General features: G+C 35.2%; 6 protein-coding genes, 1 long non-coding RNA gene and 1 other non-coding gene across 9 annotated transcripts; 4 read left to right on the forward strand and 4 right to left on the reverse strand.

Moving 5' to 3' along the window:
* Window positions 1–4,508: 4,508 nt before the first annotated feature.
* On the reverse strand, window positions 4,509–6,884 carry LOC113338845. The gene is made up of 3 exons (XR_003354869.1): window positions 6,544–6,884; window positions 5,436–5,612; window positions 4,509–5,340 (listed from the first exon to the last, which is right to left on the reverse strand). It is a non-coding gene; the product is annotated as an uncharacterized LOC113338845 (long non-coding RNA).
* Window positions 6,885–10,098: 3,214 nt separating this feature from the next.
* Window positions 10,099–13,322, forward strand: LOC113338973 (N-carbamoylputrescine amidase). Its single transcript, XM_026584372.1, has 9 exons — window positions 10,099–10,259; window positions 10,444–10,492; window positions 10,797–10,888; window positions 11,269–11,420; window positions 11,507–11,553; window positions 11,656–11,689; window positions 12,030–12,196; window positions 12,639–12,735; window positions 12,836–13,322. The coding sequence occupies exons 1-9, from the start codon at window positions 10,174–10,176 to the stop codon at window positions 13,009–13,011; spliced, it is 900 nt and encodes a 299-aa protein (XP_026440157.1). The 5' UTR covers window positions 10,099–10,173; the 3' UTR covers window positions 13,012–13,322.
* Window positions 13,323–14,035: 713 nt separating this feature from the next.
* LOC113338767 lies at window positions 14,036–15,224 on the reverse strand. Its single transcript, XM_026584153.1, has one exon. The coding sequence runs from the start codon at window positions 15,055–15,057 to the stop codon at window positions 14,209–14,211; it is 849 nt and encodes a 282-aa protein (XP_026439938.1). The 5' UTR covers window positions 15,058–15,224; the 3' UTR covers window positions 14,036–14,208.
* A 1,105-nt stretch (window positions 15,225–16,329) lies between these two features.
* Window positions 16,330–19,422, reverse strand: LOC113338766 (rho GTPase-activating protein 1-like). Its single transcript, XM_026584151.1, has 5 exons — window positions 18,637–19,422; window positions 17,876–17,996; window positions 17,645–17,764; window positions 17,303–17,533; window positions 16,330–17,213 (listed from the first exon to the last, which is right to left on the reverse strand). The coding sequence occupies exons 1-5, from the start codon at window positions 19,089–19,091 to the stop codon at window positions 16,650–16,652; spliced, it is 1,491 nt and encodes a 496-aa protein (XP_026439936.1). The 5' UTR covers window positions 19,092–19,422; the 3' UTR covers window positions 16,330–16,649.
* A 17,772-nt stretch (window positions 19,423–37,194) lies between these two features.
* On the forward strand, window positions 37,195–39,896 carry LOC113338394. Its single transcript, XM_026583828.1, has 4 exons — window positions 37,195–37,276; window positions 37,379–37,963; window positions 38,265–38,419; window positions 39,170–39,896. The coding sequence occupies exons 2-4, from the start codon at window positions 37,384–37,386 to the stop codon at window positions 39,593–39,595; spliced, it is 1,161 nt and encodes a 386-aa protein (XP_026439613.1). The 5' UTR covers window positions 37,195–37,276; window positions 37,379–37,383; the 3' UTR covers window positions 39,596–39,896.
* On the reverse strand, window positions 38,125–38,196 carry TRNAP-CGG. The gene has a single exon. It is a non-coding gene; the product is annotated as a tRNA-Pro (tRNA).
* A 393-nt stretch (window positions 39,897–40,289) lies between the features above and the next one.
* LOC113338961 (ribonuclease H2 subunit A-like) lies at window positions 40,290–43,405 on the forward strand. Of its 2 annotated transcripts, none has more exons than XM_026584354.1 (8): window positions 40,290–40,442; window positions 40,550–40,621; window positions 41,574–41,697; window positions 41,779–41,866; window positions 42,063–42,200; window positions 42,314–42,401; window positions 42,489–42,609; window positions 42,970–43,405. In XM_026584354.1, exons 1-8 carry the CDS (start codon window positions 40,346–40,348, stop codon window positions 43,139–43,141), a joined length of 900 nt encoding a protein of 299 aa, XP_026440139.1. In that variant the 5' UTR covers window positions 40,290–40,345; the 3' UTR covers window positions 43,142–43,405. The 2 variants fall into 2 exon arrangements, with proteins under 2 accessions (XP_026440139.1, XP_026440140.1); XM_026584355.1 differs by having other exon boundaries at window positions 42,978–43,405.
* A 16,029-nt stretch (window positions 43,406–59,434) lies between these two features.
* LOC113338999 (dermokine-like) lies at window positions 59,435–60,341 on the forward strand. The gene is made up of 2 exons (XM_026584396.1): window positions 59,435–59,687; window positions 59,807–60,341. The coding sequence occupies exons 1-2, from the start codon at window positions 59,621–59,623 to the stop codon at window positions 60,187–60,189; spliced, it is 450 nt and encodes a 149-aa protein (XP_026440181.1). The 5' UTR covers window positions 59,435–59,620; the 3' UTR covers window positions 60,190–60,341.
* The last annotated feature ends 11,342 nt before the right edge of the window (window positions 60,342–71,683 follow it).

Raw genomic sequence — 71,683 nt, forward strand, 5'->3', positions numbered from 1 at the left:
ATTAAGTTTTCCCAGATGCTTGAGCTTCTCTTTATATATACTTTCAAGATGCTTACATTTAAGCTAAGACAGCTTTGTAATCAAATAAACACTTTTCACCGTTAGATGAAATTTGACTTGAGATTCAAGCTAAAATGAAGTGATCATTTTCCACGATGGTTTAGCTTGAGATAAACACAGATATAATATACTCTTGGATAAGGATGAACTGTAAACAAACGTGTACAATGATTTTTTCAATAACGGTTAACCAAAGTTACCCATACGAACATAATAATCTTAGCCATTTTCATCAAACACTTTAGACTTAACTTGATAAACAACCATAACTTAATAGGTGATCAATTATGTCTTATATATGTTTTAGAGAGTTTTTCAAATTCTACATATTTCACAAAAATACTTTGAAGTGCATCTGAAACTATTCGACTGGATAAGTACGTGTACTGCTTCCAGTTCGTGAGACACTCTGCCAAGGTATGTGTACCGTTAAGGCATTTAAAATTCGGGGTGTTTCAGTACGCGTACTGGGTACGTGTACCACCCTTGTATTCACGAGCAACAGAAGCTTTTGGAATGCATACCGGGTATTGTACCAACAAGTCATTACCGAACTTAGACCTACGCCGGTACGTGTACCGCTGATACGGAACCAAACAGTACCGTCATTGTCTCCTGATTTTAGTAGTTCTATAAAATCTCAATAATCAATTAGAAGCATTCCCGAATAACATCAATGATAATCTTACACCTATCACTGTTCCAGGTTATTTTCAAGTGATTAACTTGAATATCATAATCTAGTTCATAAACAATAAATTGTTCTTTACTAAATTCATCAAGTAGATGATTGACTTATAACTTAATTCATATTTCGAGAAAAATATTCAACAAGATAAACTTGGATCGAAATTTCTATTGTTCCATAATTAAAGCCCATTTAGTCATACGACTAAGTCTCATAGATAGAATTGTGAATACTTGATTAAATAAGAATGGTTCAGTCTTCACATACCTTTTGTCGATGAAATCCTCCAACGTCTTCAATTGATCCCATTCTTCAAATGGTGAACACAATGATGTCTGGTACTTAACTACATACTTTTAACCTAGTCCAAGACATGACTAAAATGTAGACTAGAAATTAAGATATAGTTTTGATCAACTAAATTTCATAACAAGCTTGAGATAGCAACACTTGTGATTTCGACCGAGTTGTAATCTACCATTAAGTAGTATCTTACTACATTACATAAAGCTTTACGGAGCATCATGTAAGAGGGAGTGAATTTTTTTTTATAGGTTTTTACCTATTTTGCAAAAGTAGTATGTATTAATCAAGGGGGAGAACATATCTCCATAGTATTGCTTCAAAATTGTGGTGCAATTGAATTTTGAGGAAGGTAACTGTTAGAGCACTGCTCGGTCGAATTCGCAAGCGTTGTTATCTCAAGCTTGTTTGTCAATTTTAGTTTCCAAACTATAAGTTTTGATTTCTAATATACTTATAGCTAAGTCTCGGACTAGGATATAAAGTGTAGTTAAGCTCTAGACTCCACGACGTTCATCATGCAAAGATGAAGAATTACTCATGGAAATGGTGGAAATTCATCGAAAAAAAAGGTATGTGGAGACTTGAACTTATCTATCACTCAAAAGTCTATCTATTCTATCTCCTATCTTGAGACAAAAGTCGTATTGTTATATAGACTTCGATTATACACATTTGTTATTTCGAGCCGAGTTTATCTCGCTTATCCATTTCTCGAAATATGTGTTGGTAAGCTTTCGCTTTGGCCAAGTTCATCTTTACTAGTGACGAAAGTCATGTTGATTATTTCAATTACTTGAAAATCGCTTTGATGAAAAATAGTTTGCGAATAACAATTATATAACATCCTCTAAGAATGTTTCAATGATTGGAATGAGAGTTTAGAATATATAACCATGAATGGAAAAAACATTGTATGTGAATTCATACTTGTGTAAGTCCAAAATCCTTGAACCAAAGTATGCGTACTTTGCTATTCAGGATGACTGGAGCTAATTTGCATACCTGTACGCGTACTGTCGGAAGTTCACATCCCGTGAATTTCTGCGGGAGTTTGTGAACTGAAAACAAGCTCAGTCCGGGTACTTAAGTATGCGTACTTAAGTGTGTTATTTTCTAAAAACGATTTATTCGTGAACTAAGACATTTATAAATTAAGGAATGCAATCTTTGCAAACCGTGGCTATAATGTTCATGAATCGATTCGAGTGAATCAAAATTGTTTTTGGTACGATTGTGTCTTGTATACTTCTATGAGATCTAAGCAATTGAAAAAATCTTTAACTAGTTATTTTGAGTCATTTGAACTAGTTATTGTGAAGATGAATAAGGTTGATATGAAAGTGCTCATATAGATAACCACTGGTTAACTACTGTTGAACCAAAGACTTGTACACGTTTAGGTACGGTTACTCAAACCTAAATGAAGTTACATTTCATGTGTGTATAAGAAGCTAAGTTCGATCTAACGGTTGAAAGATATTAGCTTGAATCTAATCAGGTTTTCATCTAACGGTGAATATTGAATGCTTTGTTACCAAGGTATCATTGACTGCAAACCCTGATTTGGAAACTATATAAAGGAGAACTCTAACCTAATCTACACACCTCATGTGTGATACTAGTTGTATAAGCTAGAGTCTATTATCCTTTAACCTTAGGTTTCTATTGAGACCCTGTAGGTTAAAGACTTGAAGACTTCATTGGGATTGTGAAGCCAGACCCAACTATTTTCTCTGTAGTTGCGTGATCTGATCTGATCTTGCTCTTTATATCGTATTTGAGTACAATTGTAAGATTGGTTTGAGATTAATTTATTCGATAGGAAAGATAGAAAATAATCACAAACATCTTCGTCTCATCGTTTGTGATTCCACAATATCTTGTTTCTTTAGTCGATTAAGATTATTGTGAGTTGATTGATATTTCTAAGATGTTCTTCGGGAATATAAGTCCAGTATATCAATTGGTTCTTGTTCACCTTGATTTATCAAAAGATAGAACAAAACTCGTAGGTATTTCTGTGGGAGACAGATTTGTTTATTCCTATAGACTTTTCTGTGTGAGACAAATTTGTTTATTAAAGTCTTCGATTTTGGGTCGTAGAAACTCTTAGTTGTGGGTGAGATCAACTAAGGGAATCAAGTGTGTAGTATCCTGCTGGGATCAGAGACGTAAGGAGCGCAACTGTACCTTGGATCAGTGTGAGATTGATTGGGGTTCAACTACAGTCCAGACCGAAGTTAGTTTGTTGTAGGCTAGTGTCTGTAGCGGCTTAATACAGTGTGTGTTCAATCTGGACAAGGTCCTGGGGTTTTTATGCATTTGCGGTTTCCTCGTTAACAAAACTTCTGATGTCTGTGTTATTTCTTTTCCGCGTTATATTTTGTTATATAATTGAAATATCACAGGTTGTGCGTTGAATCGATCAATTGGTAAATCCAACCTTTGGTTGTTGATTGAAATTGATTGATCCTTGAACATTGGTCTTTGGTACCGTTCAAGTTATTTGTCTTGTATTCAATCAGGCTCGCAAATTTTTATTTGTTTGAATGAGGATTGAATCTAGAAATTGAGATATAACTCTTTGATATACTTTTTATTAAGATTGAGTCTGACTGTCTAGTTGATTCTTTTAAAAGTATATTGGAGTTAGTCCATAAAGATTGCTAAGAGAAATATTGGGTGAGGTTGTTAGACCCCCGCTTTTTCAGTAATAATATTATATTTCTGTATAAAGACCAATGAGTAGAATGTATTTACGGCATTCTATAAACAGTTCTTATCGAGCATTCTCATAAGTTGTTATTGATATGGATATTCAAAAACAAAGTGTTGAACGAATACATGTAGAACATTGGAAGAACTTGAAGTACGAAGAATTCAAGTATGTGTTGAAGAACCAAGGAAATCAAGCATAGTGGATTGAGTTGAAAAGTTTATGTTATCCATATGTATTGAATAGTTTTTTCACTAAAATCGACAAAGTGGGAGATTGTTAGAGCATTGCTCGGTTGAACCCACAAGTTTTGTTATCTCAAGCTTGTTATCAAATTTAGATGTTCAAAACTATATCTTGATTTCTAGTCTACTAAGTCAAGTCTTGGACGAGGTTAGAATTGTAGTTGCATATCAGAGGTATGTGAATACTGAAGATCGACGAAGACTGAAGCCTTGAAGACTGAAGATCGATGAAGAGATTTGAAGAACTTCAATATCCAGGTATGTGAAGACTTAGCCATTCTATTTTTCTCACCATACCACCATTCTATCTATTGAGACTATGCTGTATGACTTATGTACAATTTACAAAGAAGTAAGTTTCGAGTCAATCTTGTCTTGTGAAAAATATCGAAATATGAATTAGATGTTCAACGGTCCTTAAACAATATTAGTTCTATGAATTAATTTGTGGATCATTGAAAATTGTCCATGCAAATTAATGTTTCGTCACGTGGGAATGTTTTAATACATCATAAGAGAGAAATATGAACTTACTGATATTTCTGCTCAGGGTAGGTTAGCGAACCATAAATACATGGAAGGTTGGCTAACTCAGTTTGAAAACCTTAAGTTTAGTCGTGGACGGTTCACGAACCCGGTTGACAAACCGCGGTGAACTGAATTGTATGTTGGATAAATTGGTTAGCAGTTGGCAAACTCAGTTCATGAACTGTCTCCATCTGAGTTTCAGAGTCTAGTAGGGTTGGCGAACTCGGTTCACGAATCGTAGCACCCTGACTCGTGAACAATCCTCGCGGTTCACGAACCGTTGTACCAACTGTTCCGACGATGTTTAGCAAATGCACAAAGACTTACCTTTATCATTGCTTAAACTCTCTTGAACACTTCTAAGACTTTATTGATTATCTAAACACATCACTCATAATCGACCAATCTCCATTGATCCCCACACATTCTCAGCTTATCTTCCAACAGACTGACCCTTCTCCTTTTTTGTGACCGAATTGAATCTAGAAAGGCAAATATCTTGGTTTAGGCCATAATTTTACAGATTAGTCTCTCGAACTCAAAGTACTCCCGTGCAGTGCATTTTTTCCAAAATCTTAAACGATTTTCTTCATCGAGCACTTGCCTCCTCCGTCATTCGCAGATAATTCCCTAACTTTCTCTCGTTTTTGTCCATCTGTTTCTCTTGGTCTTTTTTTGCCTTTTTTATAAAATATTTGACTACCTTCATCATAAGGAACTTGAAAAGCCGATGTTTGAGCTCTTTGAATCACAGGGGGGTCGTGGATATCTTCCGGATTATATCATGGTATGTTTCCCTTGAAAATTTGGTATACTTGTTAATTACAAAATTAATGTATTGTTTTCATAAGAACAAACAATGAAATATGTTGTTTTTGAAAAAAGCACTTACGACTTGTGGTGTCAGGACTTGTACCGCGTGATGTAACTGATCCTTTTCTTGTTCGATAAGATGACACAATATAAATGCACTCCGCTGGCGATGGATTACACCATTGTCAAACGACACAAACGCAAGATTTATTTTGTACTTCCTACGACGAAGAAGCCTCCGGATAAGATCCCCCATCTCCATGTCACAAACGCAAGATTTAAAACCAATGCATAAAAAGATCAATTTTCCATCTCCAAAAAAAGGTACAGAACTTATAGAATAAACATGTTAAGTAAACAATAGAATATCACGAAATATGGTGGTTGGCCATGAAGAGGAACCATGTCTAGACATTTATGAGGCCGTTTAAACTGCGAGTCAAATCCTCCAAACCGCATATGATGGATCATCCAAACTATTTTGGTCTTGTATCGGCTGAGAGGATTCCAAAAATTTACCATATTATATATATCCCAAATCCCTTTCTAGTGACAAATTAGTTCTAAACGAAGGTTAATCACTTATATCCCAAAGGGAATTCCGTTTAAGCAAGTAAAATCCAATGGTGTTAAACCAATCTCAAAGTTCAAAATTGAAGAGGGTGAATAGAATGCCACTAGTTCTCCAAAATTACTTATGATAGTTGTGCAACCGCTTTCATAATAAGAATTTCCTACCAAAACTTCAAATTTCTAGAGCTGCCTTACCATTTGCATTATTAGCCACTATTGCATAATATTTTACAGAGAAAAACTTAACATGTTCTAAACTAGAATTTACAAGGTGGATTGATTCATGGATTACAATGTAACAAAGTTGTCCGTAATCTAGTCAAAGCAACATTACAATTATCAAATACAACTCACAATCAATTAAACTTATCAATTTTACACTAAGATACCCCCTAAAAAATTATCAAATTCTCCAAGTTCATGGATATTTGATTACATTCTACCCTTTTTAAGCCAAAAAAAAAAAATCATAGATATTTTGATACCACATGTTTACTAATCACTTTATTAAAATCTAAATCATTCTATATTATGCAAAAATCAGATACACAATTCCGATCAGAATATGTAAACAGTAAAAGTATAAAAATACAGAGAGAAAAAAATAACAATACCTTAGGATTTTGTTAATAGTCCAAACTTAAATCAAGAAGTATGCAGATCGATAAGATGAAGTAAAATCCTTTTGAACAACCCTAAACTTCTGAGGTTTTGTGAGCAACAGCGAAGAAAGAAATGAGAAATGATAAAAATAGTTGTATATATGAAAACAGTTGACAACCCCACTACCCCCGGCTTCAAATCCAATAACTATCACAGGGAACTTTTTTTCTCTTTCTTCCGAGTTTTGCTCTGCAACTCGGCTGTTTAGAGTTTGTAACCGATTTACCACTAACAACCTCCCTTCCTCTTCACAGTCAGATCCTTCATATTAACAAATCAGTTATTTCGAACCTAAATCGAGATGGGTTTTGAATTCGGATTAGCGCGACAGTTGATGTATCCGGACGGCTGTATTCTTCATACCCTAAAGTTTCTAGATTGTATTTGGTCGATTAATTGAACATATGCTCTTCCAGTAGTCGGAAACTAGATTGAGCTCCTGGAATCTCCCTCCGATTGCCTTCTCGTAAGTATCCGCAAGTTTTTGAAACATCATACCTGTTTCTTTTTAGTGTAGTTCGTTTTTCTGGCGAAGTTTACTCAATTCTGGTCAAAGATATTATTTTTTATTTTTATAACAACTAGATTTACATCTGAGTTTCCGGTACCTCACAGTCCTTTTTTTTTTTTTTTTTTATTAATCTCTGTTTCTTACCTCTACCATGCCGAAATCAATCAAAGTTGTTCCTTTGAAATCCCAATCAACATCTCCTACATCTGGACACTATTTATTCTCAGAATTTCTCCTCACAATCGTTTTTCTTATTTCCATCATATTAATCTTTTTATCAATCGGTTTATCTATACTGGGTTTCACATAAATCCATTGGCCTTCAAGAGGATTCACAATGAGATCTACAAGCCGATTCAAGTAAAGAAGATTAAGGGTACGAATATACAATTTTTGGTAAATCATCAAACAAAGAAAAATGCTAATCCACACAGGGAGGATAGCTTGGTAGAAGAACCGGATGAGAAAATATATCTGCTGATAAGTTTTCATCCGCAAACTGGTGATTGTATGGAAAATGTGGGAATACATCTGAAACTCCATTGAATCGGAGGATATCATCCTAAAAGCTCTATTCATGGTGGAGACGTCAAAGAAAATTCACTCCGAATCAAGTTTTTTACAGGGAAGATGACATTAGATTCTGCATCTCTTGCTTCACCGACGAGTGAATCAAAGACAACATGGGTTAAGGAATCGATAGAAAACTCAACCATCAAGACCCGTGCGCTTCAACTTGGTATAAAATGGACTCGGGGCGCAATACCCCTGGTGCCGACATATCTTGTTTTGGGGAAAGAGCTTGTCTCTGTCCCTGGTTGTGTTTCTGACAAAGGAAGCGATAAGGGTCCTTTTGTACTACACGTGGAAACATTTGGACCGAAGGATGAAGGAAAAATACTAGGTGACCACGTGGTTTTTTGCTTTCCTATAAAGACAATGATTGCAACTAAAGGGATTAAGATCGAACCACTTTGTCCAGACCCAGATACATATGTACCGAAATCCGAAATCAAGGAGAATGTAAAGAGAGCAAGTTCAACTATGAGAGACCCAGCAACACATGCCGTCAATGAAGAAATGCGAGAGTTTGGAAAAAACCAACTCTCGCAAGCTGAATGATTGCCATGCGGTTGGACTATCAAAAGATGGAACCATTGACAGTCCAAAACATACGTAGTACGCACAGTTCTTGGACAACCACGGAAATTAGGCTAGTATTTCCCTTTCTGTTTATGAATAATACAAAGGTGTGGCTTACTGTTTGGTTAGGTCTAGTATTTCCCTTTTTGTTTTTCCCTTTCATGTTGTTGAACAAGTATGTTAGAAATACCAAGGTTTGTTTAGGTACTGCGAGTCATCAGCAACAGGAGTCCTTTATGCAAGTTTCCCATCATCAACAACGACAAAGGGCACCCACAGAAGGCGAGGGCGACAGACCAACCACCCAGCTACACAACCACCATCACCACTAAGGGATCACTTCAATGTCCATACAGTGAAGTATTCGTCAAAATTTAGGATATTCTTGTGGATAGTCATTGAAGAAGGTGTAACAACCTTCACACCCTGGATCTATCACCATCACATCAACAACAAACATTGGGTTAGCTCTATCTATTGTGTTCTACACCAACTGTGGACTAAAGCACCGAAGTCAAGAAGTAACCAACATTATAATGAAATTATGTAGGTAACAAGAACCAAAACAGAACTCATGATTCATAGGAATGTCAACGCTACCAAGGGGATAAAGGATCAACAAACACGTTGGTTGGAAACCAGTGCTTATAATTGGAAATTTGTTACACAAATTGTTTTTTTTACCCAAATGTAAAGATCAGGAATGCTACATTTCTGAAATATGTAAACCTTGACTAGGTGTTATATAAATAAAGAACCCACAATTGGGATACTTTCACAAATTGGGGGATACTCACGGTTATACGGGGCTGGATTTCGACTAAGGGGTATGCTTTTTTAAGAGGAAATGTCAACATTGTCCTTCACCTTAATAAAAACTAAAAAGAAAAATTAAATCATTTTTATTTGGTATCCCCACAAAATCGACTGCACCTCTTCTTCTCCTCATTTTCTTCTTCTTCTTTTCTTCCATAACTCCTTTATTTCATCGTTAAGTAATCTACAATTCCAAAAAAAATTCTTCGATTAATGCCTCCTATAAAAATGATACCTAATACGAAACAATGTTTTAGGCAATACCCTGATACCCATTAATTCTATTAGTGTTATGGTTGAATTTCTTAGGTTTTAAATCTAAATTTAGGTCAAAAATAAGCTTACAATTGAGCAGTCGGTATTGGTCTTACTACGAATGCAATACCGACTATAGTTTTCGGTATTACTTTGTCTACAAATGCAATACCGATAGTCTGTTGTTTTGAACCTGCTCCACGATCCACTTTCATTGTTATGAACCACGATCCACTTTCATAAATTGTTCTCCACGTACGCACCTCACCACTGACATATTAGTTGAGCATTCTGGACACATGTTGTATACAATACATACATGTCATATAGTATCACACTTCACAAATTTTGGGATTCCTTGATTACAAAAATGTAAGCTAGGTAAGGCCATTTCTAAGGACCCACCCATAACCCTCCTCGCAATTAACGTTTGAGAAAAAAAAAAAAAGTGTAACCAGATTAAAATATCATCGTAATTTGAAGATTTCTTTTTCTTCTTTTTTAAGGAAAAAAGTTAAGTTGGGAATCAAGGTTGATTTAGTCATTACCAAATTTTTTTGGTCAAGGGGTTTATCATATTAATTCATAATATATTTATTTATTTTTATGAGTATATCCCAATTTGGGGTGGTATCACCAGATAGTGGGTTCTAAATAAATTCCTCCTCTTTCCAAAAAGGAAAAAGAAAAAAAGAAAACAGTTGAGCTGAGGAGCGCCAAATGAATTGGCGCCTTGACCATGGTTGACTGGTCAAGGGTCATACCTACCCGCTGAGTCATAAGAATCTTTGCTAGTGTGTGTGTGCAATAGTGGAGTGGATACTGCGATTGCGAGAGAGAAAAAAGAGAGACGAAAATGGACGGAAGCAGAATGGTGACGGTCTCAGCTCTGCAATTCGCTTGCTCAGATGATATCAACACTAACGTCGATAAAGCTGAAAGGTCTGAGCTCATTCTAGTCTTTTCAGTCTCATTTTAGGGTTTTTAGATTGATTTTCAGCTTCTTATCTGAAAAAAAAATGTTGATAAAATCGAGAGAAAAAAGGCTTAATGTTCAATCATCCAAAATGTTCTTCTACTTGATTCAATCAGTAATACTAATGAATTTAATTTTTGTGAGGTGCAGATTGGTTAGGGATGCTCACAAAAAGGGTGCAAACATCATTCTTATCCAGGTAATTTTGCTATTGTCTCAATTCTCAATAAATCTGGCCGTGAAAGAGTATTTGTTAGTTATATATTTCAACCGATGTGAATTATGATTCATGATTTCATGGGAAAGAAATTGTTAGTGTTTATATTGGAGGATGGAGGTGGATATTGATAGTCTAATTCAGAGTATCTTTAGATTTTAAGAATATTCTGTAAAAAGTTGCAAAGAGGAGAATTGGGGAAGGGTTTCAGTTGTTATGTGTTTTGCTTACTGAATTTGATTTAAGTTGTGTGATTTGGATCTTATCTTATGCTGGTTGTTTGCAGGAATTATTCGAAGGATATTATTTCTGTCAAGCGCAGAGGGAAGATTTCTTTCTACGAGCAAAGCCTTATAAAGGGCACCCTACAATCATAAGGTAAAAAAGTTGAAATGTGAATTTAGGCCTTCTTTAGGGAAATTTAAGGTGATTATTGAGTGGTATACATTGCTTAATCGTAATTAATGGTTTCAGGTTTTTAGTAGTGTACATGCTGAAATAGACATTGCTTAAGAGCTCCCGTCTAGGAGTTGGAATCTGTAGACATTTTTTATGAATGCTTAAATATGATACTGTGATACAAATTGGTTGGCCAGAATCATTTTAGGATGAGTGCATCTTTTTGCCACATGCATGTTCATTGACACCCGTGCTTTGTTTTTTACTCTTGTGTAATTAAAACTGCTGGATCATCACCCTTTCATCAAAACAAAGAGATATCTTTATTTACTCATAAGATTCATTTGCGCAATGTGCAGGATGCAAAAGCTTGCGAAGGAGTTGGGAGTGGTGATTCCTGTAAGCTTTTTTGAGGAGGCTAACAATGCCCATTACAATTCAATTGCTATTATTGATGCTGATGGCACAGATCTTGGATTGTATAGGAAGTCCCATATCCCTGATGGACCAGGCAAGTGCATCACATTGGAGACTAATCTCTTCCCAAGATTTTCTGTTCATTTGTGGTGGATTTTAACAATTAGTTCTCATATTCAGGTTACCAAGAAAAGTTCTACTTCAATCCTGGTGACACTGGCTTTAAGGTGATTATTTTGTTGTCTTGATATGAGTGTGATATTTCATTAAATAGTGAGTTCAAGGTGTCATGAACATTGTGCTGATCTTAGACCTTGTGACGATTTCAGGTCTTTCAAACTAAGTTTGCGAAAATTGGAGTTGGTAAGTTAAATTTGTTCAGTGGGAATTATGTTAATATATGTAGAGGAAGCTAAAGGTTCCTTTTAAATGGAGACACCATTTATGCGAAATCAGTGATTGCGTGTTTTCGTCATCAGACTCATCACTGTATCATTAAGTCCCTATGTTTAGATAATGACTAAAAGCCTATTTGGTTTAGTCCCAGGAACTCATTTTTTCAGTATTCCCAGGAACTCTTTTGCAACATCAATAATGAGATTACTATTCCCTGAGTTTTTCTCTTCAGAATATGTTTTTTCCTTCATTACGTTGCAAAAGAGGTAAGAGAGAGACCTGAAAAATTGTTCTGCTTATGGTGTAGCTATTTGCTGGGATCAGTGGTTTCCTGAGGCTGCACGAGCTATGGTTCTTCAAGGCGCGGAGATATTGTTCTACCCTACCGCTATTGGTTCTGAACCACAAGATCAAGGACTTGATTCCTCTGATCATTGGAAACGAGTAATGCAAGGGCACGCTGGGGCTAATGTGGTAAGATACTCTTTTTATCCTAATCCTGGAATGTGCTTCAGAATTACTGTACTGATTCTTGGATGTATTTGGCCTCATGATCTTCAATACCTTCTTCTCTTATCTAAATATTAATCAGCACTCCTCCCTTTTCCCAAGTTCCCACATCCCGTTAGTGGCAGATTAATCAATTTAGACCATCTGATAAACCTGACACGATATAAATTGATCAAGGGCCTGAAGGAAGAAAATGTTGAGCTGGTTGCACTATATTTAGTTACCACTAATAGGTAGCGGAACTGCAAGTAAGAATTTGACCCTTTGAATGGTTAACGTTTCAAGCGTTGTTGGCCCAGCATAGTGAAATCTCTGATACCTTTCTAGTTTTGATGCTGTTGATGAGCACTATGCGAATATAATGCTGATATATACAGCATATGACGATCTTTATATGGCAATACAGGTGCCTTTGGTAGCCTGTAACCGCATTGGAAAGGAGATAATAAAGACAGAACATGGAGACAGTGCAATCACGTTTTATGGAAACTCATTCATAGCAGGTAATTTGTTCAGTGTCTTGTCCACAGGTTCTGATTTACACTTTATGGACAAAAGAGCGACCATGATGCTAATCTGAGTTACAAAATGACTGATGAACAGGACCCACTGGAGAAATTGTTGCTAGTGCCAATGCCGTTGATGAAGACATTCTTGTGGCAGAATTTGATCTCGATAAGATCAAATTGAAGAGACAAAGTTGGGGAGTCTTTCGGGATCGCCGTCCAGAGCTTTACAAAGTGCTTCTAACATTAGATGGTCAGATCCCCCCATCCTGATTTCATCATTCTATTGTACACCTAGACCTACTCCCAGCGGCAGAAGGTAAACAACCAAGATTTATATTTATGGAGAACTCGAAGAGAGCTGCATTAACATAACGTATGGTGACATTTACTCATCATGCCTTCTTGTCATGTAATCTAGTATCTTTCATCTATCTCAGAATAAGTTCAGAAACAGGAGAGAGCAATACCGGGATATTGTTTTGTTCACCCATGCATGCCTCTTCATTATGTAATATGACACTTTCCTTCAAATATAGAAATAAGTTCTGATATGCATCAGTACAGATGCAGTCTATCCAACATTTTTAATGGTCTCTCCAGTCTAAATTGCTTCAGAAGGTATTGTCATGAAAGAAAAGAAAAAACCCGAGATAGTTGTTGGCCTTAGTAGGAGATTACTTTCTCTAACTGTTATATAGGCTGCTAATATTGATATCCGTCTCGGATTTCATTGTCACTGTTTATACTACTCTTTGTTTAGCAAAGAAAAAATGCTTATCTGAAAGTCTGTCTGTGGTGGTATACCCGAAGTTTTCTGAAGGATTTTGATCCTTACGGAAATGTGAAGACAAAAAGTTTCCCAGTACGTATCTCTTTAGGCAGATGTGCAATTTTGGTTTCAAGTGTGTGTACATGTCCTCAGGCGAATACCCAATTTTGGTGCAAGTGTTTATCAGGTCTCTTAAGTTTTTTCGTGTTAGGTTAACCATCTTGGTTGTCATTTTCCAGCATTGAGATCTATGTTCTAGAGCAACATTGTTTCTTAGTTATTCAACCACAAATAGAGATTAGAACTCTGAACACTCCCCTTGAACTGCTTAAGAAGTGAACTTGATTTATTTTGAGGGCTCTAATTTTTTAACTTTTTACCTGGCTCTTGGCAGTTCATAGGAGTGCAGAGCAATAACAAAATCGGGTTTCACTGCCAGAGTTAGGACGAACTTCCATTATCTTTTCCTGTTTGATTTTTTGTTTTTTTAAAGATTTTCAGGTCTATGTGAATGAATGTCTTTGAACTGCATTTATGCTTGATTGAGTTTGATTGTCTATACTACAGGGAAAGCCAAAGGAAAAGAATCAGATACACCTATCAAAATTTTACCCTGCAGAAGGATCGTCCACAACATAGGCATCACTTCTGCAAGGAAAGCTTGAAAAGTTAAACAAAATCAAACTATTTTAACTGCTCTATTCATCTGTTACATCTTTCGTTTCTTCGTGCTCATCGTCTATGCAACTACTTTCTGTATCTTCTTCTTTTTGCTCTTCAAGAATTCGTCGCTGTGGATGAACGAAGTTGAGCTTTAAGCGACCATCTTCTCTACTTGCATGAAGAAATTCTTGAGTCGGGATTCTGATCTCTTTGAGAACAAAACGCCCGTCTTTCCTGAAAGATCTAAAGCTAACCCCAGGTTTTCCACTTATCCCTATAGAAGAAATAGGAGGAGGGAATTTCCTGGCACCTGTTCTTGATAATCTCCTAAACTCATGTCCCATAATGTGAGATGATGATGATGATATATGATGACCTAATTTACTCCTATTCTTTTCCTGGTTTTCTGAATCATCTTTCTTCTCTTCTTCGATACAATCAAAGCTTTCTACTCCAAGTCCTTCTGTGCACATCTGGAGATTCTTCTTAGATTGATAACCACCAGCGCTGCTAATCTTTGAACCACCATTATCCATATATTCACGATTCTTATTCGCACCACCACCCAGGAAAGAACACGATGGTAACAAGTTATTCTTTTCTTCAAGCTGTTCATTATTAAGTTGATCAAAAATCGGATTTAGATTCTTGTTACAAGAAGCAGAAGAAGATGGTGGTGGTGATGGAAATAATGTAGATGGAGGAGGAGGAGGAGGAGATGAGTTATCTTCAAAGTTAAGTTCGCCAATCATCTCAGAAAAAGATGAAATTTCAGTAGGTTTTCTCATGGGTTTGATCTGATTCCATGATAAAGATTCAATGAGTGTTGGGTTTTTCGGTAATGGGCCTTCAAAGATTTGTTGAAGACTACCACACGAAGCCATTACTGTATTACTGATTCTTTCAGAGGAGGAAAAACAAGAAACTGTTGATATGGTGTTTGTTGCTGTGAATAGTGAAGAAGACGACGTATTTAGGGCGGTTTTGGTTAGAGGTTGAATTGCCCGGGTGGGGGGTATATATACAAGTGGTTGGAAAATAGAGGAGAAAAATGCTAAATTTGGTGATGCAGGTTTTTGTTTTAGGTCTGACTCATCCCCTTTGAGCAATCTAAGGGTTGATGATTTTATGTGGTTATGTGACATCAGATAATGAGACCTGACCACATCTTATTATTATTATCTATCTTTAGACGTCTTTCATTTACTCCCTTATGACTCTGTCTAGACCGTGTGGGTGAACAACAGACTGACAAAGCCAGAAATATGATTTTCTCTGCTGCAAAGGTCACTAACTGAATCTCTGAAGACATGCACAGCACAGGAGGTTACAAAACCAATGTTTATTCGGCATCTGTTAATATCTCCGGACTTCAAAGTGGGAATCACGTTCAAATTCACATGGCGTGTTGCAGGCATGTATCTAGTCTTTGATTTTTTCCTTGCGACTCGCAAGTTGAAAAAAGTGAGTCACAATATGATGAGTTACAATTTGCTTGTTCGCCTCAGTAGAGTGGTAAAGTTATTGGATGATGATATCCCTTGCAGCCTGAGTTTACAGACCGTACTCTTGCCGACCTAACAAAAATTGCCTTTGTCCAGCTCAAGATATTATCACGAGCTGCTATATAAGGGAGGTTTCTTTCAGGAACTTTTACTTTTTCTGGATAACCTGTGATCCTAATAAAACCTACTAACATGTACATATGGACGGCTCAATGAAATGAAATCAATCTGGATTTGCTAAAGACCTTTTCAATCAATTTGACCCCACAAATTTGGAACTACCACCACCTAGAGAAGGCAATAATTTAGCTGTGAAAATTTTCAACGTGCAATAACAATACTGTGTAACCTGAAAACTACCATGTCACTGTAATTTCCAATTGAAAGTGATATGTAAATAGTTTGGAAGCTTATGAAGTAAAATGACTGGTTTATATCTAACAGGATCTAGACTAATCTTCATGTGTGGATCAAACCCATTTTGAGATCAATATCATGATAGTATAATCTTATCTCAAGGCATAGCTTCATCTGGATATTCCTTCCAATGCCTGGTAGTGTATGCGGAGATGATTTCCGATTTTTTACCGGAAAATCTACAGATTCTTAAAATTGCATAAGAATAACACAGTTGAAATTGTGGAATGATAATTTCAACAAGTAAAAAACAGTATAGTTTTTTCTTTTCTTTTTCGTATGTTCTGTTTTATCTCACAAGTGATACAAGAAGGTCTTTTGTGAATGAGGAAATGTTAGTGTGAAATGATATAACATGTAAAAGAAAGAGAAGAAGAAAAAAAGATGACATACACAGATGAATACAGGGTTAAGAAACATTAGAGAAAGCGTAAACTATGATACCTTCAAGGTACAAATGCAAACAGTACTCACATTGCCAGCTCTAGTGAGCACATTAGTTAGGTTACTTCATATGGGACAAGGAGAGAACCCCTTCTTTCCATTTACTGCATTTATCGCCAAGCTTCAACACGTTCTACCCTTGGGTTTATGCGACTAACGATGCTGATTTCCCTGGGTTTCTCATCAGGTCCTGAACCTTGAACCACAGGCTTCTCAATAACCTTTCTTAATTCTTGCCCGAAATTTGATTTACTTGATTGTGCGGACTTGTCAAAGAAGTTTACCAGAATTGAGGACTTCGGAACACTAATATTACCTGTTTCATAACCCCGGGCTGACGAGTGTGTTGGAGTTGGAACCCCACAATTGCTGTAGAAATCATCCTCGATGGAGTCAATTCTGTCAGGGATAGCCTTCCCACGATGTTGAGGACTTTCTACAACAGGGTCCTCATCAAAGAAGATATGTTCTCTGTCTTCTTTCTGTCGAGAGGAGCTGGCATTCCAGTAAGGCGGCGAAGGGCTGTGCTGTCCATTCTCATCTGAAGGTTCTGCATGGGAAACAAAAGGCACTGCTGCAGAATCCTCCCTTTCTTTTAGCGTTTTTACAACCAATGTCTTGAGAAAGTTCATGATTTGCACGGCATACATTAATGCAGTTAGTGGATCCACCATCTGCAATTGGGTGAAGTTAAGGATTATTCTTCTAATTAAACACAAGGATGTTGCTTATCTAAGAAATTTGATGAAACATTGTTTCAAACCTGAGTCATATTTGGTGCAAAAACCATCGCAACATTGTGAGCGTTCATCTTGTTTTGATGTTCTTCCTGGACAACATCCGCCATCAGGTTTACGGTCCAATCGAGCAAAGCGCCTTCTGTTGGGGGTAGTAGCCTCACAAGATGCATGAAGTCTTCTTCTGATTGGCACTGCATTACATGCTCGGGTTCAAGAGGGTCTAATATTCCACTTGGGAGTTCTCTGAACCAAGCCTGGGATCATGAATACATAAGTTAATATTTGAACTTAGCTGGTCAATTTCCAAACTTCAGAACAAGAGTTTGTGAAAAGTAATTAATGATTTCAGAAGAAGATAAATTTACCTTTATAAGACCTGCTAAACAATGTATATCAACATCTTCTGGCACAACTCCATTGTTTAGTTGCTCTCTGACATATTCTTCTTGGCTGTTTTCGCCGTTAATTCTGAAAATTCCTTCTATCTGAAAATTATTTGACTTCGATCAAACAAAGAAATGGATAGGACGTTCTTTTATTGCTCACCACAACAGTGTATCCAGCTATATCACTAGAAGGAAAAAATTGAATTATACCCGTAAGGCTCCTAAAGCATACAAGCGTTTCTGCATCAGCAGGAGTATTGTTGGGACGCTGTTTCCTCTAGAGTCATAGGAACACTGCATAGATTCTGTAGAAACTCCAAAAACACTTGCACTGCAAAAGAAGAACATATCCGGATTTAGACAGATTCAGCTAAAAAATGATTACGTGTTTACTGCGATACAGTAGAATCTAAGACGGAAATTCTCATCTCGGTGCACAACACCTTTCAAAAACTGTTTCAGTTCAGTTGAATCCCAAACTATTGAAGAGGGATCTCACATAAAAACATTTTTATGAAACAAGATTAACAACTAAGAGAAAATTCAGAAACTTCCAAATAGAATGTGGATTCATTTTCAATCTAAAATCAAGCCAGTTGTTCATGTACACACTAAGGTGTGGCACTAAGCCACTAACAAAGATCCAAAGGCACCAATTGAAACTACTCCTCTACCACAAATTTGTCAAGCAAAGGGATCACCTCGTCCTTGTATCGAAATCCTACAACAACGACTCGAAACAGGCCCTAATCCAAACAAACAGTACTAAATCTTGAGAATAAATTCACATGTCTCCTCCATTACTCATAAAGTTCCATAACCAAGATTTCAACAACTTACCCCAAATATAAGCCAATTACAACCAAAATGCCTTGCCCATTCAAGAACAAGAAACCCATATTGAATCATCACTAAAAATAATTCAAACAACAATAAAACACCTGAAAAAAATAAAAGAAACAAGTTTTTACCTAGCACTAGGAGCTCTCCGGTGAACTTCATGTTCAAACTCAGCAGGTAAACCACGAAACCCATTAAACCTATCAAAAGTAACATGAGCAACATGTCGAACATTACTTGGCCATCCAATCTCCATGGATGAAGACATTTCCTCCCCTCCTTCCTCCCCTCCTTCACTAATATCACTCCTACAAGAAGCAACCATGGACTTCCTAAATGTTGCAATCAACAATGCTAATAATGATACTTGATCTGCTTCTGATGATGATGATGAAGATGGTCTCCGTGCTTCTTCTTCTTCAACTAAAGAAGTAGAAGAAGAAGAGGAAGAAAATGAATTTGGGGCATTGTTAATAATAAGGGAATTGGGGATTTGGATATGATGATGAGACCGAGTCTTATTGATTGAGACATTAGTAGTTGTGGGTGGTAAAGAAGAAGGAGAACGGAGTAGGACTTCTGTCATGGTTCTGTCAATTCCTTTTCCAAAAAGTAAGAATTATAAAAATCAAAAACTCATCAAATTGTAGGGTTTGTTTAGGGAAATTATTTGGAATTGAAGAAATGAGAATGAGAGGAAGAATGGGAGTTGAGTTTGATTCAAGGGTTTAGATTGGTAAGACGTGAGAATCATTAACTTTATCTTATTTCAAGAAAGACCACATAAGAGAGATGAAGACGAGTAGATTAGTAGTAGTTAGTATTAAAAATGGTTACTATTAAAATAGTAAAACAGAGTAATTATATTTATCAGAGCTAAATAGAGAGAGAAAAGGGTAGTGGGAGATGGGGATCTTTAGTTTATTTTTCCTTTTCTTTCTCAAAAACTAGGGGATTAACTGCTTTTAAGAAAATCAACCACCTACCGGTACAAGTTGAACTTTTTCATGACCACATTGTGACCTTGTCTGAGAGCAAGTGGCCACATTGTGACCTTGTCAATATGGGGACAATCAAGCAACTGAAGTATATACCGGGCAAAAAAATCATCAATTCAATAGCAGTGTGTAGCAATTTTAGAGGAAGTTAAAGAATATAGCAAAACAGCTAGTATCTTTTTTTGGTTTTTAGTTTGTGGACATAAAAGCAAACAATGCAACAGATTTTTTTAGTAAAGAAAGGAAGTTAAAACGGTTTCATGATGCGTCTATGTTTTTAATTCCTACAATACTTTCACACACTGAAAGCTTATGATATATGGAATTTTGTTCCAGCTTTGTATCAGTTCCAGAAGACGTTAATCATATAGATTCAGTCATCAGAAGGACAATCCTGTATGTATGGGTTTGTTCCAAATGAGACTGAATCTGCAGATTAACTCATTTCCCACGTGCTAGTAGATAGTTTAGTTTAACCTTTAGCATGCTACGATTTTTCCTTAGTCTAAGATGTCAAAAACATTGTTTTTACCGAATGCAAATAATGTTTTTGAGTCCATTTTACACATAAATCAGGGTTTTTTCTTTCTTTCTTTTGTTGAAGTTGGATATTCAATTCCACCGACTTTTAACTGAAACTTAGTTTCCAACCCCACATAGCTAAGCCCCACTATGGTTGCTTTTCCTACCACTTTTGACTAAGCTAGAATTCCTAAATCTGTCGCTGCCTAGGCCTACTATAGTGCATGCTTGTTTTACATGGATACCGGTATACTCATTAGCAACTTTAAGTATTTTTTTCCTTTTCTTTTTGTTTTATGAACATGACTTATCGGCAGTTTTAAAGCATTCTGAAAAGAATAATTCTTATTACAACTCCTTTAACAACTTTTAACATCCACGAGTTTATGCTTATCGTATATATATACCAATTGAAAATTGTTGATGTGGGAAAATTAGAGGTCCACAAGTCAAGCAAGACCAAAAAGAACTCTTTTCATGTGAAGATTTCTTTCTAATTGAGTTTACCGACAACAAGATACACGGTTGATTACTCATAGGCAAATTGGATTTTCTAAAAAGGATTCATTTGGTAGGTTTTCAAGGACCAATAAATATCTTTATTCTAGAAAAAAATATATTCACCTTGACAGGTCCTTCTTAGACCGACTGAACGGATTTTCAACTTTATCAATTTGCAAATCATTTTCAAGAATAACCGGTTACATCCATATTGTGGATACTCCTCAAGTTGTGGAACCTTATTAAACCATACCATGAAATTTGCCTTTATGGATTGTTCTTTCTGCGCATTTTAGACTTATGGTAGTAGTTGATTTTCTATGATGGATAGTGATTTCTTCCTAACGCTTTGGATGGAGTTCAAAGTATGTTATAGGCTTTCTCGGGACATACTTTGGATAAAAATGATTCAAAATCCATGAGTTATACGACTTGTTCAATCCAACCGAAGATTTTCATGGAAACTTTTTTAGAATGGTACATCATATTATAAGTGTAGGAAAATCAGAGGTCCACAAGCCTAACAAATCCAGAAAAACATTGTAGATATGAAGATGTATTTCTTAATGAGTTTGTCGGAAATCAGATACATGTACCTTGGTAGATTAGAACGAATAGATTTTCTAAAAGATATTCATTTTTTGTAGGTCTTTCAGGAATCAATTAAGTTCTTTTCTAAGAAAAAAACATATTCATCTCGACTGGTCTAATGGTTACAGACTGAATGGATTTTTCAACTTTACCAATTGCAGATCATTTACAAGAATAACGATTATTTTTACTTTGGTGGACGCTCCTCTAATTTTGGATCCTTATGGATCTATATCATGAGAGTTGCCTTTAGGTTTTGCTCTTTCTGCGAATTTAAAATGGATTAATGGCGATCGTTGATTTTTTACAATGGGTAGTAATTTCTCCTTATGCTTTGGATTGGAGTTCAAAGTATGGTACAAGCTTTTTAGTAACATACTCGGGATGAAAGTGATTTAAAACCCGTTTTAGAGTTACAAGACTTGTTCAATCTAAATCCAGGATTTTCATGGAAACTTTTTCAGAAGAAACATCATAATGTATTTTTGTTTTTCCAAATCCTAAAAAGCTCTTTACATATGGAAATGTCTATCTGAATGAGTCTATCGACAACCACATACGTGTATCTTGGCAGGCATGAACCAGTTGGATTTTTTTCTTTACAAAAATACAGTATATAAAAATCTTCGTTAAGTCCTTCACTGACTGATTTTCAATACTAAATACTGATTTTTTGATGTCGCTTTAGATGGGAGTTCAAAATATATTTAAGGCTTTCTTGGAACATACTTTGGATAAAAGTGATTTAAAATCCATACCTGACAAGGCGCTAATATGGGTACCAATTTGCTTTGGGGTGTACCAAAATACATATAAGAATGGGCTGGTACACGCCCAAGCAAATTGGCATCCCATATTTGCAATCTTGCATTTTTAAGTCGTTAGGCTTGTCCAATCCAAATCCAAGGTTTTCATGATTTTTCTTTTTAATAGGACGTCAAGACTTTCTCTGAAGATCAGGGGAGGAGTCGTATATGGGATGGGATCCACCAAAAATCCTAATATAATTTTAAAATCAATGATAACTGTAAGAGCATCTCCAATAAAAGGTGAAAGTTTTATTTTTCCACGACACATAGGATTTTAGATTCCCATATGAAATAAATCGATATCCAATATTAGGGTCCTACAAAGTAGGAGGGATGTCAAAAACATGCAAAGGTCTTCAAGAAAGTTTTATCTAGACCTTAAGAATGACATTCATGTCATCATTTAACTATTTTTATTTTATTTTAATTATCATTTAAAATTAAATTAAGCCAATAGAAAAAGAAAGTAAGCCAATAGAAAAAGAAAGAAAAAATTAGTTTACTTTTTCAATTAGTTATAACCACCTATAAATATTAAGGTTAAAACCTTACACTATTGGAGATGTTTTATAAAAAACCCACAATTGGGGACACTCCCACAAATTGGGAAACACACAAAAAAGACCAAAAAAAATAAATTATGAAGTAATTTGAAGAACTCCTTATCCAAATAATTTTGGTAATGGCTAAATTACCCTTGATTAACTAGTGTTAATTAGATAATCGTAGTATGTTAAGATTTTGATTCTATCTTTTTAAGTTTTAGTTATAGAATAGAGAGAGTAGAAGAAAGATTTTGGAAGATTTGAGTGATATGAGATATTCTAGCGAGGAATTTGATACTGAGGAATCCTCATCTCACCAATAAGAAGAAGATGCATACATTGATTTTGATAAGGATTCCCAATTGAAACCTTTTGCAGAGAATCAAACGTTCATCCATGAAAAAACCCTTAAATCAAGTTTCAAATCAAACCCTAAGTCAAGCTTCAAATCAAGGAACAAGTGTAAATCCACACAAGGGAAGAAATTAATGATGCAAGTACTCTGAATAATCAGATATTAGTGTGTCAAAAGTGATTTATATGATTCTTATGTGTTTGATTCGTAGATTTACAGACCAACAGTCCGCATGGTTGTACAATGAAGAGTCGGTATTGTCTTCATCATACAGCTTTTCGGCTTTGGGTATTCCCCTAGCTTATCCAGATACAATCGGCATGACGGTTTGGAAGGGACGTTGGAGAAGCATTAACATCCTTTCCTTTTCAAAGATGCAACTTCCTTTGACCATATCTTGGCTTGGTTCTTCTCGATCATAATTTATTAGAAATAAACATCAAACTCCATTAATAAACTATGCATTTTACAACCTAGGAGTAGGTATTGTATAATCTTAGGAGACGGCAACACTGAAAAAGAGTTTTTCGAGAATGTCGATTATGCTCAATTACACAAGAGAGAAAGTTTCCCACCGTCGGTATTGAACTGATGTTTTCTAACAATGCTGACAGAGGTAAATAACAATCGGCATTAATAGAATTTCAGTCGACTATCCCGACATAGAGTAATTTCACAATAGATCTATTGTACCTATGTCGGCACTGCTATAAGTGATACATGCAATACCAACTCCTAACATGCAAAAAAAAAGAAGGTGAAGTTGCAGCAGAGTCGGCATTGCATTTAACCACAAAACAATACCGACTACCACTTTCGGCATTGTATTCATCCACAAATCAATGGCGACAACGGTTACACTGTAACTAAACATTTGATATAATTTTTGATGTAAAACCTTAAAAATTTAATCAAAAAACCATAAAAATTAATGTGAATCCCACACCTTTTCATTGGAGCCATGTTACTGAGAAATTCATCGTCCGAGTCCTCTTCTTAATTTGAAATTGCATGCAATTGATCTTTCAAAACTTATTTAGGTTTCTTTTGAGATGCAATTCCGATTCCAGGATCAATGCAAGCCTTTTGGCATTGTGTCGTTTGAGGTTTTATTTATGTGGAAAGTATTAATCATGTAGAAAATTTTGAAATCGTCGATTAATTGATAATGAAGTGGAGAATTTATGGAAGAAGAAAGAAAAGAAAATGAGAAGTTTCTCCCACAGTCATCAGTTGGAGAATGAAGGGGATACCAAAAGTTCAAATGATTTAGGTTTTTTTTTTTGATTTTTTTTTAGTTTTTATTAGGATAAAGGTTAATATGGTATTTTCATCGTAAAAAAGTCCTTAGCCAAAATCCAACCTCTTATAACCATTAGTGTCCCCAAATGTGGATTCTTTATAAGCAAAACAATAATATTTTTGAAAATATATAAACTTTTCATAAATAAAAGATTAAATGATACCTTCAAGATTTTTAGCAATCATTATTAAAGATGGTCTTGACTGTTGCTAAAATTTTAACGCTTAAATTTGGCATTTTTTAAACCGAGGGAGGATCTTTGGACACTTTTACATGTACATTATCATACATGATTTGAGACATTTTTCCCGTAAAACTCAAACGACAATGAATTTAAAATTAATATTATAATAATACGTTCCTCTTATAAGAATTTATATTCCTACCAAAAATGAACATGATCCTAGATACCAAACCCCACCGTTTACCTATTTTAATTTCAACCGTTAATTTTAACGGCTGATTTTCAAAGGGGTACACGGTGGTGTAACTGGTGTTACACGTCTCGAATGTAAAGTTTTATAAGAGAAACCTATCATCAAAATATCAACTTTAAACTCATTTTGGTTTGAGTTTTAGGGGGAAAACGACGCAAATCATGTATGATAGTGTAGATGTAAGAGTGTCCACGGATCTGCCCTCTTTTAAACCAGTCTTACAATCGTAAACATCACTAAATTCACAGAGAACGCAACATTTACTGCAAAACTTTTTATATCTAACTACAGTTTAACCTCGATGATTGAATGTTCGATAAATGAATAACTTCGCCAAATGAATAGTCTTTTTAGTTCTGACAAAGCAAATAAATGAATAACCTCGCTAAACGTATTAATGAATAAAAAAAATTGAATCCTTAAAGGCTTTACAAAAATATAAACGAATAATCACTTAATTTTATACCAAAAAATACACTATAAATGAACCAAAGTACTTCATCCAATCAACAATGTTAGTATACGAAGTCATTTATTTTCAAAGTAGCCGTCTATTTTCTTTGTATTCTTCTTCCGCCTTAACCAAAATGTCTTAGATTTGTAATGCATGAACAACTTTTGGAATATTTTGCTCGTATTGCACCGAGGAAATTTGTATGATGAATACTGCTTGAAATATCTCTTTTGGTGACACATTGTGGATAACGATATTATCATATGGTTCAGGATGATTCTCACCATTTATTAGTGGTCCGATAATTTCTTAGTCCTTAAATGATTCTATAACTGCATCGTTCTCGTTACGATAATTCAAAATAAGTTCCATATCCGTAACATTTATATTTATATAGGGTAATTTAGAAATGATATCAATTAATTCTTGAATATCTTATTTTGATGATCAATTTTTATCTCGGAAATATCGAAAGTATAAACACGAAGAACTAAAAATATCTTTTAAATAAATAATTTCGTTAAACAAATATTTTTTATCCGATCTCAAAAACATTCTTCTATCGAGCTTAGACTGTATACTCTGATACCACAAATAATCAAAACTTTTAGCTCCAGCCCTGTTGAAGTTATACTGAAATTTTATTGATATATCTCTCCAAGATAGAAGTGAGTTTCCACTTTTATTTGGTTTGTAAATTTAAAGGTTGTTTTGTTTGAATAAAGCAGAAGATTGCCAAATTTTTAAATCAAGGTTGTGATTTTTGTGAATACCAGTGCGATGCATTTAATAAAAGAAAATTGTACACCAGTATTGTTGATAGTTAATGGTGGTTGGCATCCGATTCTGATTCTCTTGCGGTGGTTGCAACTTCTTTGTCCCAAATCCCTTCTATAAGCTAGGCAGACTCTGGTTAATCCATATGTTGGTTGGCCGGGAGCCATCCATTTTTTTTTTCTTCTTAATCTAGCTAGCTAACCCTCTCTGACTCACAAACTTAGCAAAATAAAATAAATACTGTAAAATTTAAAACAAAAATGATAGACACACAACGTTGTGTATGTACCATGTGAGGGAGAGGTGGGATCTATTTCTGTCCATCCCTATCCCAATGTAGAGAGGTGATCTTTCTGCCGTTGGATCCCCTCTCCGAGTACACAACGTTGTGTACGTACCAAAGTTGAATTTAAAACCAGGGACGAATATTTCATAGGTCCCACAATGTACACCAATAAACAGGTCCCACTGCTTCTGATCTGATCAAAATCTAGTGTAGAGTAGACTTGTAGAATGGTGACTGCTCAGTAGAGAGAATATTGTATGAATATCAGATATTTTTTGATTCAGAGATTCTTAGATGATAAAAATTGTGGTGGGTGGTGGTGATCCACTAATTCACTTAAGAAGACATAGTCCAAACGGAAAGACTTGTGTATGAGAAGTTTGGAAGATGGCAATCTGTATGTGTACGTAATTTATCAAAATCAAGGAGATATGATATGATCAAACAAAAGTTTCTTGCATGAACTGGCATATCATGTGAGTTGACAGTAACTAATTAACTAAACTATTTAATCCATCCACACTGCTTATCATTTTATAAAGCAATAGGTTGTAGTAAATGGACCAAATTGAATGAACCTTCAACGCTAAGGTGATGGACCTTATCAACTCAGCCGTGTGCCTAGGTGAAGCTCAAATGACATATTCGCAGATTCAATAGTACAGTCCAAAACCTGTGATGTGATGATCTTGGGTCTCATGCATGTTGATGGAATGGAAATTGGTCCTAGAAAATGACTTAACAAAGACATGGTGCCCAAGGCAAATAAACCCACCACCTAACCAACACTAATCACAGTTTTACGTCTCACAAACCCTGCATACCGATTTTTAGGAGCAAACAAGGATTTTTCATTTTCCATCCTATCTTTTCCCGTCGCTTTATGCAATTTAATTTACTCAAGGCATAAGATTTTTGGATTTAACGGTTGGTAGACCTTGAAGTTTGAACATTAATACTTGTCGCATAGATCTTGTCGCATTTACGTGAACAAAATACTCCAAATCCTGAGATTGTGTCAAACTTGTTAGAAATCTCCAAATCCTGCCGGCTCAACCAGTAACGCGTTTTTTGACGAATTCCTAGCTAGTGAAGTGTAATCGGCACTACGTTTGTTCCAGTAGCGATAGCTTCTCAAATTTTGGATTACCTAAATTTGGTTATTTATGTACTGTATGTTTTTGACCAAATTACATTTCCGCGTGCTTGGAAAAGAAACCCATAGGATGAGATGAATTAAGACCCGAGAATCTTATCTTCACTAGATTGTTGGGCAACCGTAGTCTATGCTGAAATTGTCAATTCTCTGGAGATCATTGTAAAGAATCCAAGTGAAGAATTAGTTTCGTTCGCATGTTAAATTTAGTGTTACTTTGGAGACAGGAAGTAACTAAAATTAATGTGTAAATAAATTACTATTGCACTTTGCACTCTCTATAAGGCAAGTTCCTATGCGCCGTGTAGTTTGTCAATTTTGCACTCATTACGGGTATGGCAAAGTGACAAATGTAAATGCCTAGACACCACTTAGACATATGCGATGGAGACTCCATCGTTCAGTGATCTCTGGATCGCTCGGTGGTCATTATATTGCTCGACGCTATGATCACCGTTCAATAATTTATCATTTAACGGCTAGGAATCCACTTCCTATAAATACTCAACTTCAAACTCATTTCTATTCACACCAGAATTTCTAAATCTCTACAAAAATTTTCGATCTCTCACTGTTCTTCTAATCTAAAACAAGATAAACTAATCACACCTTTTCTACACTTCATAATTTCCTAATTTTCTGCAATATGGATTCTCTATCTCAATTAGAACTTCAATTTTAGGGCAAAAAGCAACAAAAGTACCAAAATTCAGGGTTCAAAATTCACTATCGCTGAAGATGAATGTATTTGTCGTAATTATCTTTGTTTTACCAAAGATTGTATCAATTGTGCACAACAACATGGTAACACCATGTGGATATTAGGGTAACATATTCAAGAATAAACCATGAACATCAATGATTATGATGCAAATGGGTTGCCGCGCAACACTTCATTACAATCAATAAGGATGTGCCTTATATGTTTCTGCGATAATACAAGCCCAGAGAGGTCGGGGAGTGGTGCTATTGATGTTGATGTGGAGAAAAAGTTTCGTGCAAATTGGGAACGACAAAACGTAAAAAATTTCCAATTCGAAAATTGTTACCATATTTTAAAAGTCTTGAACAATATAATCTACATTTGTTAGGAACCATGCAACACGTACCTGACATATCACCTTCAACACCAAATTCCTCACCATTTTCACCGGGTCCATCAAATACAACTTCTTCACCAGATACCACAACAAATCCAAATTCCAACTTAATTTTCAATGATGATGATACTAAGAGAAACTTTCCAGGGAGAAACAATGCAAGCCTGGAGAGGAAATTAGATCAAAAAGAAGGAAACTCGACGGTTCTAACATGACGGAGTTCATGTAACATCAGAAGACCGTCGAGAAGTAAAGAGCGGTTGATCGAAAATTTCAAAACACGGAGATGAAAAAATGTCGTATTTCTCAAGATAAATTTGTCAATGATTATGAGAGACATAAGATTCTTGATGCGAACACTTCAATTATGAACAACCAACAAAAACATGTATGTTAACTGGAATCTAATAAGCTACAAAGACATATCGAACAACAATTGGGATTTGATAGCAACCTAGATGGTGATGATTATGACGATGACGATGAGTTCGATGTAGTAAAACCTCTTAATTAGATAATTGATGTATTAAGTTGAATTTTAAAATGTTGTTGCATTCTACTGAATATTAATTTTAAATGAAAAGTTGCTTAATTCTTCCTAGTATCGTATAAAAATCCCGTACGGTAATGAGAAACTCCTTGAGGATGTGAAAATGAGCTTCGTACTCAAAATTATTTCTCTTACATCATCGTCATTCCTCTCGAGATCGCACGACAATTTCATCATTCACCCCTAAGTCTGTATCGACTTATAATCCGAACTAAAGCTATAATTCTTCAACTTGTTTTTTTATTTCAAAAATTCAACAGAATTATTATGTAGGATCCCGGTTATGAGGGTTACATGCGTCATTGTAGAAGCTTTCATAAAATTTACCTCAATAACTCTGATTAAACCGTTTTGGCGTCGTTCCTTACCCCTTCTTCGGATAGTATATTACATATTTTCTGCAAAGAAATAAATCTTCGTCTAGCGTAAAGTTAGGATTAACCATATTTATGGAGATTAGGGAGTGATAATGTTGGAAATAGAAATTTGGATGGCGGTGGTGTATATATGGGATATATTGAAAGACATTGAGGAAGAGTAACCGTTGGCAATAGAGTGTTGGTCGCTCAATTAACTGAAAATCGCTAAGTGACTATTGAATATTTATACAAAAATTAACATTGAATAACAAACTACAGACAAATTGAGAATAATATATTTAAACTAATTATGAAATAAAACTTAAAAATTATGCTGCCGGCTCTTCCAAACTTTTCTCAAAGATTGACTCTCAGATCTTCTCTTAACCAGTCATACAGATTTTGGTTATGAATGTAATTAGTCATTTGTGCATAGTTCCTAACAGAGAGGCCTCTTTCTGGTTGACTAAATGGCCTCGAATCTTCATCATCATGGTTAGTCCAACCCTTATTACGACGAGTTTTATGAATTACCATGTTACGCAGAATTATGCAAGTGAATATATTCTTGTGCATTTCACAAGCACTTAAACCAACATATGTCCCACATATGACATCAAACTTCTATTTCAGAATTTCAAAAGTTCGTTCCACATCCTTCCTCAACTTCATTTGCTTACTGTTAAAATACCGGTATGAACGACCCAATACGTCGTCAAGGGGATGATGGTAACATTGAACCAAGGTTGACCATTTTGATAGATCCCATCCACAAGCTATTACCCCATGAGCATGTTGATGGTCGTTGATTGCGAAATGGACTTTGGGAAAAATTCTGTGTTTTAGATCTTTAAACAAAGGTGACTTGTGCAAAATATTAATAAAATTTTGTGAACCCGAACACCAGAAAAAGCGTGTCATATCCAACAATCATAATAAGCTGCAAATTCAAGCATAACAGTTGGTTTTGGGTAGTGACCCTTATATCAACCGGTCCAATAAGTAGGCATCCCATCAATACCCAATGCATACATTCAAGACTTCCTAGCGTTCCCAGAAATTTCTTATCCTCGTTCTGCTTTAATATTTCTCTAACATCTTTCTCGGTTGGTTTTCGTAAATACGTTGTACCAAAATGATTAATTATTACTTCGCAAACCAATGAAAGATACTTGAATGAAGTTGTTTTTCCCATATGAACGTACTCATCATTTGAATCTGCAGGTTTCCATAACCTATAATACTTATGGGAAGAAACAAACTTTTGTTCAGGACTATGAACTCTAATATTCATTGCATCAAACTGCTAATTAAATTGAGGGGTTATACGATAAATCTCATTAAAAATATGTATCACCAAGTGTCGGGGTACGCAGAATCGACGTTGGAGATCTTGATCTGAGAACACACAATCAGGAAGAAAATAATTGTGCATCAACTTCTGGTGGAACCGTTCCCTCCCTTAATACATATATCTTCTTGTGAATACTTCTATTGACTCTGGAACTCTACGTATTTAGCCCGAATGTATGAGCATCAAAGTGTTGTTTAGTCATCTATCTTCAGCTTCCTCATCATCAAGTTGTTATAACATCCGAAAATGCATTTCTTGCTGTGATTTAAATCGGACAATATGACTTTACTTTTTTTCATCGGAATTCGCATTGATTATAAAATTTTAAGTAAGTAAATTGAGAATACGGGTAAAAAAATAGGTAAATTATGTAAAAAAAAATACCTCCTTGGTTCCATTTTAGATGATGGTTTGAGAGTTTTCACGCAGATTTAAAAATGGAGAGAGATATGAAAATTTTTCATTTATGGCCTTGAAAAAAAGTGTTTAAACATTGATTGTTATTAGTGCATTTAAAAATAAATTTATAGTTCCAAGACAAAGTGTTAGCATATTGTTGGTAGTTTTGTGGAAAAATATGAAAATTATCAAGTAATATGGAAAAAAAACTAAACCACGTTACAGAGGGAGTAGTATAAATAGGTACAAGTAATTTAACAAAGTAGGGGGGCGTATATATAAGATTGAAATAGGGGGAAATAGCCGTTAACGAAACGACTTTCCATCTAGCGATGGAATATACAAATCATTATATCATTGGCGCTGTCTAAAAAACCGCTCGATAGAATTTCTATCCCGACACACTTGTCCCACAGTGGTACAACTAATTAGCCAGACCATTTGGTGTGGAAAATAGAGTTATTTGGTGGCATGCATAGGTAACATCCTAATGATACACCCTGCTTAAATTGGGAGGCACATTCCTCACCTCCTGATTAAAGGGGAATTTTCAAAAGAAAAAGTCAAATCAGTATTCCTTTTATGTTTTCTCTTTTAGCATTATTATTGTCTCTTATTTTTCATTGTATAAAAAAAGTTATAAACATCTTTTGTGACGAAATTCTTCATCGATGACTTTGAAATTAATGTTTATATAAGATTTTAAGCTTGGATTTCACCATTTTGGATCGACGATGATTCTTTAGAAGAGTTTGACACAATGTGGTATGTCTTCCAAATATTGAATTTTGAAACAAAGCTAAAAAACTACACAAGATAAATATTAGATGACTTCACTGCTGCTTGGATTATAATTATTATTTTAACCAAAACATCCTGAAATTGAAATCAGTTTATCTTCCGAAATTTTAGGGAGTTTATTATCTGCAATTGTTATAAAAGATTTAGATAACAATTTTAATCACTTGGCAGAATTCCAATTGAATTATTCAGATACGACTAGATTAATCTTGCATATTGATTTTTGAGATCATCCAAGTACTCTGCTTAACAATCAGGTTCACGGACCTTGAATTCATATACATACTAATTGGTTAGAGGTTGAGATATTAAGACTGTACATATTGTCAAGGATCATTCAGTTGGTCTACTTGCAATTGTGTTAAGTTTTGTCTATACTGGTTTCCGAATGAAAAAGTTGGGTGTATTTGGAATTCCATGCGTTTTCAATTGGTATCAGAGCAGGTAAACACTGTTGACCTAATAAGTATGTGCTTGAAGAGATCTATATTATGAACAAGAGTGCAATCTCAATCTACGTACCATCATATTTCGATGACACAAATTACTTATGGTGGGGCGTTTATTTTTACAAGCTCGTGACTTTTGGACATGAGTTCTTGTTGTAGTAGGATATTGTTAGAGTATTGCTCGGTCGAACTCACAAGTTTTGCTATCTCAAGCTTGTTGACAAATTTAGTTGTCAAAATTATATCTTGGTTTCTAGTCTACAATTAGTTAAGTCTCGGATTAGAATAAAAGATATAGTTGAGAAACAGACATCACACCAGTGTTCATTAAGTTCTACAATTTGAAGGAGAAAAGCTTTTGGAGATCTTCTTCAACAAAAGTTAAGTGAATATTGAACCACCTATATCTCAAGTTATATTCATCTTTCTATCTATGAGACGATGTTGCCTAACTAATTAGAATATTTTAAGCATATCAAGAATTTGGAGTCAAGTTTATCTTGGTAATTAGTTCTCGAAATATATGACTAAGCTTAATGAACATTTGTTCAAACTTGATTAATTTTGGTTAAGGACAATTTGTTTTTCGTAATCTAAATAGTGATTCAAGATTATCATTCGATAATAACCCGGAGCAGTAATATGTGTCATTGATGTTATTTGGGAATGTTTCGAATCGATTTAGAGAGAAATATAAAACTACTATTATTATCGGATACAAGAAAATATGCATACCAGTCTTACAAACTGGGAGAACTGTTATAGGTTCAGAACTGTAGTACATGTACCTAGTACACGTACCAGAGTAACTATATGTCGAAAACAACTTTTTCGTATGCATACCTTAAAAAGTTTGTGAACTCATGAAACCGGAACGGTACGCAAACTAGTACGCGTACTAAGAAAGATCTGTCAGTTTTGGAACCGGTGTGGTATCCATACCTAGTACACATATCGGAAAAGTTATGTATGTTCCAGAACTCTAATTTGTCTTAAGGGTACACATACCCAGTATACGTACCATGACAAATATGTTCATGAACAAGGTTTAAGTATACGTACTCTCCTTGTTGATTAATTTCAGATGCACATAAAATTATTTGTATGAGATAAGTAGCATTTGAACAATCTTTAAAAACACTATAGACTTATTTGGTTGCATAATTGTGACTCAATATTATGAAAATGCTCAAGCTTATAGTTCAGTTGGCTAGTTTCGGCTAACCATTCATGAACGCTGTCTTTGTACATGGTTTGATTACGGTTCAACCTAACCAAAGTGTATATCTTGTTATGTTAATCAGATTCAAATATTCATCTAACAATGGATATTGTTTGCTTGGTTCCAAAGCTATCTTAGCTTAAACCTAAAGCAACCAATGCTTTGAAATTCTGTAAAGGGGGAACCTTAAACAACTGGGATCTTTAAATCCCGACACTACTCTTTTGTGTATCCTAATTGATAGTAGGCTAGTTTCTGTAACGACTTAATACAGTTTGATGTTGAAGGCAACACTACACCTGGTTCCTTATGAAGGATTAATATATTACATTATTGGCAGGAGCCAAATCAATAGGCATGTATATAGGAAGTTGCAGGTTGTATGCCGAATTTATACATCAACCTTTGATCCATTATTTCAAGGTTTTATCATATGAGACTTTAGACAAATCTATGTTCACGGCAGCGGTTAATGATTGTTGTACTGGTGGTATGATGCCAGGTTAGCACTTATTTGAGTATAGTTGCGTGTAATTCTTAACTTGTATCAAAATATCATATTTATCTTGTTCAAATTTTCTATAAAAAGAGAGAAAAAAGTTGTTTATTTATTAACTCTTACCTTGCATTTTCTACAATGTCTAAAACAAATGACAGTCAAAAAGTCATTTACAGAACGAGGAGAATGGCACAACTGATGGATAAATACGGTTTTAACTTTGATGAAGATTCATGGGAGTGGAAAAAGACTACTTGCTTGCCTCACCTCAAACCTGTAAGCAATTATTGGTATTTAAGATTATGTACTCGTAATTCCAAGTACATATTTATATACACAATGCGTTTTGAAAAGTTGAAATTAACTTTTGGAGTTTTCGGTTTGTGATATTGACTTTTTCTGCCTTTACTTACAATATATAATGTATAAACATTATTTGTAGCAGTACATAAACTTCAATTGCGAACAATAATTTTTCGATTTTCGTGCAGGCACAGCTGAATGGACTTGCAATTCGTCCTACATGTGCATCTGTTATTAATCCCCCGAGTATACGCCCGTGGGTTATGATTGTATTGCGGCTAGATAGAGTTGTGCTTCTCTTCAGAGGTGAGGAGTTAAGGGTTGGCTATTATTCGCGTATGATATGATATAAGATTTCAGATTTATATGTTTATACAAATTTATTTATTAACTATGTAGATTAACTTTTTACTAATAATTTTTTGCAGGTTATGCAGATGAATATCAAATTATGTTGATAATCCATTATTTAGGGCTTGATGGCTTTGGACATAATTATCTTTTTTCAGAAATTGCCAACTGCATCAAGCTGCTAATTACAAAGAAAAAGAGCGATGAGAAAAGACGGTCTTAGAGTTTTATGCTAGAAAAGTAGTCAGCTTGTTGGAATTGCACCGCTTTGATCGAGACGCTCATCCCGTATATCTCATCGACGGATATGATCAACCATGGACGTACTTACCTTCCAGATCATCTCTTTGGTGTGTGTGAAGGATAATAGTCCCACATTGCTAATATCCCCTTAATAAACATTGAATATAATTTGCAGGGCCAGTCATGTGAAATTGATGTCCCGAATTTAATATTCGGGATATTGCCCCTATATAAGGCTATATACAAAATAAAAGAGAAACCAGATATTTTTTTAGGCCATCTTATTAACACAACTATGCAACTATCTATTTTATTAGATCTTGATTAAAAATATAATATAACAAGAAAATGAAGCCAAAAAATATATTAAATAAGAGTGAACATATCGACGTAAAACTTTATAAAATAATAAGATTTTTTGGATCACTTTATATTACCACAATATGTTTATTATAGTGCAATAATACTAACTTAACTATAAAAATGTGTTTTATTTGATAAACACTTAATAAATAAATGTGACTTTTCTTGAAAAACATGGAAAATAATGGTATAAATTGAAATCCCTTCATTTAAAACCCATTATATATTTTGCTATATCAGTTGTGTCCATTTATTTTAAACTTGTTACTTTGCACTTTACTGTATAAGTTGTTTCTCTTCATTTTAAATCCATTGTTTGAAAACTATTGTTGATTCTTGTGAAAGACATGTCTATAATTTGGCAGAAAAACACGAAGATGAATTATGTGTCCTTGTATTTTAAAGTTATTGTGTCCTTTATCTTAAACACATTGTTTTGCCACATGACACTTTAAATTCTTAAAAAAATGTAAAACTAAATGTAGTGTTACCAAGTCAAAAAAATAATGATCATCCTTTATATGATAACTATTGATTGGTTGATTCACTTTATACCCTATATTTAATTTTAACAAGAGAAAAATAAATATCAAGGTATGATGATTAGTGAATTAATAATCTATTAAAAGAACTAATGAGGATGAGACCACTATAGATACCATTCCATGTAACCATCATCTTCTGCTCATTTGGTTTTCTTTTTTAGATCGATCATTCCAACGATCTTTGGTGATAGTTCCTAGGTCGATTTCACATCATTCTCATTAAACTGACACTTGCCTTTCCTAAGTTTAAAACGAGTGTTTTCCGGTACCTTTTTTTGAACAATATCAAGTTGATGGAGAGTTCTAAAGGAATTTAAAATAACGAACCCGGTTCAATGAAACAAAGGTCCATGGTAGGTCGTTACTTTAGAAAATACTCTATCACCAACTTCATCTTCTTTGTTCTCATCATGTCTCAAGTATGGATAAAAAACAACATCACTCACTGTCAAAGCGTCCAACTTTTTCTTAACGGCGACCATTTGTGACTCCTTAGCTTTATGTTGGGTCCTTACAAAGGTCTATCTTCCTCCGGTAGGTTTGTGTAGAGCCTATTTCTCATTCCGAAGTGGCCTCAAACATTTAACACGGTCGTAAACCCACGATTGCGAAAACATATAATTAGAAATCTAAGACATTACACTCGGTTCATCACAAACAATTGATTATAATTAGAATATACCTGTAGAAGACCAACATTTCCAAGAATTTGTGTCTCAGACCACCCCAAAACTTTGCAAAATTGTTCCAGCAAGCAGGAAAGGATTGCAGTTCCGCACGAGAACTTCGGTACCTCGTTTATATCAGAACCAAGACTAAGAAACTTCAACAACTGTAAAAACAAGCGTTGACCTCATTTTTTCCGGAGAAATCCGGAAATATGCACAGAATTGGATTCCCAAATAAACAGTCAATCTCTTACGACCTACGAGTACTGTGTGGGCCCAATTTTAGCCCATGAAAGGCCCATTACTGACAATAATCCAAACGCTTATCTGTAATCTCACCTCACTAAGTCCCTCATTAATTGACTAAACTAACGGCATCAACTAATTTTCCGCCCTAATTTCGTTTCTTTTAATACCAACAAGGTTACCGTTGTATACCCAATGAAACGCTCACCACTTCAACAAACTTTCTCATACCCCCCCATTCATCCCCAAAAAGAAGAATCCTTTCAAATTACTTGAACTCCCCAAACTAACCTCTCTTCTTAATACCATTCACTCATAAAACCACAAACCCTAACTAAAATTACATCAAAAACCAAGGGTCCTTCTGGAATCAAATTTCCATTCCTTTTTCTTGGCGCCATTAACTGCTGACCTGTCCGATGACGTGTCAGGAAAAAGATGTGGAGCGTCAAAAACTCGTATAAGAATCGCTTCAAGAGCTTACTCTACTCCCACAGTCTTTCTCTCTCTTTCTTTGTTTAAGGGAAAATCCAAAAGGTTTCTTCGATTCTACGTCGCCGGAAAACTCACAAACCCCCGAATCCGGTACTATTCTTTACGATTTCTAGGGTTTTCTTGATTTCATTTCTGAACTCTTTTCTGTGCTTTTGATTATTTAGTTGATTACAGATTTGACATCTTTTTCAGTTAGAATGGGAAATTGTGTACCAAAACCTAATAAATCACTATCCGAAATAGCACCTTCAGAATTCGTTACTGATACTACAGTTAGATTATATGGATCTGCATCGAGTACATTAATCTCATTCTTACGAATAGCACTTCAGTATAAATCAGTAGCTGTGAAATTTGTTCCATCAGAAAACTATGGATTAGGGAATAATAGTCCTATTTTACAGTATGGTACTGATACGGTAACTGGTTCGCCGGAAACGTTGTTTCGTTATATTGAAGGGAAGTTTCCGAAACCAAAGTTATTTGATGAATTTGAGGAGGATGGGATTGAATTTGATGGGAATCAAGGGGGGATTTCTATGGTTGTTAAGATTCAACATAAGAGTATGTTGTATTATATTGAGAATTTAGTGAAATGGGTTGAGGATTTGAATGTCAGAGGAGGGGGAAGAGCTGTTGTTGATGTTTCTATGGGCAGTCCTGTTATGGAAGTGAGAAAATTTGGGAGGAGTTATTCTCAGTTGTTGGAATTGATGCTGGAGCATGCCCAAATGGAGGAGAGGATTCTTTTCCCTGTGTTTGAAAAGGCTGATAGAGGTAAAATTTTATAACTATGTTACATTTTCTTCTGTTGATTAGGTAGTATTTTTGTTTTGTATTGCTAAAAACATTTGGAGAATTAAGAAAATTTTGGTAATGGAACCTGTGATAAAAATTATTGTTGGAAAGTAATGTAACCCGTGGTAAAAATTATTATGGGGGTGTTGTGGGAATCGAACTCACGACCTCTCGCACCCGAAGCGAGAATCATACCACTAGACCAAACACCCATGTTTGTTATGAGTCAATGAGAAACATCTTTTGAGTCATGGATGATTTTGGGCATTTGCTTTGACAGGATTATCTAAAGCTGCCAATGAGGAGCATGCTAGAGACTTTCCTATTATGAATGGGATCAAAGAAACAATCAAATCCATTGGAGTTTTAGATCCTGGGAATCCTGTTTATCAGGAACAATTAATCAGTCTTTCGTCTAAGCTGAAAACATTAAAGGTACTAGCTGTGTTATATTCTCATTACGTTTTGCCTTGGATATCTGAATGAAGATTGTGTACTAAGCCACATTTTTTTCTTTCAAGTCTAAGTTAGTGTGAACTGGAATTTGAAATCATGGAAAGTGACTTTGTTTCGTCGGCCATATGTCTTTTATGCTCCTTAGTTTTTAGGCAGGAAGCTCCCTTTTCAGTCGGTTCTTTTTGAAAGTAATGAGTCAAACACCCCTTAATATTGAATACAGTTGATAATACATGGTATATGAATACTTCTGTGTGAATGGCTCCTGTTCTAATTGGTTAGATTTAGATTTTCAGCCAATTTCACAAGCTCCATGTGCATTGCATTGTAAAAAAAGGTTAGATGTCCTGCTAGGAACCACATGTCTTTCTGCATCAGAGATCCTAGACACATTGGCACCGCACCCTCATACTTAAGATTTGGCGTGGTTCCTCAGGGGAAGGGGATATGGTATACTCCATATGTATGTCCATGCAATTGTTATACTACAATCAAAAGTTAAAATGAAATCTTAGATGTATTCCACTATCACCAACCATTTTTTATGTCTTGGAATACAGATCTTAAACATTGTTAATGCCTTGAATATGATATTACAATTTAGTTGATAGAAGATTGCAGAACTTGAAACTCTTGGTCATATAGTAACCCTATGTGGTGTGGGTTAAGACAGCTAAGCTGGTGGTTTGCAGTGTTGATTATTGACTGATTTGAACTCAATTCTGTCAGGAACATTGTGAAGAGCACTTTGAGGAGGAAGAAAGCCAGTTGTTGCCACTTTTAGAGGCAACAGAAATTAGTGGAGAACAGCAGGATCAAATGGTAGAGCAATGCCTGGAAGTAATGGAGGGTACTCACTCTCATCTCTTTCACTTCCTAATCTCAGGTCTCCTTCCCCGGGAAGCCATTCTATACCTCAGCTTGATCACAAAATGCACTACAGCAAGTAATGCAGAACGAGTCAACTCAATGCTCCGCACTTTGATGACTCGTATAGATAGCACTGTATGTTCATCTTCTATCCGTAAACCCTCACAACATCTTCTAGCTAAGTACAGAGGCACCCCAACAACACCCTCAATTGAAGATCGTCAGATGGAAAAGTCTGACAGCTACAAGCAGCAGCAGCAGCATGATGATGTGTATAGAGTATAAATAAATCAGTACTTGCTCATCTCTCTTTCGCATTAGTAAATAGGATTAGTGTTGTTATACCCAAGGTGGAAACATAATGTTCAGTTGTTCCTGGAGTATCATTTTTTCTTTTGTTGGTGTGTTTTACATCTCAATTCTTTAGTACTTGGTATAAATTGGAGGTGAACAAAGAATATGATGCTGATTTCATTATCAGTTCATTAGTGAAGAGTTTTATTCAGAAAGCCAACACTTGATTCTAAGTTCTAATCTGTTGCAGAAAATGTAATATATTTCGATGCTTCTTCAATAAACCAGAAAATTCCATCTCCCATTAAGCTTTTTATCGTGCTAGCGACTTTGCAATTCTTTTTGTTCTCTACTCGTGTAGCTAAAAGAGTTATCTTCCTGTTGCGTTTATAAAAGACATAGCCAGCCCAATATTTTACAAATCCATTTTTACAAAATATAGCATGTGCTATGAAAAGGTGCAAGAGGCTAAAGAAAAATCTCGTATTTGGTCAGTGGTTCAGCAGTTCAGCCAGACAAAAAGGATCCGGCTGTGCTGTGAATAGGCGCGGGAACATCTCCCAATAAAAAGAATTATAACCCAATTTTACCCCTCGCTAAAATCAATTATACCTTTTGACGTCCTTTAGGAACCACAGTATAATAAACTTTCCATCAGCTGATATTGAGAGAAATCACTCTCAGTCTAAACCTCTGAAGAGAAAGTGTTTTTGGCGCGAAATCGGAATCAACAAACAACAGATGGGTTCAGAAGATGTTCCGTCTAAGCCTCTCCCAAAATGGGCTTCAGAACCATGTCTTATGGGGATAGATGAAGCTGGAAGAGGTCCTGTTCTAGGTAAATTCCATTTCTTCACTTTTTTTTTTCTCTTCAATTTGTTGTGTTTATGTGCTCTTAATTCGATTAGCTTTGTGATTTAATGTATGGGTTTTAAAAAATTTCAGGTCCCATGGTTTATGGATGCTTATATTGCCCAATCTCCTATCAGAAAACTCTATCCACCTTGAGTTTTGCAGGTTAGGTCTAATTTTTTTCTTGTTAAAACATTTGATTTTTTTTTTTTTTTTTTTTTTTTTTTTTTTTTTTTTGCGTTCTTGAATTAAAGGTGAGGTCTTTTGCCTAATGAAGAAATGTTTTGACAAGAGGTTCCATCTGAGAGCACTAAAATCTAGATCATATGAACACCAGGAGAATAAGAGGGGAGTCATGTATCACTAACACTAAGACACTTGTTACTGGAATGACACAGAAATCTGGGAAAATTACTAGCTTTAGCTCACAACTAGAACTTCAAGATTTCGACATACAAAAATAGACACCAGATAAGAAACACTGGAGTGAAAACTCGATACAGGGACACCAAGTGAAAGATCTATCCTTGAGAAGGTTAGCTGAAATCTAGTTTCTGAGGAGTCAGTCAACAGCGTTCTCCGTTATACTAATTTTTCCAATGTCAGGGAGTGAGAATATTCTGAAACAAATAGATTCATGTTTCATTTTCTAAACAACTTTGTTTCCTAATCTTGTGTCATCTAACAAGTACCATGAAAGAATGACACAGTTGAAGGAAGCAGTGGCCGTTAAGGATTGCTTCAGTGAATATCAATTAAATTGTGTTGATTGTCACTTGGGTCTTGGTACCTCACTGATGAATTCTGAACTAGGATTAGGATTTCGTGCTAACTTAGATATATCCATCTATTAGAATCTGATGGTTTGATAATTAGAGTATTTAAAGAGCCGCCTTCTAGTATCTGTTTGTAATATCCGCTTAATTCCAAATGTTTGTCCCTTGGTGCATGAGTTGCGAAACTCCAAAATTTCCCTTCTTATACTTAATTGATGTGCTAACTGTGTTGAACTTATGTTATTGCATCATAATTAATATTTGGTTCCTATTTTCTTGTCCATTGTACTCTAGCTCGTTGTGATTTTATATGCCTGGTAAACGTTCTCTTTTTTATTCAGATTCGAAGACCCTAAAAGAGGAGAAGAGGGAAGAACTTTTCGAAAGTCTTAAGATAGATGAGTCTATTGGATGGCTTGCTGATGTTATAGATCCAAGGGAACTCTCAGCTAAAATGCTAAGGAAGTTAGTCCTGGATCACTACCCTTTTTATGGATTTCTATCAAGCTTATCCTAACACAAATATCCTTCTCTACTTGTGTACAGAATCAAGGTTAACTTGAATGAAATATCACACAATTCTGCCATGGGCCTTGTCACTGCGGTTCTTGACTTGGGTGTTTTTCTAACAGAGGTATATCTCTCCTTTACTGTTAAGTAAAGCTCTCAATCTAATTACCAAATACCAATGCCTCCCGATCTATGACGGTCGATGGAGGTCTCTGAGTTTCTTTTTATGTACTTAGTTGTGCTAGTTTTTTCTATCTGTAGGCATGGTGTTGCATTTCTCTCTTTCACTACTCCGTTTATAACTCCATGAACAATATCAGGTATATGTAGATACTGTTGGAGATCCAGAGAAATACAGAATAAAGATGTCAGAAAGATTTCCAGGCATAAAGTTTGTGGTTGCAAAGAAAGCCGATAGTCTTTATCCAGTAGTTAGTGGAGCAAGCATAGTCGCAAAGGTTACCACTCAAACTCAATTTTCTACCTTCTCTTTTTATGTTTCAATAGTAACAAAGAACTTATATTTTCTCTCGGGCTCTGCTCATAGTATTTTCATACATTACCCTCGTAGGTGACAAGAGACCGAGCAGTGCGGGATTGGGTACTTGATGAAACAGCAGAGAACATTAATAGAAAATTCGGATCTGGATATCCTGGAGGTAACTTTAAGTTCCTCCAAATCTCAACCCAATTCATGGATCTGTATACGTACTTGATGTCTGAGGAGTTCTTGCTATACTTTGCAGATCCCGAAACTAAGACATGGTTGAAAGATCACCAACACCCAGTATTTGGATTCCCAACCTTAGTCCGTTTCAGTTGGGGAACATGCACGCCTTACTTCAAGGACATGGTCGAAGTGTCTTGGTGAGTCTTCCACTCTCCCTTATAATATATAAGAAATATCATTGATTTCCTTTCTCTTATGCAGTCGCATTTGTTGTTGTTTTTTCTCACAATAATGATTACATCAAATTCTAGGAGCTTCTAACAAATGGATAGCCAATTTACTGTTAAACTGTGATCCGTATGTCAACCATTTTGAGCAAATAAAAACTTTCGGAGTTATATCAAATAAGGGTCCATTGAGAATCAGTGATTTGTGCATGACTGCTAGTATTGCAGGAAGAGACTGATCATTTGTACGTTTTGTTTAAAATTCTACACAAACCCCTTTTTGCAAGGGACATTGTGTCTAATAATCATTTACTTTTGTTGTTCTTGAAGGGAAGCAGACAAAACCGATGAAGATGGTGATATGAATGGGAAGCGCCAACTTAAGTTAAGTAGTATGGGTTTCACAGGAGCCAAAAGGAAGATCGAGGAAATTGAATCAAGTGGTAAAGGCCGGTGCACATTCTTTCAGGCACGCAAACTAGAACTGGTCACTAAGTTCTGAGAGAATATAGATCACCTTTTTACTCTTTAACAGATCAGTTATTTGGGAGTTTGAGAATTTTGTGTTGTAACTAATTTGAACAATACTAGTCAGGCCTCAGAAAACTTCCCGCCATGTTTCTCTCCACCATGTAAAAGGTTGTCAGAAAGATCATGTAGATCTTGTTTTTTATTTCTGGAAATCTAGCTTTCTTGTTGACGACTTGATGTAGTTTAACACTTACATTGTTTGTTTCAAAGTAGACATGATGAGTCCAGTTGGGCTGTTGAGCCCATTGCATTGCTTCTAATAATGCCCAAGCAGCCAAGCTTCCGCTTGATGAGCATCTTGTGCTCTCCTTCCTTGGCTGCCACAAATTGTCCTCTGCAGTATTTCTATTTAGGTGGGCATGGGATTCTTTGGGAAGAACTTCTTCTCTAGACAAGCTTCTCTCGTTCTACGAAAAGCTAGAATACATTTCTGCTTTAAAGTTTACTAGTGGACCATTCTCCATTAAATTGGTTTAATATAGTAATTAAAGCAAACCAGCTAAGAGCAATTTCAACTCTTGAGCATGAACCAAAGTTGATTTCATTGTTCAACAGCTTTTGTTTAGAGCCATTCCAAGAAATGGGTCTGGTCATAATCGCGTTGTTGTGCTGCCTCTTTGTTTCAAATTTCTTGTCACCTGCACCTTGTGGTATCTTCGCATCGGGTACACTTTCCTTTCCTTCTATTAAATCTTCAAGTTTATACTAGATTTCCAAAAAAGTGCAAATGATTTTAATAAAACAATTAGCTAATGGAATGAAAAATTCCTTACAAAAGGTCATTTCGCCTTTTCCGTCGGCTTTCTTGCCTTTCAAGCAGATAGCAGATAACATTGTTATCGCGCACGAATTAATTTATATTCTAAAAAGGAAAAGGGATATTTAGATTTTGGGTCTCAACTTTGTGACCAGCTTTGAGTTTGGGTCCTGTGAAAATTTTAATTAGAGTTTGGGTCTCAGGACTGTCATTGACCGCGTTGACAGTTATGAAACTGGTTAAAAGAGGAAAGACCAACTAAATCTAACGTTTCCTTTTATTTACTAACTATACCTACCGTTTACACGTGTGTGGAGGAGAACTGCCCAAGAATCGACGGTTCAAGATAAAAATTTTTTTTGACCTAACTATATATCGAAGAGAATAGTAAATCACAGTTCTTTTTTCTAGGGTTTTTTTGCTACGCTCAACACGGACATTTTTCGTCTGAAAAATGGTGATTTACTAAAATCGACCACAGAAATGTGTTTAAGCCTGATTTGAGTTGAGTGTGGTCTTATTATTGTCGTTGTACAAGATTTCTGCTTCTATAATCAGCTGGATCTGTGAGAAGTTCACCATCATGGCATGATAATCTTGTACCACTTGTGACTGGAGTAGAGCAAGGTTTGCAGTCCAGCATGTTAGTCTTCTCAAGTAGTTTCAGTGTATACTTGGTATGATTCATTGTTTGATTAATCTGATTTGAGGTAAGTTAAAAAGTTTCATTTTTGGGGTTTTGTAGACCCATTGATTTGGGTTTTTTTCTGGGTTGTTCTGATTGATGTCTATGAATTTTAGGACAGGAATACTAATTTAAACGATGAATTTTGTTTTTCACTTTGTCTTTTAGGGTTTTGTTCAGTTCAAGTATTTCTTTAGATTTTCCTTTTGATTATTTTTCTGCTTTTGTCGAGTGATGTTTAAATAAAGAAAGGGTACATGGAATAGTTAATTCACTGATGAAAGAGTTTTATTGTGGTCCTTGTTTTGCCTTTAATAATTTATGTGAACTGTAAAGAAAGGAAAATGATTTTTTCATGTGTTGTTGTACTCTGGTTGTTTATCAATTAGTGAAAATTGACTTCACGGTAGAAAGAAAAAAAATTGTTCCAGTAACAGGGCTAAACTATTGTGGTTGTAGTTATTGTGTGTTGTTGAGTCATTGTTGGGTAACTAATGCAAGTATGTGTGGGTATTAAAATGCAGGTACCATGGATGACTTGTTTAGATATTATCCCACTAGAGGTGGATATCTTGTTGGAAAATATAAAAGAGCCGAGCATCCTAATTTGGAGAAAATGCCTGACTATAGACCAGAAGAGGACTTGGACTTCCTTCCTATTTTGTACCCCAATAAAACTGCAACACAAGGCAGCTGTCAAGTTGAGTCAAGCACAATTGGAAGTCAAGCATCTGGTGTTGTAGACCCATTGCAAAGTAATGAAGTTTTTTCACAGGTTGATGATGATGAACTATTTGCTAGTACATACAATACTAGTGAGACAGTCAATATAGAGGAACAAGATATACCTGATGAAGACTACGATAGTGAAGATGTGGAACTCTTACATGAACCAGAGATAAATGATGATGAAGAGATTGATCTTACTGGTAAAATTCAAGAAACGTTAAATTCAACCCTTGAATTCAAGGAGTTCGTTGAAGATACACAGAAGATTGATGGCGACTTCAAGTTATCTGAAAAGAAAGAATTTGTGGAGAAGCTATTTGTTGGGCAGCAATGGTTGAGCAAACAACATTGCAGGGATTATTTGAAGGATCTAGCAGTTGACATGAATTATTGTATGGTACAAAAAAAGAACAAGGAAAAGATTCAATCATACAGATGCAAGGATGAAACTTGTGAATGGAAGATTTACTGCTCTGTACTACCTGATGGGCAAACATTTGAATGCAAAGCAGGTTAGTAACTCGAATTTGCTTCTATTTTACATTTATAATCTTGACATACTTCTTTATTTCATGTTATCTTGTTGTTTTTGAATTTCATGAGTATCCTGTATTGACTTGTAGAGATGGTCCTACTTTTGAGATTGACTTTGTGGTGTTCAAAATTTCAGGTCATTTCATTCACACCTGTGAGTCTATACATGGGCTCAATCATCCATTAGCCAATGCAAGATGGGTGGCCAAGGTGATGTTGGAATGCTACAAGGCCCATCCTAACTACAAGCCCAGGGACTTTATAACTGAGGTGAAGAAAAATCATAAAGTTGATATTTCTTATTTTACTGCATGGCATGCTTTCCATTTGTGTAATGAGAAAATTATGGGTAGTTACGAAGAAGGTTATTCTTTACTTCCTGCTCTATGTGATCAAATTAAGAGAGAGAATAGCAGGAACATAGTTAAATTGAAAACAGACCCTGTAACCGGGAGATTTGTGTCATTATGTATTTCATACAGGGTGTCTTTAGATGGGTTTTTGAAAAATAGACCTATACTAGGACTAGATGGATGTCATCTAAATGGTAAATATGGTGGTGTATTGTTGGCAATCACATCTCTTGATGGCAACAATGGTTTATTTCCCATTGCGATATACATTTGTCAGTCAGAGTGTAAAGAAAGTTGGATAGATTTTCTGAGTATAATGGCTGAAGAGTTAAAGCAACATCCAATGGCTCTGACTTTCATTAGTGATAGACAAAAGGGGCTGATTGAAGGTGTTTCAAGAAATTTTAGTGATGTAAATCACAGTCATAGGTACTTTTTTAGACATCTTTACAAGAATTTTAAGAAATCACATCCTGGTAAGAACCTAGAGTTTATTGTATGGAGAGTAGCAAGGTCATTCTCTGAAGTAGGTCATAAATTTTGGATGGACAGACTTAAAGAGGCAAAGCCTTCTGCACCAGAGTGGTTTGACAGAGAACCAGTTGAGACATGGGCAAGATGTTATTTTGATAGGTCATCAAAGTGTGAGCATGTTACGTCTAACTTCTGCGAAGCCTTCAACTCATGGATTCTGGATTACAGGAAGATGCCTGTATGTAAGTTGGTGCAAAAATTTCATTTACTTATGATGCGAATATTCTTTGATAGAGAACAAGTGGGTGAGCAAATGCCTGATGGTGGTGTGGTCCCTAGAGTGACAGATATCGTAAAGAAGCATTTGTACTTCAGCCACGAGTTCACTAAACAACCGTCAACTAAGCATCTTTGGTCGGTCTCTGATACAAAAAAGGACATATCTTGGGTGGTGAACCTGGAGGAGCACACTTGCACCTGCAATGCATGGCAAGTATGTGGAGTACCATGTGTACATGGTATATGTGCAAGTTTATATCATAGAACAAAGAACCATGACAAGTAAGTGACAAACTGAATTACTGAAATCATTGAATTGAGCTATTTTGCTTTTAACTCTCAACTGTTTGAATACTAATTACTTAAGTCAACTGAATTTATGTTTGCAGGTACGTCCATGAATACATGTCTGTTGACACCTACAAAAAAGTATATGCTCCTTCTATTGAACCTCTATTGGATAAAGCTTTATGGGCAGTGGTAACAATCTTAAACAATGTTGTTTTTTAATATGACATATCTTATATATATCTCTTATACATATCTTATTCATTTTTATACAGAATCCCATGGACGTGAAACCTCCTAAATGCTCTAGGCCACCAGGTAGACCTAGAAGTCAAAGAAGAAGGGACAGAGATGACGGTGGGAATAATAGGAAATATATGTGCGGGAAATGTTATGTCTATGGTCATAATAGGGTAACTTGTAAAGGGGCTGCTGCTGAGGACCAACATCAAGGTAATATATATGTGTGGACATTGACTGTGTATGCTCTGAATTACTTTGAATTTGGCTTATGATCAAAATGCCTTGTGCTGGGATTGTTTTTGCAGCTCCAGCCACCTTCACAGGTCCTCATGTGAGGCCCAATCCAGCATTTAGGCCACCTCCACCAACACCAGCTACTGCATCAAATTCTGCATCAAATTCAACTACGACATCAGCTCGAGGTGGTGGTACCAGAAAGAGGAGAGGTGGTGCAACAACATCAGCTCCAACATCAACTACTGTTGCACCTTCTTCAGTTGTCACTGCATCAACTTCAACTACACTAGCAGAACAAGGTCATGCAAAAAGAGGAAGAGGTGGTAGGGGTAGCAGAGACGGAAGAGGAGTTTCTACTGCACCAGTTGAACCCGTTGTTCAAGTTCAAACATCTACAACTGTTTCCTTTGGAAGAGGAGTTTCTACTACCAATGCAAGAGGTGGTAGAACAAGAGGAAGGGGATCTAGATCCAATGCAAGGGTAAGGCTTGTGCATAGAAGACATGGCGAGATTGTTGGTTTTGGTATATTACAAGCTGAACCGCCAACACTGCGTAGAGAACCAACACTAGCTCAGTTAACATTTAGGCTCAATTTATTCCCGTTTGTCATTCTTTACAACTTGTAGTTTCTTGTTGCTTTTCATTTTTTTGTAATTTACAATTTCTTGTTACTCAATGTTTTAGGTATTCAATACTGGCAGAGGGGGTGACAGAGTGGGTCGCGGAGGAGGTGGCCTAGTGACAAGGGGTGGAGGTATATTTTCATCATCATATGGAAGGGGAAGTAGGAGGTTCATGGACTGGTTTGGCACACCAGAGCAGTGGTCCAATGATGAAAACTAAATGCATCAGGCTTGTTTAAGCTCTTCGTAGTCTTTTATTTAGCATACAAGTTAGTTTCTTTTGCAGACATCTTACTATGGGATAAAGGCGAAACATTGTCATCTTTCTTTTGAGAATATGAACAAGTTGTAGTGACAAACAAGTTGGGTACTATTGAATCTGATAACTCTTGGTTTATGAATGCAACTTACCTCTGGTTCTTGTATTCATGTGTTCTTCATTTTATATTTGTGGACATATATGTTGATGTGTGAAATTGTGAGCTTAAATCTGTCCGCAGGTGTAAAGTTGATGTGTGAAAAATGGTTGAAACCTGGTTTGTGCAGACGTTTGAGGTTGGGTGCAACAGTCAGGTAACAGATGAATAATCCAGACCGTTGGTGTACATCTATTCTGCACCGTCAGATGCGTTTCAGGAGATACTAAATAACACGTGTGTTTCACATGTTTGACGACAACTTACGCCGTTAAGTAAATATAAATTAATTTTAATTATAATAATTTTCTTAACTGTCAAGACGGTCAATGACGGTCCTGAGACCCAAACTCTAATTAAAATTTTCACAAGACCCAAACTCAAAATTGGTCACAAAGTTGAGACCCAAAGTCTAATTGTAACTAAACATGGTTATTTTGGAGTTAAGATTGACATGTCAAAAGCTTTTGACAGAGCTAATCGTACCTTCCTAATGAATACAAGCGAAAAATTTGGCAATAGTACTGACTGGAGCAAGCTGATAGAGTAATGCATATCAACTTCATCTATTGCTGTATTATTAAACGGTTCACCAGGTAACTCTTTTAAACCCTTTAGGGGACTCAGGCAAAAAGATCCAGTATCTCCTTACCTACTTTTTCTACGCATGAAAGTCTTCTCAAAGAAAAGTTATTACATGGCATAAAAATTTCCGGACACAGTTAACCTAGTTCCCACCTGCTTTTTGCGGATGATTCTCTGCTTTTTACTAAAGCTGACCTTCATAGTTGCAAAAATTTGCTAAACACCATTGAACAATTTAGTAAAGTTTCTGACCAACTAATAATTTTTTTTAAAAAAATCGGCCATTTTTTTTTAGTAATAAGTACATCATAAACATCGAAAAATGATGTCTAACTTACTAAAAAAAAAAAAAAATTAACTTAAAAGACTCATACTTAGGGGCACCAATGTTCGTTGATAAACCAAAATTAAAAACGATGGATTTGATTGTTCAAAAAATGGAACAGCGAGTGCAGGGTTTCAATTGTATAATACTGTCTCAACCTAGTTGTCTAGTAATTAATAAATCTATCATGTCTAGTATGCAATCTTTCAAAATGGTTGTTTCGTCCTACCTAAGAAAAGTATTCTGAAACTCAATGCACTTCAGAGAGAGGCTTTTACCCTAAGTCATATCCCTTCTTATGTAACTCAATTGAGAAAGGGGATTAGGATTTAAGGATGCAGGAAAAATGAATCAGGCTATGCAATCAAAGCTAGCTTGAAGAGTAATAAATAAAAAAGACTAATAATTACTAAGAACTCTTTGGGCCTCTGAACTCAAAGAAAAATACTTTAGAAACTGCTCAAATTTTCATGCTAAGACACATCACAATGCATCTTGGGTGTGGAAATGCATTTTACAAGGAATCAATACAATATATAAATTTAGTAGATGGGAGGTATGAAACGGCAAAGATATCAATATCTTGTCAGATAAATGGATAAGCGGATTAGATGATAGTCTAGAGGTTGCTGGATATGGCAAGCTCATCAATTTAACACTTGTTTCAGAGTTTCTGGACTCTGACAACTTGAAGTGGAACGAAAAAAAAGTGAGGAACAACTTCCCTAGCTCTGTTGCAAACAGAATTCTTAACACTAGATTGAGGAAAACAAAAGAGGGAACACTAGATTTAAGTAAGCTAAGATGGATGCCAACTGAAAATGGAGAATTTTCAGTTGAATACCTGTGCGATAAGTTAAAACGTCCCGATATAATTGATTCTTCAACTGTCTCTTTTTGAAAAGAATTCTGGAAGATTAAGGTCTCTCAAAGAATTAACATTTTCTTAAGAAAATGCCTACATGATGCTTTACCTGTTAAACAAAATCTTGGTCAATACATGAATGATATAGATACAACCTGTGTGTTTGGTAACAATGTAAAACATTTATTTTTTTATTGTTCTTTTTCTAAATCGGTTTGGATGCTCCCACCAAGTCTAGGTAATAAACCTAAACAATAGTACTTCGCTGGTGGAATACTACTCAAATTGGATTGCATGTAAAGGAAATGAGTTAGAAATACAAGTTATGGCTACTAAATGCTGGCTCATATAGAAAGAACGTTGTATACGTACTTTTCAAAGCAAAACAAACGACGGTCTGATCCATAAGGACTTTAAGAAGTCTGAAATTCTGAATTTTTCTTCTTCTTGTCCTATCTCTAGCCTTTCTCCACCCTTTGTTACAAAGAATATCTGGATTGCACCAATAGGAAACATTCTGAAAATAAATGTTGATGTTTCATGGATTGCTAGCACATTTTTTGCTGGATATAAAATAGTATTGAGAAATCACGCAGGAACAGCTCTCAAAGCTAGCTATAGAGTTCACACAAATGCCGTTGCAGAAGAGGCAGAAGCCGCTAGCAATTAGGAAAGCAGTTGGGTGGGAAAAGGAGTTGAATTTGCAACAAAAATTGATAAAGGAGACTGCAAAAGACTCAGAGTTTATGCTCAAGAAGATCTCAGCTCAATTAAATGGCAGAATGAAGAAATTATAAGAGAAGCCAAGTGGTCTTGTATCAATAAGTTCTGAGATGCAATTCATTAAAAGATACAGTCTTTGGTATGTTGGTGATGGGAAGAAAATTTTGATGTGGAATTACAAATGGATAAAAAAGGACTAGATGGAACATCTCTTTTGGGAATGATCTTTGGTGCACAGAAGTAATGCTTGCAGATTCTTTCCCAAGTCTGTACAAAATCTGCAGAAACAAACACCTAAAACTTGCTAATATGATTACGTCAGATGGAAGCTGGGTGTTTGATTTCAAAAGAGCTTTATCAAACAGCGAAACTATGGATTTTACTTCGCTACTGCTGATAATTGCTGACACTCCCCGGTGCTTGATTCTCTTCCAGATACAAGACGATGGATCCCTCAGAACTCAGGTATTTTCACTGTAAAATCTCTCTATTCTAAGTTGGTCGCAGCTGATGCTTTAGATGATTTTCCGACTTCTTTCATCTGGAAAGCTGAAATACCACCTAAAGTTAAGTTTTTAGTTTGGTGTCTTATTCATGGGAAGTTAAATACAATCGATAATTTGAATAACAAGGGAATGATGCTTTATAATTCATGCATCTTATGCGGCAATACTGAAGAATCCCAGGAACATTTGTTTATCCACTGCAAAATTGCACAGAAGATTTGGTACTCTCTCTTCCGTGATGGCAGTTGGACTTGGGTTTTTTTAACTCATTGTATTCTTTAGCTCATGGATGGGATCACAAGTTCTTCTCCAGTTCAGGCAACTTGGTTTGGGGTTTAATCCCAGCTGCAATCATCTGGGTGCTTTGGCGAGAACGCAATTGTAGAACTTTTGAGAAAGACTACAACTTCAAAGAAGATTTAGATTTGATCATGGATATAAAATCTTTGGTGCTTAGTTGGGATGCAGCTGCAGGTAAAAGGATTCATCCGAACTTTGCAGGTTCAGTTCATAACAACTGGGAAGCAATTTTTATGTAATCTTCATTGTTTTTTTTTCTTGTTTTTCCAGCTACTTCTGGTAGCAATTTTTGTGTAGTTTTTTCTGTATATTCTTCAATCTAATAATATCTTCCCCTTCGATCAAAAAAAAAAGGACTAGATTGGATACCTAATCCTAAACCTAGACCAACTTATTTTCAAGATTTCATTTATGTTAATCAACTTTTTGATGTAGATATAGGGGGGTGAGATAACAATCTATTATCCTCTTTATTTGATTCATCAACAATCAATCTAATACAGAAGATCTCCATACATCATAACTAGTTTATCTAGAAATGTGAAAGATATTCTTCCAATAAGAGACAAACTACAACACTTTATTCAAGATGGAGATTCTAGCTGCCCTTTCTGCAATCAAGTCATGGAATCATCAAGTCATTGTATTCTGGAATGTAACTCATCAAGAATGGTGTGGTTTGCCGTGTTGGGATTACACAATAATGACAGTGGTGATCTAACGGCCTAGTCTTGTTCTTGGTTTGATAAGCTGATTGCGCATCAAATACAAGAGGAAGAAGTCTGCAAGATTGGTATACTAGCATGGTGTATGTGGAATTCTAGATGTGATAAAGCTTTTAAAAACAATAATGTTACTCCAGAGATGATCATTCACAAGTGCAGGAAGGAGATCTTAGAATATGAAGCCAAACCGCAACCAAGCTTCTTCTATCTCAACCTAGAACTAATTTGCACTGGTCGCCTCCTCGAAGAGGCACTTTTAGAATTAACTTTGATGGTTCTTTTCAGCATATTAACAAAACATGTGGTATTGGTCTAATACTTCGTGATTTCAAGTACCCACTGGGGATTCAAATGCATCTATCTAAATCATCTATTGAATCCAGAGAAAGATGAATGCAGAAGATTATGGGAGGCAGTGCTATGGGCTATAGAAAAAAACTTGGAGAAAGTGGTGTTTGAGTTGGATTCAAAGCTTGTGGTTGATGCAGCGAATAAAGAAGTTTTTAATATTGAGTGGAGATTACGTAGTTTAATTTTAAACATTACAGTTTTATTTAAAACATTTATCTCTTGGCAATGTAGTTACGTGCCTAAAGAGAAGAATAAAAAGCAGATAGATTGTCTAAACTTGCAAAAGTAGAGAGATTGAGCAGTGTATCCTCCAAATGAGATTAATGTCAAAGTGCAGGAAGAGACAAACTATGTAAACAATGAATTTTAGTCAATTCATTCTCTAAGCTTCAAAAAATAAAAAAAAAATAATAAAAAAAAAAAACGTACTAAATATTTAGACAAATGCGTTTCGCACGGATATGGTTTGGGAGTTTTAGCCTTTTCCATGTTAGGGGAGCTTAATGCGATACTGTGTGTTTTTTTAAGAGGTTGAAGAACTGTCTAGTTAATAATGATGCTGGTAGTGGTATTGGTAAATTTCTTTTTTTTTTTATAAATTAGCTATTGCTATTCAAAAGGGTGTTGATGCACAGCTTGTTGCTAGGTTGCCAACCAAAACTTTGTATGAATCCTAATTTAATTTTTTATGTTTTATTAGCCAAAAGAAAAAAAAAAGGCAACGCCATCTTATCATCTTTTGCTTCTTCCTCCTCTTTTTTGGGTTTTACTTTCATTAACATAAAAGGAAACAAAATGGCTGATAGGTCGGTAAAAAGATCAAGAAAAACACGGAAAAACAACAAATGGACAACCACTTCCTCGATGCCCCATTTTATTTTGAAATTTTTATTCTATGATAGGATTGTTTAGAACCTAAAGATGATAAGTAACAACTAGTTCTACAACTTTTTTCCAGTATATTGTTTTAACTTCAAATGAAATTAACATGTTGGGTCATGTACCTCCATTAACACTTGTATCTATGAGAGGACCAACAAACAATGTATAAACTTCATTTTATATGTGTATTTGGTGTGATCCATATTAATATATGGGTCTTCAAACTGCAAAAAAAAAAAAAAAAAGTTTATACTAGGTTTCGTAACACTGCCATAGTAGGTGTAATAAGTAATGTTGGTGTTTTAATTGTTAAGCCATGAGCATGGAAATCGGATCTTCATCGCGACCAAAGAACTAATGATCTGGAGGAACATATGATTAATTGTGAGGTGGTGCCGACTATTAACAAACAACCTTTAACCATTGTGTATGGTCGCGATGGTCGTCTCCGTAGTGGTCGTCGTGGTCAAAGGCGTCGTCATAATTGTAAATCTAACCACAACATCCCTACTACCATGCCTCTCTGCTGGAACCACAATCAAATCACCGCCGCTTACAAAATTTAACGGACAAAAAAATATAAGATATGTAACACACTTTTGTTCTCCAGATGCATCCTTAAGTCCATCAAACGAATTGTTGAATGGTGCTTCTCCTTTGAAGTTAGGCTCACTTTCCCGCCAAGAATACGTACATTATGCATCTATGTTATTTACTATATGGACGTCCATTATGAATCTTTAGAACATTGTTCAGTAGGCATTTGTAAATTGAACCATTAAATAAGCAAGATTAGTATATTACCAAAAAAAAAAAAGCAAATGAATGAAAAACTTAAAAATAAAATAAAAAAGAAGAGAAAAATTGGGAACAAAGAAAATTCTTAATGCCCGAGAATATTCAAAAACATGTCTGGCCATTCCGAAAAAAAAAAAAAAAACTTCAGGCCTTCAACTAAGCTAAGTGGTAAAAACATAATGATTGAGAAACTTATGATCTTTATTATTATGAAAGGTTTTATACATAGATTATTACAAATTATTTTAAAATAATGATTAGCTGTAATAAGTAATAATCAGATCATGGACCATAGTTAGAGCATGTGCAAGCATTCCTAAGCCTAAGAATATTCCTAGGAAAGTTCAGAAAATGTGGATATATCATCCATCCTTTTTGTCAGTAATGAATGAATATTGGTCCAAGGTTGTGGTCAGTTATCATGCTTTTGTCTTTATGCAGAAAGTAAAGAATTTGAAAAAAGTTTTAAATGATTGGAATTGGAGTGTGTTCGGTGATGTACAAGTTCCAATAAAAGAGGACGAAGAAAAAGTTAAAAGTGAATGCTACTTTCTGAAAATAATTCTTTTGATGAAGATGTTTTAGCAAAATTAGTTGAAGCTCGGAATGAACATGCTAGTAGAGAAGTACAAGCCAATACTTTTATGAGACAAAAATCAAGAGTGAAGTGGGTTAAAGAAAGTGCAAATAATACTGACATTCAAGAAATTTAATCGGTGAACTTAAAGACAGTAATGGAAACGTCATCTTTGACCAGTCACAAATTGCTGATTTCCTTGGTTCAATATTTTCAACAAAAGTTTGAGTATGAAAATGTTAACACTGTGGAAAGATTATTGGATATCATTTCATCAGCAGTTATTGTTGAATATCAAGAAATGTTAGACACTACACCAGAAGCTCAAGAGATTAAAAGAATCATATTTGAGATGGACCAAGAAAGCTCTCCTGTTCCTGATGGCTATTATGGAATCTTTTACAGAACTTGTCGGGATATAATTCAAAAGGATTTAATAGCAACAATTCAATTATGTTGGAGGAAAAGATTCATACCCAAGGGACTTAACTCAAATTTCTTAATTCTTTTACCTAAGTGTCAGGGGATAAGAAAGCAAATCAATTTAGTTCAATTGGGTTGAGTAATGTTTTGTTCAAAGTATTCACTAAGATAATTACTACAAGAATGAATAGTCTAATGGTGAAGCTGACATCTCAACAATAAGCTGCTTACATCAAAGGTACGAGCGTTCATGAGCAAGTATTATTAGCTTCTAAATGGCAGAGATGAAAAAGAAAACAACAAAAGGAAATGTAGCTTTCAAACTTGACATATCTCAAGCCTATGAATCCGTGAGTTTGGAAATTTCTACTTAAAGTCTTGCACAAATATGGTTTTTCTTCTTCTTTGTGTGATTGGCTATTAACACTATTTGAATAAGCAAAAATGTCAGTTATGGTCAATGAATTCCTTGTGGTTTTCTCTCAGTTAGTAAGGGAGTAAAACAGGGTGACCCTCTATCTCCAATTCTATTTGTCCTGATGGAAGATGTTTTGAGCAGGAATATTTCATATTTGGTTTGGTAAAATACTTCCGATGGTGATAAAAAATGGAATACATCCAACTCATCCGTTTTTTTGCAGAAGATGTGTTCATATTTTGTAATGGGCCTAAGAAAAGTTTAAAATGTCTATTCACATTATTTGAAGATTACCAAGCCAAATCTGGCCAGTTAATAAATAAAGCCAAAAATAAGTGTTTTATAGATGGAACTACTTCAATCAGGAAGCAAAAAAATTAGTAGAATGGTTAATATGGAATTATCTGGATTTGCTGATAAATATCTTGATGTTTTGTTAACTTCTGCAATGATTTGGACAATGGTAGAAACACATCAAAATAAACTAGCAACTTGGAAAGGTAAATTATTATTTTTTTCCAAGACTAATTGGTTATGGTCAAATCAGTGTTATGCAGTTTTCCTCTATACAACATGGCAGTTTATAAATGGCCATTCTCAGTTATTAAAATCTGTGAGAAGCTGATAAGGAATTTTTATGGCCTGGGGATAGTGAAGTTAGAAAATACAAAATTTTGTCATGGAAAAAAGTATGTACTCCAATAAAGGGGGTTTTGGGATCAAAATACTAGTAATTATTAACAGGCTCTACTAGTGAAAATGATGTGGAAACTAGTATCTTCTGAAGATGAATGACACTTTTCTTTGCTGCAAAATTTAAAAATAAACATGGCCAATGGTTTGAGAACTGGAAACAGTCTTCAGTGAGGTCTGGATTGCAATGGGCTTGGATTGCTTTAAAAGAAGATATTAGGTGGTGTGCTAATAATTGAGCAGAAATCTCAGTTTGGTTTGATACATGGTGTGGTATTTCACCCTTGATACATGAAATTGGTTATATTGAATTTGTAAACAATCTGCAAATGAAAGTTCAAGACCTGTTAAATGGTAGAACTTGGCACATTCCCACTGAGCTGCAACCACATTTACCTGCAGATAAACGGCGTGAAATTATAGGAGGACATGATTACACAGTGTGGTTTAGGAATAACGGTGGTAACTTTACCACTTCAATGGCTATGGAGAAATTGAGATTCAAAGGACATAAGTTATCATGGCCATCTTTCATTTGGAAGTCTTTTTTACATCCCAGTATAGCAAGCAACATTTGGAAATTGCAACAAGGTGTCTATGTGGATGATGAAATAACGATAAATCAGGGGTGTGAAATGCCTTTCTAGATGTTGCGTTTGTATTGCTGAGTAATATAGCATGGATCATACTTTATGGCAGTGTGAGTTCAGCGTGCAAATTTGGAATTGGTTATGCTCAATCTTTAGATTTCCCAGGCCACTCTCCTTTCATGATCTGTGTCATGCAGCTAAAAATCAGAGCCCTCTTGTCAAGGAGATATGGTTGACAGCAACATGTGCCACCATGAAAGATCTATGGTTTCAAAGGAACAAAATCTTATTTGAAAACGAATGGATTCATATGAATAGCTTCAAAAGCAAGATTTATAAGATGGTGCAAGAAGGAGGCAACAAAATGAAAGGTAATAGATGGGGACAGAACTATGATACCCAAATAATATCTTTCTTTAATTTAGGTGCTAGGAATACTAAGTTTAACTTAGTCAAAGAATGTTTTTGGAATCCTGTATCTGATGGATATATACTATTCTGATGTAATGGAGCTTCATTTGGAAATCTTGGAAATGCATGATTTGGTGTCATAGCTAAAGATAATATTTGTCAGGTGATTGGCACATTATCAGGTGGTTTGGGAATACCTACTAACTCTATTACAGAAGCTTATCCAGTTCTTTGTGCACTGGAACGAGATGTTCTGCTAAATTTCAAGAAGGTGATAATAAGATCTGACTCTAAGTCAGTAATAGATCAGTTTCAAAAGAACATAGTACCATGATCTTCTCTGCAATTAGTGCATTGACTGCCATATCAGTAGTCTCTTTCTGAGTTCTTTAGATTAGCTTGTTTAGCCATCTTTTGTGTAAGTAATAAACTTTTAATTTTTTTTGCCTTTTCATTTGGTGTAACTCTTTTGTTTCAATCAATAAAAATGTGATTAAGGAAAAAAGAAAAGAAAAAAGTACGCCTCTCCTGATAGATTTATCTATTGACAGTTTGTACTTAATATAAAAAGGGGGACGATTTCCCAACCTAAAATACAAGTAAAGAATTGTGCTTTCTATGCTAACATATCTGTCACTGCATTACACATTCCAGAAACAAGATGAAATCCTAAAAGGATGCGGCAATAATTAACTAGTCTATCTGCTTCTTCAATATAGCCTTACTACACCAATAACTGAATTTTCATTTAAGATTTGATTAAGCTTTCACGGTCTCTTTCCAGATGCCCATATAGGCCCACACACACATCCATTGTCAATGCATAAACGAGAAAAAAAAAAGCAGAATCGACTTAGAATTTTCTACAACAAGAAAGCACTATTTATAAGGGGATATCAGTCCTACTAAGAGCTGATAAAATGGCCATGATCGGTGGTTTGTTTTTGTCCTATATAAAACGGTACGAGTACTTAGTAGAATTGGTATCCCTTTTATAAATCATGTAAGAAAGGGCAAAAACGTGACATTGGCACATAGTAATCCAACATATGTGGAATATAACGTACTTGATGTTTTTTTTTTCTCTTTTTAGTATACATTCTTTAATTTTTCATGTGATTGGATAGATCCCAAACTGATAAGTGAAAACGGGACATAATACCAAATTTTCGGCAAGAATAACATTTTTCGCCGGTGTAATTGTGTCCAATATAAATGTGTTGGGTGACAAACTCGTAATGGCCTGAGCACAAAACTAGTCATCACCAAATCTTGATCGATAAGAAGAAAACAAAAACCAAAGCATTACGGAGTGTTTGGCTATTTTCCTGGAAAGAACAAAGAAGGCACCTATGGGATGGTGAGAGGAATTATATACCTGCCTAGAAGCAGGGCAAGTCTAGTCCATAAGAGCCATACCATGCCGCGTACTATTTTGTTGACCAAAGAAGTCAGCGAATACAAAAACACGTGCTGGGAGGGAGCCTCAATAAAAGGAGATATCATCTTCTCTGACATTCCAACTCAGGGAATATACAGAAACAAGAAGAGAGAACGTCAACTATTTTAAATCCAAATTAGTTAAGCCGATTTATTGATCTTGCAGTTGAAACTTGGAAATTAAGTATTAAAAATCAGCATCACTCGAGCAATTTGTAATGGGTCTATTAGCTAAAGCAATTTTATGCTTTCTTCTGATTCATCTTTCGTTGTCGTCTGGTTCAGGTAATCTTTCTTCTTCTACTTCTATCCTTATTCCTATCTACAGAGGTCCAAATTTGTATAAAAAATATCGATCAATTCAACAAATATTATAATAACACTTTTGATTGGTATTTTTACAGGTTATGAGCAGGGAAATGAAAGCAGTATAGAAGGAGGACTGATGGTTAGGATTAACAGACGACTACGCGGTGGTGGTAGCCGTGGTGGTGGTCGCTCATCATCGTCTTCGTCTTCCTCATCTAATAATGGTAGAAGTGGTAGTGGGGTGGCTTCCAATAAGACACCTACACCTAACACTTCAACTAATAAAAATAATAATGGAGGAGGGGGGGCTGCCACGACGGTTCCTTTGGTCACTGGTGGTGTAATTGGAGCTGGTGCGGTTGGCCGCAACAACAATAACAACCGTAATCGAACTTCGTCTGCATCTTCGACCGGCTACAACAGCAAGAAGATCGGTTTATTAGCTCCGTTGATAGTTGGTCTCTTGTTAGCGGTATAGTTCTGAGTTTGTAGTTGTTGTACAAACATTTTTGTTTATTTCAACCGGTGTGTATAATTATAATTATTATTTTTTCTATGAGTGTGTATAATTGTAAAAATTTGACATGGTAATTTGTTATTGCTAATGTGAAAGTAAATTTGGAGTACGAACCTGTGGATGTGCTGTTTTTGTATTTGCTGCTGTCCCATCCTAAAGTATTTCATTTTAGTAGGTGACCAAATTTTGGATCGCCGTCTGGGTGCTTGGATACAGCACCTTAATTTCGTAGCATTTTTAGGGGCCGCTCTTTTATTCAAGGGGGTCAAGGCGTATCTTAATAACATAGAAATTGTCTATATTACCTTTCATCTTTATACTAAATCTAAACCTATATCCTTTATTTTCAAAATCATATCATTCATCTTCTTCTTCTCTTTTCTACTATTGGATTTCTTTTTCATTGTTTTAATTTTGATTGAAACCCAAGATCGTCGATCAAACAAATTTTATGATCGATTGTTTAAACTTGAAACCCAAAATTCATTAACCTTTAACTTAGAACATAAAAAAAAAAAAAAAAAAAACGAGTTATAAACAAACAAAACAGACAAATGATAGTAATTGTGATCCAAAATTATGACTTGATTGCTTGAAATCAAAAATTTGATCTAAAATTTTCTAAAATTTGCAGTAGCAGGAACATAATCGGTAGATAACAATCAGTTTATCTACCCATTATGGTTGATGCTCTTTAGAAATGAAGAACATCAACCATAATCGGTAGGTAAATTGGTTGTTATCTACCGATTATAGTTGATGTTCTTCATTTCTAAAGAACGTCGACCATAATCGGTAGATAAATTGATTGTTATCTACCGATTGTGTTCCTGCTACTGCTTCAAATTTTCTGTACTAAAATTAAACACAATCGGTAGATAATGAACATAATTTACTACGGATTATGGCAGTACAAAAATTCGAAAATTTGAAGGATTTTGGCAAAAACTCATTTTGGGGCCAGTATACATTCGAAAGTTAAACTAACTTAATTTACTACCGATTATGGTAGCACCACAAATTCGAAAATTGAATATATTCGGAGGTTAAAGTAACACAATTTACTACCGATTATGATGGTACCAAAGTTCGAAAATTGAAGGATTTTGGCAAAAACTAATTTTGGGGCCAATATAAATTCGGAAGTTAAAGTAACACACTTTACTACCGATTATGGTTGTACCAAAGTTCGAAAATAAACGATTTTGGCAAAATCTCATTTTGGGGCCAATATACATTCGGAAGTTAAATTTACTACCGATTATAATAGTACTAAAATTCGAAAATTGAATATATTCGGATGTTAAAGTAACACAATTTACTACCGGTTATGGTTGTACCAAAGTTCGAAAATTAAAGGATTTTGGAAAAATATCATTTTGGAGCCAATATACATTCGGAAGTTAAAGTAACACACTTTACTACCGATTATGATTGTATCAAAGTCGAAAATTAAAGGATTTTGGAAAAATCTCATTTTGGGACCAATCTACATTCGGAAGTTAAAGCAACACACTTTACTACCGATTATGGTTGTACCAAAGTCGAAAATTAAAGGATTTTGGCAAAATCTCATTTTGGGATCAATCTACATTCGGAAGTTAAAGTAACACACTTTACTACCAATTATGGTTGTACCAAAGTTCGAAAAAAAACAAACAAACTCAAAACTAAAAAGAAAAAAAGAAAATTTCTCAAATTTTTTTTTATCACCCGAATCCTATTCAAACTACCGAATATTGAAAGGTAATTTTGTCATTACAAAATATGGGAGATAATGGGTGAACACAATTTAGGTTTGGGTGACCTTTTTTGTTTTATTGTTGTCCCCTAATTCCTTTTGAATGACCCCTAAAAATGCCAGGCTTAATTTTCAACTTAACTTCTGAATTTTTGATTTAATCAAGTTAAGGAATTACTTTTTTTTCCTCAACTTGATTAAAACAAAAATTCGGAAGTTAGGTTGAGAATTAAATTGTATTTTAGACCATGACACATGTTTCGAGTCGCTAGCAAACTGTGGATATTACAAGGAAAATTTTACGCGACTTGAAATTATTTGAAGTTGTCGTGGCTAAATTGCTCTTGTAGGAAGTCTTAGAGTATGACCTAGATTCGAGCATAAGAGATATGCCTAACCAAATCGATTATTACAATTTACATATTGTTGCGAAACTGCGATCTGAGCCTAGTTCGAAGTCCCTGTGATTTCTTTTTCGCGGAAGCAACAACTATTGAATCAATGACAAATGAGAAGGGGAATCTCTGATACAAACCCTCCTTTAGACAGTAGATTTATAACTGGTTTCTTCACCTTGATTTTCATACATAAGGTTTTTGAGATTTTTATTCTAAAGTTACTGGTTATTATAGAAACAAAGATGCACCATCGTGTTTAGAAAACTGTAGACCCACCCAATTCAGCTGATAAATAATTCCATTTTTTTTAAATCTCAGATTGCGAAACATCATTTCAAGGGATGAATACAATACATATAATCTGTAGCAATGCGAAGGAAAATCGGAAAAGTTCACTTTTAAAACAATTTTTTTGGTGGACCGTCCAAATGGACACTGAAACCACCCACTCACAAAAAACGGGCACCAAAAACTAATCCGTTCAAATAATTACCACTTTTATATTGGCAAGGCTATACGACGTCCTATTCTATGCCCCATTCTGCGCCCAGCCGATGTGGTGGCAGTGATGTGTACGTTGAGACAAAACAAAAGTTACACATCATCATTCTTCTTTTTTACCCACTTTATTTGTCTTTATTCGGTTTGGTTCTCTCTGTACTATCAATATGTGTTTTTATTCTTCCAGCGAAGTTTCTTCCGACCAAGGAATACAATCACAGAATTGTATAGATTTGGATTATATAAGAACTTTGCATCAAAGCAAAAAGAAGATAAAATTAGAAAATAAGGTTGTATAGGTTGTTTTAAAGATGGAAATGGAACCTGAATGAATTTATTTAAAGGGTTTCTTCCCCGATGATTTTTTTTTTGTAAAGTTCTTTATTCAATTCAAACGATTTGAGAAAACAGGTTTTCTGTATTTCGGATTAAATTGATCAATTATGATTGCTGAGTTTAATTTCTAGGGTTCAGGAATTTGTCTTCTTCAAATTGATTTTTTTTTGAAGCATGTCTTTATCAAATTGATGATGGGGGTAGTTAATTAATAATTTCAATTTTCTTATCCTCTTATTCCTGTTATATCTAATTAGATTGAAGAACTATGGTCTCATCACAATTTTCTTGTTAACCTAGGCTTTTTAATGTCTAAAACTTGATCAGATGATTGTAAGAGGAAAAAATAAGACCGAGAAAAAGAAATTAATGATAATACAAACCTACAAGTTGAAGAGGATTAACGGTACGCATGAGAGATTTTTCGAAAATACGATTGTGACGATGTTAAAATGAGAATATATCATAGTTATGAAGGAAATTTACAGAGAGGTTGAAATAGAGAACGAAAAACTCTGACGTGTTTTCTATTTTCTTCCAGCTCAGTTTGTCACATCAGGTGGGCATAGAGTGGGGTGGTAAAAGGAGCGCATAATATCATTTCCGTTTTTGTATAGAACAAAAGATACATGATTTCAACAATTTTGCATGATTATTGTTAAAGACCTTTGAAAATGTATGCTAGAATTATATTTCGAGATTTTAAACAAGACAAGCTTGACTCGAAATTTCTTCTTTTTAAATCTACTAGAAGTCATATGACATAGACTCAATAGATAAAATGGTAAGATAGTGAGTAAAATAGAATGGTCCATTCTTCACATATGTGATACAGAAGTTCTTCAAATGTCTTCGTCGATCATCAGTCTTCGAGGGTGATGTATGATGATTTTTTTTTTGATTGTCGTTGTAGTAAATAAAGATTCAAACTCTAAGACTTGTGAAGATTAAATTTAAAGATTTAATGAAAATGATAAATAAAAGCGAGAGTTACTGGTACTACGATTTCACCGAATTCATATCATCAAGTTCAATTATTTATTCTTCAATAATTCTAGCTCAATAAATAAAAAAACATGGACTCTTATTTTTGCCAAGATAGATTCTCAAAATATTAGTTGTAAATCCTAAGTATGGGACATCAAAATATCTAAGAAAGCATGACCCATCAAATGAAATGACAACTAATTAATCATAATTCTATTTTAATTAGTGCAAAAGTCATATAGAGAATAAAATAATTTTACCCATGTATGAAATTCGGCTTCCTCCGTCGCCCCAGTGTTGGGATTTAGCTACAAAAAGGATCCCCATAAACTAACAACCTGAAAAATTTGGGGATCAACCTAAAATACAACATTTACAAATGACAGCTTCACACTTATGTTATCACGATGCGGAGACACTGAAACTATCAAAAACAGAGACTTACCTCCAAACCAAGTTTTTATAACACAAGGAAGTGTGTAAAGAACATAATATGGGGATATTATTGGGACTGGAAAATTTTCAATTGGCTCATGTACGATATCAGGAATAGGCAAGTCCTCTGGGTACTTAGATGCAAAGTAATCCAACAACACTTTAGAAGCACACAATTCTAACCCTAAATTAGGAAACTTTTGGAAGTCTAGGGGTCTATAAACAACCTCTAAGTTGGGTGAATTATCTTGTGGGATGGATTCATCTATGGAATTAGGCAAATCATCCGCACAATCATCCACAGGGTCATCTGTATGTTCTGTTTGGAACAGAGAGTCACTGCAAGATTCATCATCAGCAGCATATAATCTTTGACATTCAAGAACTCTCAATCTTTGTTCCAAATGTGTGTTTGTAATACTTCTCATATATTTTTAAAGGTGATTCTTCACTTACCACGTGTGGAGTAGAAACTCCATACTGTTGCCTACGCTTATATCCAGCAAGCGTCATATCAGATGAGGTTTCCTGATAATTTGACTTTCTACGCTTATATTCCGCCAACGTCATCTTAGGTGACGTCTCCTCAGAAGAAGTCATCATCCTCAAAAAGTCTCTGAAAACAAATACAAAAAGAAACGCATAATAAAGAAAAAAAATAATCTAAAATGAAATAAAAATACTTTACAAAATAAATAAAAATAAACCTAAAAATTAATCCAAAAATAAATCCGCGTCGGCGGCGCCAAAATGATGATTTTTTTTTTTTTATTGTTGTTGTAGTAAATAAAGATTCGCACTCTAAGACTTGTGAAGATTAAATTTAAAGATTTCATGAAAATGATAAATAAAAAGGAGAGTTACTGGGACTAGGATTTCATCGAATTCATATCATCAAATTCAATTATTTATTCTTCAACAATTCTAGATCAATAAATAAAAAAACATGGACTCTTATTTTTGCCAAGATAGATTCTCAAAATATTAGTTGTAAATCCTAAGTATGGGACATCAAAATATCTAAAAAGCATGACCCATCAAATGAAATGACAACTAATTAATCAAAATCATAATTCTATTTTAATTAGTGCAAAAGTCATATAGAGAATAAAATAATTTTACCCATGTATGAAATTCGGCTTCCTCCGTCGCCCCAGTGTTGGGATTTAGCTACAAAAAGGATCCCATAAACTAACAACCTGAAAATTTTTGGGATCAACCTAAAATACAACATTTACAAATGACAGCTTCACACTTATGTTATCACGATGCAGAGACACTGAAACTATCAAAAACAGAGACTTACCTCCAAACCAAGTTTTTATAACACAAGGAAGTGTGTAAAGAACATAATATGGGGATATTATTGGGACTGAAAATTTTTCAATTGGCTCATGTACGATATCAGGAATAGGCAAGTCCTCTGGGTACTTAGATGCAAAGTAATCCAACAACACTTTATAAGCACACAATTCTAACCCTAAATTAGGCAACTTTTGGAAGTCTAGGGGTCTAGAAACAACCTCTAAGTTGGGTGAATTATCTTGTGGGATGGATTCATCTATGGAATTAGGCAAATTATCCACACAATCATCCACAGGGTCATCTGTATGTTCTGTTTGGAACAGAGAGTCACTGCAAGATTCATCATCAGCTCTTTGACATTCAAGAACTCTCAATCTTTGTTCCAAATGTGTGTTTGTAATACTTCTCATATATTTTTAAAGGTGATTCTTCACTTACCACATGTGGAGTAGAAACTCCATACTGTTGCCTACGCTTATATCCAGCAAGCGTCATATCAGATGAGGTTTCCTGATAATTTGACTTTCTACGCTTATATTCCGCCAACGTCATCTTAGGTGACGTCTCCTCAGAAGAAGTCATCATCCTCAAAAAGTCCCTGAAAACAAATACAAAAAGAAACGCATAAAAAGGAAAAAAAATAATCTAAAATGAAATAAAAATACTTTACAAAATAAATAAAAATAAACCTAAAAATCAATCTAAAAACAAATCCGCGTCTGCGGCGCCAAAATGATGATTTTTTTTTATTGTTGTTGTAGTAAATAAAGATTCGAATTCTAAGACTTGTGAAGATTAAATTTAAAGATTTAATGAAAATGATAAATAAAAGGGAGAGTTACTGGGACTAGGATTTCATCGAATTCATATCATCAAGTTCAATTATTTATTCTTCAATTCTTCAACAATTCTAGCTCAATAAATAAAAAAACATGGACTCTTATTTTTGCCAAGATAGATTCTCAAAATATTAGTTGTAAATCCTAAGTATGGGACATCAAAATATCTAAGAAAGCATGACCCATCAAATGAAATGACAACTAATTAATCAAAATCATAATTCTATTTTAATTAGTGCAAAAGTCATATAGAGAATAAAATAATTTTATCCATGTATGAAATTCGGCTTCCTCCGTCGTCCCAGTGTTGGAGTTTAGCTACTCATGATGTAGACACTCTCAAAATAATTTTTATATAGCTCAAATGGTGTTTACAATGAAGAAAAGGAGAAAAATAACATAAACCGCTAAACATGCGTTACAAACTCTCCCAACTCTCGATACCCATCTATGACTCCAGTAAACTCATTATATAGTCTCAACAACACCCAATATCTCTTGTTCAATGCGCAAATATTCTCTCTTTACTCCATTATTCTCCACGAGAATATTTTCCATTATAATCACGCGATTCTAAGTTGTTTGATTCATCCCAAAACCCCCCATTAGACATACGCAAATATTAAAAGAATATCCTACGTAACTTCCTACTATAACTCAGAGAATCAAATCACTTAAACCCGAAAATATCTTCTTTTGACTTCTCTGCCAAATCATGGAGATTTTATTCTCCTTCCCTTTTCTGTTACGTGTATATGAGTTGTTGAACTATCTTCAGGATAATAACAAATCAAAACAAAATATATTCTTTCCATTTCCTTCCATATAACTCCTCCAATCAATGCAGAATATACTCCCACGGCAAATCTTCTCCAAATCAGCATGTAATAACACAAACAATATCTTCACCTCTATTTTCTTCAAACCGAGAATATATCCTTCCTTTTACAAATCAAAGGAAATCACCGCTCCTCTTCTTATCCAATATGGGAGTGCGAATAGCAATTAGGATGCCCCTTAGTAATTGGGTACCCCTTATCCAAAACTGAGAGTCCGAATAACATGTGTCCTCCAGGGTACAAAAACCACTTGTCGAGCAACTTTCTCCATAAGAGATTATTTCATAAAAACACCTACAAACAAGTTTATTAGTGATAAAATGAGTCCCACCTAATGTATTTATGGGTGAAAATGCTTCGCACTTTCGTGCTCATCAATGTATGGTACTCAATTACCAAATTCTAACCTTGTCCGAGACTTGACTTAGTATAATAGAAATCAAGATATATTTTTGATAATCTAACATTGACAACAAGCTTGAGATAGAAAACTTGTGGGTTCAATCGAGCATTACTCTAAAACTTTTTATCTTTCTGGTTCCCTTTCCCTATACGCACGATTGAATAGAACAGTCATGATTTTCCAGGTCCATGTGGCGAACCTCTGTCCAATCTCTGAGAAAATATCACCATTGTGATCGCCACAATGTACTACATACAGATAAAATAGGATTAAAGATGCACATGGGTCCATCGGTTCAGGTTTCACCTAAAACCACCAATGAACCCGCTTGTACCTCGGTTTTATAAATTTAAAACCAAAACCACCCCGATCTTTTTTTTGGTTCAAGTTTGAATCCGCTCATTACGGGTTGGTCGGTTTTGGATTTAAACCCGCGTTAACCCGGTTCACATGTAATGTCTATATTTTAGCATTTCTTGCAAGTTTTTTTACCTATGATGTTGTATGTATCAGTATTTTCCATATATATTCAATGATCATTCGTACACATGTTTTAAAGTTTAAACATACTTTTTTAAGTTCTTAATTTACTTAAATAAGACAACCACAACCATAAGTCTTCAAGTTTCAATATTAACAAAAATACTTCCAACAAAATTAAGTTAAACAATCAACACTATCTCACAATCGGTTTTTTTGGGTTGGTTCGGTCGGTTTTAGCATTAAACCATAAACTGATCCATCCATCTATATCGAATTTTTAAATTTTATAACCATATTACCTATCTACTATGGGCGAGTTCGGTTTGATGGGTTGGTTCTAGTGCATCTCCAAATAGGATGCAGAGACCTGCTCCAGAAAGTAGTACACCGTTTTCCACAAAATGACCTCTTCCTTTGTTAGGAATAAACAAACTCTATTTATTGACACTATCCTACTGGGGTTGTCAAACACATGTTTTTCTTATCTTTCCTTGCAAGCTCATGTGCTTGAAACCGTACACGTGTTTATTGGAGAGGAACAATCTTTGTCATCATGTCCTTTGTTAAGAAGATATCTCCTCAAGCACTCTTGAATTGCTCCACGGACCGAGTTTTTTATCGGAGTCTCTGGTCCAATAATGCCTCTGATGATCCACCGCTGGTCCAACAAGGTATCTTCCATTGGCATTTTCTAGGTATCTACCGTTAACACACTTTTGTTCTTCGAATGCTTCCTTAAGTTCATCACAGGAACCATTGAATGATTTTTTGCATTATAATAAAATCACAGCCGCGCGCCAAATCTGAATAGCGGTATAGAGACGCATAATGCGAGTAAGAATACATGCGTTGTCCGTCTATGATATTTACTGTATGGACGCTTTTAAAACATTGTTCAGTAACATCTGTAAATCAAAAAACTAAATCAGCAACATTCGTATATTAATGGAAATAAAGTGAAAAATAGGGTTTTACATTTACTGGTCTCTGTTCTCAACAAAAAGAGTTGCAAAGCCAGAGTTAAAATCAGTCAAGGAAAGTCAACTCAAATCTTCTCTTTGCCATTAATGAATATTTGATTCCTGCAACTACCAATCCAGTTAGTTAATGCACTTTTTTGTTCTCTTGCATTCAATTTTACACTATTTTGTTTTTTTACTTTTGTCTGAATCTCGGTTTTTGTTTCTTAATTTCCTAAACTGTTTTTCCCTTTTCAAGGTTTTGCGTGTCAGTAATTTAACCTAATCTCAATTCCCAGGTTTCAATTTTACCCCCTGGTTTCGTGTTTATGGCTTGCACGTGTAAGGTTATACCTGGTCTTTGTTACCTTGTTTTGGTACAAAGTAGTCATTGAAAAAGGTTATCCCCCCAAAGGTCGTTGTCTTCAAGGATTTAGTCTCTGTTTGACTCAATGGCGGAGAAAACTATATCAAAAATTGAATCTCGAAATCCTGATGAAACTCAGTCCCCAGCTTTCTTTTCTTGTTGGAAGAAGTGTCAATAAAATTGTGACAACCTCAACACGTCGCAGTTCAAGTTCATGCATTCATCCTATAAAATGGAGAAGATTAAGGTTATTGTTCATCATCCTCACTATAACTTCACCACTAAACCTCAAGTCAAAGTTAAGGTTATAGACCCAAACTTGGGAGATATCAAATACCTTGAAGAGAAGCTGATGTCAACAAATCTCAACAACTCTGAGTCAGATGACATTCGCCAAACCTTTGTTTATGCCAGCATTAATCTCGACAGAGGAATCTTTAAGTGGGCAACTAGCATTGCTGGAAAACTACTTGCTGCTGAGCCTATGAAACCTGACAATCTTGAATTCCACCTCAAAAACCCGTGGTTGAAGAAAGTTAAGAAAATACAGACATCGCCAAATTACTTCATTGTCAGATTTGCAAATTTGAGATCAAGTCAATTGGGTTCTTGAAAATGATCCATGGTCTGTGAATGACTGCCTCTTCATGGTTAGGCCATATAACCCTTTTGTGCAGCTACAACAGATGGATTTTAATACCCAAGAATTCTGGGTGGACTTCAAAGATTAACCACCAGAACTTTTTGATGAAGAAACCATGTACAAGTTTGCAAACATTCTAGGGGAATTCAAAGTTCTTGTTCCTGGAAATGGAAACCCTGTGGACTTAAATGATGTTAGTGATAACATCAAAATCAATGTGAAAACACCTCTAATTAGGGGTTTGTTAACTAAGAATGGAGCTGGCTACACTGAATGGATACCTTTCTACTACCAAAAGCGTCCAGGAAACCTATGTCCAGCTTGTTTTGTTTTGGATCATGATGAATATGAATGTGAAAGGAAAGATAACTTTGTTAGAGCTCTTTCTAACAAAGTTATTTTCAAGTTTGGGAAAACTAATTTGTCTTTACAAGATGTCATGGCAATGAACCCAAAGTATGGAGATGGATCACCAATAACCATCAACAGAAAGTCTACAAGAATAAGGTTGCATCTGCTAACAAAGTTTGTTTCCAAAAGCCTTCATATAGGTATCATGTTACTGTTGTTTTCATTGAAGAGGTTGGAAGCCACTCTGAGGTGGGTGAAGGTTCAAATCAGAGAACGGGGAAAAAAGTTCGAGAAAATGTGGCAAGGGCAATCAATTTTGATAACCCTATCTATATGGATGCTGACAGTCAAGCTGATAATAGTGTGTGAAAAAGCGAGGGTCTAATAATACCACCCAATATTTCGGTTAGAAATCTGTATGGACTAACTCCGAAATACTTTCTAGAGAATCAATTAGACAGTCAGACTCAATCTAGGTAAAAGTATCTCAAGGAGTTAATATCTCTCTCTTGTTTTGATTTACTCGAGCTAATAGAAATCAATGAGTCTTTAATCAAACACAAGGAATAACTTGGATGGTACCAAAGACTAATATCCAAGAATCAATCAATATCAATCAACAACCGAAGGTCGGATTTCCAATTGATTGATTCAAACGCACAACCTGTATTATTTCAATTATATAAACAAATATAATGCGAAAATAGAAATAACACAGACACCAGAAATTTTGTTAACGATGAAACCAAAAATGCAGAAAAACCCCGGGACCTAGTCCAGATTGAACACACACTGTATTAAGCCGCTACAGACACTATCCTACTCCAAGCTAACTTCAGACTGGACTGTAGTTGAACCCCAATCAGTC

The sequence above is a fragment of the Papaver somniferum genome, unplaced genomic scaffold (assembly GCF_003573695.1).
Source record: "Papaver somniferum cultivar HN1 unplaced genomic scaffold, ASM357369v1 unplaced-scaffold_19, whole genome shotgun sequence".
Classification (NCBI taxonomy): Eukaryota; Viridiplantae; Streptophyta; class Magnoliopsida; order Ranunculales; family Papaveraceae; genus Papaver; species Papaver somniferum.

Coding starts and splice junctions, on each gene's coding strand:
- LOC113338973 (XM_026584372.1), top strand. CDS start 10,174: ATGGACGGAAGCAGAATGGTGACGGTCTCAGCTCTGCAATTCGCTTGC. Junction 10,260..10,443: donor AACGTCGATAAAGCTGAAAG/GTCTGAGCTCAT, acceptor TGTGAGGTGCAG/ATTGGTTAGGGATGCTCACA. Junction 11,554..11,655: donor CTGGTGACACTGGCTTTAAG/GTGATTATTTTG, acceptor TGACGATTTCAG/GTCTTTCAAACTAAGTTTGC.
- LOC113338767 (XM_026584153.1), bottom strand. CDS start 15,057: ATGGCTTCGTGTGGTAGTCTTCAACAAATCTTTGAAGGCCCATTACCG.
- LOC113338766 (XM_026584151.1), bottom strand. CDS start 19,091: ATGACAGAAGTCCTACTCCGTTCTCCTTCTTCTTTACCACCCACAACT. Junction 17,765..17,875: donor ATGCTTTAGGAGCCTTACGG/GTATAATTCAAT, acceptor AATAATTTTCAG/ATAGAAGGAATTTTCAGAAT. Junction 17,534..17,644: donor GTTTAGCAGGTCTTATAAAG/GTAAATTTATCT, acceptor TCATGATCCCAG/GCTTGGTTCAGAGAACTCCC.
- LOC113338394 (XM_026583828.1), top strand. CDS start 37,384: ATGGGAAATTGTGTACCAAAACCTAATAAATCACTATCCGAAATAGCA. Junction 37,964..38,264: donor GTTTGAAAAGGCTGATAGAG/GTAAAATTTTAT, acceptor TTGCTTTGACAG/GATTATCTAAAGCTGCCAAT. Junction 38,420..39,169: donor CTAAGCTGAAAACATTAAAG/GTACTAGCTGTG, acceptor CAATTCTGTCAG/GAACATTGTGAAGAGCACTT.
- LOC113338961 (XM_026584354.1), top strand. CDS start 40,346: ATGGGTTCAGAAGATGTTCCGTCTAAGCCTCTCCCAAAATGGGCTTCA. Junction 42,201..42,313: donor GAGCAAGCATAGTCGCAAAG/GTTACCACTCAA, acceptor TTACCCTCGTAG/GTGACAAGAGACCGAGCAGT. Junction 42,610..42,969: donor GACATGGTCGAAGTGTCTTG/GTGAGTCTTCCA, acceptor TTGTTCTTGAAG/GGAAGCAGACAAAACCGATG.
- LOC113338999 (XM_026584396.1), top strand. CDS start 59,621: ATGGGTCTATTAGCTAAAGCAATTTTATGCTTTCTTCTGATTCATCTT. Junction 59,688..59,806: donor TTCGTTGTCGTCTGGTTCAG/GTAATCTTTCTT, acceptor GTATTTTTACAG/GTTATGAGCAGGGAAATGAA.